This window comes from Rhyacophila brunnea, unplaced genomic scaffold (genome assembly GCF_057557595.1).
Source record: "Rhyacophila brunnea isolate RB1 unplaced genomic scaffold, BYU_Rbru_1.0 scaffold_23, whole genome shotgun sequence".
Lineage (NCBI taxonomy): Eukaryota > Metazoa > Arthropoda > Insecta > Trichoptera > Rhyacophilidae > Rhyacophila > Rhyacophila brunnea.
In genome coordinates this window covers 9442117-9511066 of record NW_028232893.1, presented here as the reverse complement: position 1 = coordinate 9511066, position 68950 = coordinate 9442117, and the positions used below count along the sequence as shown (strand labels likewise).

The window sequence follows — 68950 nt, the reverse complement described above, 5'->3', positions numbered from 1 at the left end:
GGCTTCGACTCGCAGCCCGAGACGTGTGCGATTTGTTGCTAGCAACACTATGCCGGCTCTCACATCAGAGCTCGTTTCGTCTAAAAACGTCTCTAATACATCGATATGACGTCATCGTTATTTAACAAAACAACTAAACACGCATTGCCAAATGGAGCTCCGCAGGTTGGTTGACTGTTTCGTCTGAAAAAAACATCTGGCTGTTGTTTGACAAGTTGCATCCTTCTCGGGCTCCGAGTCGGAGGGTCGAACTCGCAAACACCCACGAATTAGTCATTCCTATGCCGGCTTGCCGATTACCGCATCAAATATCAATACGTTTCTAAGGGAATGGGACGACTGGCCTCCGGACAATTGGACGCCGCACTGTCGTAGACACGTATACAGAACGTAGACGAGGTATTTTAATCAGTTTCTATCTACTAATTAGTAGTTTGAATTCATTTTCTCTCTCTTAACATAATGTATTCTTAATCGCGGATTGAGAATTACTATCCCTAAGGCTTTATATAAAATAAAAAACTCTTTTTTCGTTGGAACTTACACATATGCATGATTAAATCATTGTTTACGTCTGCATATTTACATTCTCACCAACTATTACATCATAATATAATCATTTAAATATAAATAATAATATTGAATATTTTTTTTAAAGTACCTATAAGTACCTAACGTCTATTTATTTTCGAATTCCGTGGCGTCCAGTTGTTCGGTGCCAAATCGTCCTAGACCCGTTTCTAAGGCTACGCGCGACTGTCGCTAGATAGATGTTCGCGGTATTCACAAGCAACATTGGATCTCAGTTCTCAGAAGGTTTGTTCGGCGCACGGACGAGTTCTGATGTGAGAGCCGGCTATATGTTTTTTTCAAACTTAAAAGTCGCATTCCACCAATATGCAAAGCTCCATTTGGCAACCCGTGTTTTGTGAATAACGATGACGTCACATCGACGTATTCGACACGTTGCAGACGGGCGAGTTTAGAAGTGCATAATTATTTAAATAATATGTATTATTTTTATTAATCTTTACGTGGGCCGCGGTCCAAAAACGTTAAGATACCCTGCTTTAACGTACCTTCACCCACTTAAATATGTAGACATTTAATTACCTAACTTTATTTCCTGTAGGGTGGGGTGGACACGGGCAGTTGGGCTAATACGGCTGACACTGGCAGTATTTGTGTTTTTCCCGATGTCTCTCCGTCTCCTATCTCTCCCTCTCTGGCTAACTTCGATTACTAAATGGGATTCCCCCGATATGTACCTAACTTCGCGTCTGCCGGCGTGGCACTCCCACTTTCAACAGAATAATATAGACATTTCGTTCGTGTCACGTGTGATTTACTAGGGGAAAGCCTTAGATGAATTCTTATACTGACTTGCACTTTTCGAAGAGTTTAGATAACCAAAGTGAGTATTATGAACTTTTTGAATTATAATACTAAGTGGCAATTCTGCAACGTTTTTTTAGCATGTTTAAAATCGTACTGCATACTGAAAGTATGCAGAAACTTTGACGTTTGGGTATTATGTGCGACGTGCGTACGGTATAACTACTTAAGCATTTTTTTGTGATTTTTTATTGACGTGTATTTAGAGATTGCAATACCGAATGTAAATATCTATAGGAGTCGTCGATGTGAGGATCGATGGTGTTGTAGATGAAAGACGATCGTGGATATTCGTGATGATTGAGGAGTGAGAGTTTTTTTATCGTTACATAAGTACAATGGTACAATCGGTACAATAATATAAATAAACTGACAGTACCTATATAGACTGACATAGTAACGGACCAGGTATTTGGATTCGAGTGACATGTCCGATGAATTATTATTCGCTATTTATACAATCAAAATAACATCTACCCATTATAATTTAGGAAATAACTATATTAATCGAGTCAGCTACTTACTGTCATTTGCGTCAATGAACATACGAGTCGCTGACTATTGTATAAAATATAGATATCGCGGAAATAACCTTTGCCGTAAGCTATTTACTTATTGTACTATAATTTGACACTACGGAAAAGCATATTAAAGAATTTGTATTTATTATCGCCGATCAATCTGCTGACACAAGTAATGAGTTGTTTATCGTCATTTATCAATACCGGTATTTCGGTATTTCATACTATTGAATACCGGTATTCATTAAAACATTTCCTCACGGCGTTATGTCATATTTTTCGGTGCCGTCAAATTTTCGCACAAAATGAAAGATTCCGTCGAGAAACCAAAGCTGAGAGAGAGGATTTTGTAGCTCTTGTCAAATTCACTCCAAAACTATAGTCGAGACTCTTTTTCAGCTCTTCTAGTAAAAAGAAATATTCCATCAAAAAACAATTCGAAGAGTTTCCTTCGCCCAACATGTATGTGGTGGATTTTTTCCCCGGATTATTCAGTCATTTTAGACAGCTATTTTTCAATTTCTTAATTAAGTTGAAGAATGACAATGTGATAGTGTAGTGATCACATCCTACTTGCAATTGGATACATTGTTTGCTTTATAGCTGTGTTTGCACTACAGTAAGTCCTCGACTTACGCGAATTCGACTTACGTAAATTCGTACTTACGCGATTTAAAAAATATGTATTTTGTGTCATACGATTATAACAATATACTCGATAAAGTTCGAATCATGGATTATGTAAAAAAGTGCCGATGCAATCTACGATAATAACTAAAAAAAGAGGAATATTAATAGAATAAATGGAATAATTATTGGTTATATAGATAGAAAACAAATGCAGCAACAACAAATTTCAATACGCCTTATGCTCATACAGGAGAAAGCCTTGAGTCTTTTTGAAGGCCCAAAGTGTAAAAATGATGATAGTGTTGATCATGGCCCCCACAACGGAGGGACAGACAGGGCTCTAGTCTGGGGGCCCGGGTTCAGGAACGGCCCGGCGTGGCGAGTCGACCGGATAAGTGATATAAACGCACATCATAAATTCTCTATAATAGTAAAAAAAAAAGTCGCCTGCGGTGGTATTTTTCTTCAATAATATTATTATTTATAATTATGTGGTTATACGATACACTTTTTAATTGTATATCGATACTCGACAACTCCGTAATTCAAATAGATGTATTAAAATATACAAAAAAATCATTAAATATATCTACACATTAATTTTACCGCATACACCATTTGGAAAACGCTACTTTATCTTTAGCGATAGGAAGGGGGGCCCGCCAAATATCCTACCCTAGGGGCCCGCTTCAGGATGTGGGGGCCATGGTGTTGATACTCATACATAAGTCACGGATGGCTTCAAAGATTTAAAGGCCCTATTAAACTACACAATTGCCGGCCACAGACGGACAGTTCTCGTAACAGGTTGAACATGCCAGTTAATAACTATACAGTTATCTTTGGTAGATAATCTGCGGCGCCCATAGACGGACACTTTTCGACCTTTCAGATATGTGCCATGTTCAAACTGCCAGCGACCCCCCACTCCCGTGTTTTTGTAAAACTGTTGGAATTTCAACTAGCCGAAAGTTCTCGTTTGACGTTAGATGCTGGTAACGTAAAGTAGGAGTAGCTGGCGCGATTTGGCGGCAAATTTTGACAGTTCTGTCATAGTTCGTTCGTAAGAAGTATATTATTTTTGTTGCGTGTTAGTTCTTTTGCGAGATACTCATATTATATAATTACGAATATTGTGGTGTCAACTAGGTACCGCAAACAATATTTTCCACTACTTAAATGTAAATAAAAAAATAAAATGTAAACTTGATGTAAAATAAATCTAGACAAAAGAAATATGTACTTACGTACATTTAGTATTAAGTTAATGTTATAATATGTACCAAATTAATAGATATTATTCAAAACCAATAAGTAAATTGTTTTGGTGATTGAATAAAACATATTACACAAATTTAATGTATATAACCCTGATTTAAATAAAACAATACGTATGTATTTTATCTTAATTAAATTTTATTAAAACAACAATAATTATACTATGAATAATTTATTCAAAATAAAAGAATCTGGACATATATTTACACAAACAATAAATTGTAATCATAATAAATCTAACAAAGTAAAAATATTCGTAGATCAATCGTTCGTTCAAGTATACCCTACTTAAAACTAATTTAACACATGGTACCCCTGTGTATGATCTCGGCGAACATAACCTCCATAGTTTTTGACACTTGATCTGCCACAGACAATAACTGTACGTATATGGGCACGTCTGTTGACAGTTCGACAGATTTAAATGGGGTAGTTAAACTGATCTGTGGTGTGTCCACTAACGTACAGTTATTGAACAGTTATTGTCTGTGCCATGTTCAAACTGCTACGAGAACTGTCCGTCTATGGGGGCCTAATGTTAAGGTAACAGGTAAGGCTGTCGGTGCAGATACAGAGGGAGCTACGAATTTTATCAAATCATTTAGCATTTTAGCAGAAATCATAAAAAAATGAGGGTTAGAGGAGAATACTTAATTCCTTTCTTAAGTGTATGTAAAATGTATTAAAAAAAATGTGATTTTAAGTGTTATTTGACTTACGCGATTTGTCGACTTACACGAAAAACTTACTGTACTATTTCGATACAAGGCAAGTTTGCGTTTCCAGAGTGTCACTGTTTCTTTTAGCCCGGCGATCGAGTGATCTTGCCAAAACAGTGTTGTGATTCTCTCCGAGATGGCGAATAATTATAACGTTTTTATTCCGGTTTGAATAAAACTTTTGGTCTTGATTAATGATGAAGTGGAGAGTAACAAGGCAATAAAATTGCAATTCCGAACACACAAACAGCGCCACGGTACGAATTTGCATTTTACTTCGAATTAATTTTGCTCTCGCAAGACCCCTCGCGCCGAACAAGAAACGCGGTACAGCTGGTGCGTTAATTTCTGGTCAAATTCATGATTCATTAAAATTTTAATACATTTTAATATTGTGTATTTATCTCGGTTATATAACTGAATCACCTCCACTTTGCTGATGACACAAACAGCAGCTGTTTACACTGTTCTTTAAGTAAGATTAAAATTGTTGAAAAAACATGTTTTTATGAGATGGAGCCTAAATGTATGATATTAAATAAAAAAATAACCTCTGATCTACTGATGAAGTTAGCTACGTGTGCAGGTCTTGAAATGTACTGGAGCGCACCGGAACAAAGCTCCGGTTCATGAAATCCCTTTTCTTAGATTGATAATTTAAGGGATTTCATGAAGCAGTCTCGTGGAAAAATAGAATATTGCGTTTAGGTTTCTGAATTATTAATCAATTTACTTTATATTTTTAGAAGTTTAATATGAAACTTGTCGGACTTGTGGTGAAGAATATATGTGTCGCTAGATTTCAAAATCAGCCAAGTCCATAATAGATGAATAGGAGAAAAACATCATTTTGTTTTCTCAAGTACACAGTCACAAGGGTGAAAGTTTATATTATTTCGACTATAGAATATTTAAAATTAATAAATTCCACAGTTCGATAATGCAGAAATGTTAGAAAGCAGTATTTCTTCAGCAATTCACAAAAAAGTCAAAAATACCTAAAGGTGGACTTGGCTGATTTTGAAATCTAGCGACACATATTATATGTATAGAAGATTGTTATTTCATTTGACAATCTGGGATAGGCATATAGCAAAAAAATCAATGGCTGAGGATCGTGGCCACCTTGAAATGTTGTCATCTTTAAGCGACCAAGACTTTCCACCCGCCTCGATCTTTTGCTTCTCTCAGGGTAGAGTGAAGACTGCCCCCAGTCAGCTCCTTCACTTGGTTGCTCCAGCGCACCGACACTCTTCCTCTGTATCGCCTTCCCTGGAGGTTAACCAAAACTACCAGCCTCTCCAGGTTATCCGGTCCACGCCGAATAATATGTCCAAAACTGCAGTATTCATCTCAGACATATTTTCGAAAATCATTCCTTTACCTGAAATCTCTATATTATGATCTACCGGTTCGTCACGTGTTCTGTCCAAAAAATACGAAGCATTCGGCATATAACACCACACATTACCACATTAATTACGGATCAAGTCCAATTTACATAAAATTCGATTTTTATTATAACAACGTTTTTCTTAGCTCGTATTCTTATTTGTCCGGTGGTTGTTTGTCCGGTACAAATCTTGCAATCGATTTTTAACTGACTTCCTGACTAGCTAGACATTTGAAACTTTTAGAAAATATCAGAACACAATGCCAATGCACTTTTCTAATACTTTTAGCCATCTTTAAGTAGAATTGAATTCATTTTCAGTTAATTCTGTTTTGTATGAAAAGTTATTTCGGAAGAAATCCGTTAAAAGTAAAACTATTATTGGTTGCTAATGCGTCAATTACATTGAGCTACTTTACGAGCTGTTTGTTGGCGAATTTAAAAGCGGGCGATTCGGCTACTGCGATTATGATGATGACACACAAAACTTTCCATTCGCTGAGAAGCCAATAAGCTAGCGGCTATTTTGACAGAACGTAGTTCGTTTTTTACCGGGAGGTCGCTACTACGCTCTACTGCGCAGACGCAGTAGGCCCACACGCCGGCGTGTAGCGTGTAAAATTGACCAGCTTTCAACTTTTCTCGATAGATTGTTTACAATCTGCTTGTTAGATTGTTCGATGATGACGCTGGGCGACTTTACAGGCAGATTGTAAATTCGCCAACAAGCAGCTCGTAAAGTAGCTCAATGTAATTGACGCATTAGTGGATCCTAGCAACTAAATTATTAATAATATTAATATATACGTGCGTTATTATGGAAATCAATATGACATTTCAGTATTATTTCTATCAAGTACAATTTTTTTTGATCGTTTAAGTTAGTCAAGTCAAGTTTATATGATTCAACAGAAAATTTAAAAACGTAATAAAAAGTTCTTTTTATCTTGTAATCATTTTGTTTCAATTGCCAGATAATACAGATTTGTATATTGTGTGTTAATATCACAATCGTAGCTGGCAATTCTAGTATTGATAAGACATCAAGTTGAATGTGAATCATGTCCATTTTGACAGTTCCTTCACCAGTATAAAGAGTTATTTGCTAATATTAATAAAGCCTGAATATACTTTATGTTTCGACTATTTATTTAAATTGATCCATGTAAGTACTATCAAAATATGGTAAGTATATTAGAATGAAAACATTCCTGAATTTTAAAAAAAGGAGTTTTAACTTTAGCTCCAAATATCTCAGGATCCATTTCGATGGACTTGATCCATAATTATTGTGAACAACCCATATAACATACATATCGAAAATAACATGAATTTGTTAATATTATCGAGTACTCCGGTTCGTATTTTTTTTTTCATTTCGAATGCTGTACAGGTGACTACGTATTTGTATTCCAACTTAATTTGAAAATACTTTTCACTACTATAATTTTATTTCAGATTCATCCAATTAGGTAATTACATACATAATTCTATGTCAGTGGCGAAGGGTAGTAAACAAAGCTAACCGCCATTTTGTTTTTGGAGCTGCCAATAGAAGGGAAAAATAATAAACTTGTTACCACAATACACACGTACAATCAAAACTCCTATATAGAGCCCAAATTCTTTGAGTAAGAGTCTGGAGAACTTTGGCAATTTTATAGCTGTTTGCGGTGTCATAATACGTTAGATTAAATACAAATTAAGTCAGTAGCGTATTTTACACGGTATTCAGCATGACTTAACAATTCTTCTCGTGTTTTACGCCCATGTCTGGAAATTTGTATCCCATTTCACCGTGAAATGTTGTATCGGAAATATATGGTCGTATAAACGGCAAAAAATTTTCAACTATAGGCGCGACGAAATTTTGGACTCGCTGGCAGTCTGAGAGCGAACGTCGAGGTGTGAATAGGTCAATTTGTTTCGTGATGGCGACGGGGGTATTAATTCTTAAATCGTGTAAAGACGACTAAAAACAAAACGTTACCCATTTACGTTAAAATGAAAACATGTCAATGAATATATTATTATTGTTACTAATAGAAAATACGTTAAAGTGCCCACCACCATCCGTCATATATGCACAGCCGTAGATATGCGCGGCCGCTTTCTATGACGCTTTAAACGTGTCTGAAAGAAGTGATTTTAAGTGCTCATTCCGTTCCGAGACGGAGCCGCACGGGACTGATGCTGCAACCATGCACCATAGTGCTTAAAGAAGTAAGTTAAGAAAGAAAATGTTTGTTTTTTGGACTGGCTCTGCCGTCCGCTGGCGTTGAGCGCTTTGTGTACCCGTTACTAATAGTTACTAATAGAACATACGTTAAAGTGCCCACCACCACCCGTCAACCGTGGATATGCACGGCCGCTTTCTATGACGCTTTAAACGTGTCTAAAAGAAGTGATTTTAAGTGCTCATTCCGTCCCGAGACGGAGGCGCACGTGACTGATGCTGCAACCATGCACCGTCAATAAACAGAACATTAAATGGACGCATGTTGGGTTTATATGACAAATTATATTTCGTTCGGCATGCGTCATTTGCACCCGCGACCCGCAATCCGCGCATCGCCTAGCCATCTAGCCATCACGATCTTTTTAGACCATGCCTCAACTGAGGTATAGCCTTAAAGACCGTCCAACCTTTTTACTGAGATAAAATTCATGTCTAAATAAAACACGGTTCTTGCCGGCTTACAAGATGCCAGCGGCAAACGAATTTTGAAAATACCCGATATCCTGGATGATTTGTTAGGTTAGGTTTTCATTTTTAAATTCATAAGTTTTGCTAAAATCAGACATAACTATAGTATACGGTCACGGCGAACTGTGCTACGGTGAAATGTAATACGTACAATTTACATGTAACATTTCCGCCATGATCATGGCCCCCACAAGGGGGGGGGTCTGACAGGGCTCTAGCCTGGGGGCCCGGCGTGGTGGGTCGATCTGATAAGTGAGATAAACACGCATCACAAATTTGCCCTAAGGGGAAAAAAGTCGCCTGCGGCGCTATGTTATTTGTAGAGTGTTGATATTTTAAAATGTCTGGTTGTGTAATGCAGTTTTCGATTACTGTGTGTCGATATTCAACAACTACATAGTTCAAATGGATTTATTCAACAATACAAAAAAAAAATGTTAAAAATACACTGAATACCCTTAATTTTACCTGAAACAACATTTAGAAAAACGATTCTGCAAAATGTCCCACTGCCTTTAACCCTAGCGATGGGTAGGGGGGCCCGCCAAAGATCCTGGCCTGGGGGCCCGCTTCAAGATGTGGGGGGCATGGCCATGATATACAACAACAAGATTGGATTGAAAGGCGAGGTACATAATCTGATTCTCAATAAAAATTTGTCTTTTTGAAAATGAATTATTTTCGTTGTAAATGTTCCAATTCATTTGATGGATACCTACCTACCTATTTTTGTACGAATCACGCGATAATTCTAAGCCGGCAGGGGTGATGAATTCGTGGAACTCGTCTACCGGGTGTGCACCCCTGCGGAATTGATCGAAAGTTGACTTGATTCGAAATGCAGGTTGATTTTCATGCCCTTCCGTGTTAGCTACGGAAAAAAAAGCATTGGATCATTGTAATACCTTTAAAAAACAACATATTAATAATTTACTTCTATGAGCTATGTGCATAGACCAGGGTTTGCGAACCTTTTTACGTACGCGTGCCAAAATTTCCAAAATATTATTTTTTGACTGTCTGACGTGCCGAGAAGTTCGAGCAGGAACAAATAGTTGTAAGAATTCTATTAACAAAAATATAAGAAATTGGGTTCTTTAGTAATACTATAATATTCACTTAGTTTGGTTCTTTGCGCACAAATTGTCGCGGAAATTGTTTGGATCAGATGAGGCACCCTCTCCGCGATGCGGCTTCCCTCGCCGCCTGATGAGGTCAGTGCTATATTATTATTATGTGTGTTGCATAAAACCCAAGGACCGATATATGCAATTTAAACTATTTATAATGCTTATTCTTGAAGAGTATCTGCCTGTTATTTTTTATACAATGCGATCTGTCATTCATACATACATTCCGTCGTTTCCGTTTGCGCATCGATTGATAAATATTATTGGCAAAAATATTATTGAAAACATGCATTTTAAATATTAAATAATGTATATTTAGGTATTTGTAAAAAAACAATATTTAATTATACCTATCTATTTTTTTTCTCGTCAACATAAAACACTAGCGTGGCATGCAAAATCATCTCGCGTGCCATAGGTTCGCCATCCCTGGCATATACAGTGGTATTATGACAGCAAGAGAGATGCTGTTAAAATATAGCACTCATTGCAACAGTTACAACCAACTTATAATTGTTACAATAAGTCTTAATACTTTGATACAAACCTACCCTAAGTTTGATAATTTTTATCACTATAGCGGTCGATAAGTATAGAATAGACCCACTGGTTGAGTTAAGTGTAAATGAAATCGTAGGACACTCACACATTCAAAACCCTGCGTCAAAATGTAGTGTATTGTGATATAGCCTATCGGAATTATATTTATTTGTTTTGTGATCAACCTACAAAAACATTGTATCAATAATTAACTGTCATATACCTATAGCTCTTCCAAATCACTAAAAACAAAGATATGTGACCGTTATATCACGTGACGTGATCATAATGTGTTTCTAGCATAAGAGATAAAGTTCCGAATCCGATCTCCTCTTGTGTACGCATCGTCAACACGTGAATAATATAATATTTCTATAAAGTATTTATTAGTCACTCGAAGCAGTGTCCGTCCGCGATGACGTTAAACTACCTTAATTATCCGTTGCATTCTGTTATATGTACATAATTAATTAAGTCAATGAACACATCTAAGTCTTTTAATGCAAAATCCTTCCCCTGTCCTAGAACCTGCCGTTGTAACCTCAGTCATGACTAGTGAGGCCCTGACGACAAATAAAAAGATGTAATATTAAATTTTCCTAAATATTTAGTATTTTTCCGTTCTTGTTGGGGTCTTACCCCTTGTGTGCGCGCCTGTATTTGATAATGAAAATATTTCATTTATTTCGCTGGGGAACAACTGGTGCAAGCAACCCCCAGAGGCCCACCACTGATGTTTTCATTCTTATGTCCCATATATTTTCTTTCAAATAGCATATTAATCAATAAAGGTGCGGTTTGGTTTATATGTTTTCGTTCAAACATTATTCATTTGAAGTGAATTTATTTCACTATTTCCAGCCTAATTCTTGTACTGAATACTTGGCATTTTTTATTATTATTTTCAAGGTCCAAAGACAGTATTGTTCATTTTACAAAGATGTCACATGACCTCCACAGAGTGGAGATTGTATTAACAGATTTTTGTTTTTACGAGAAATGAATGTTAGCCACTTAATCAAACTATTAAGTCCATTAACTCCAAACACACATTGAAAAACAATATGTGTATTTGGCAGTCCCAGGATTCAAACCTGGCACACATGATATTATAACTAAGTCGACGTGTTAACCGCTCGGTCATCGTGGGCATGGGCGACTCTGCCTTAAGGGTTCATAGGGATCATCCCTACATTGTTATCATGTGGAGAATGCGTAAAAAACGTCCGATATTTTTATCATTGTCATAATATACCTACTTAATTAAATGAATTATTTAACTTATTTTATCTATCTAAACCCGTCGCAATTTTAGAGAGATATTTATTATTATTAGATATACAAAGAAATAAAGCAATACTTGTAAATTATGTAATATGTAATAATAATGATTACGCGGTATTAAAATAACTCATTAAATTATTTATTATTTTTATTTCACGGTGACACCTATCTACAAATTAAGAAAGCTATGGCGTCTATGCTCTGCTGATCGGGGTCACTCAGTCCCATCCCGTTGCTGCGGTACTATGGCTTTCTACAAAGTATGTGAATGCATTAGCGTTGTTATACGCGTACTAGGGACTGAATAGAATGACCCCATAGGTGAGTAAAATCGCTCGTTGTATGTTGTTGTTCAAAACTGATGATGGTAAATCTATTTCCTCATTAATAAAATCATATTATAAGTAGCTCCATACATAATGTACATAAGGTAGGTACATACTTGTACCTATATTTGATAATTAATGACTAAAGCCCACCACCTAGAAAGTCGTCGAGCCGTCACTGATCGTGGGCGTCTGTTTCGTGAAAGAAAACAAATTATAAGATACCTTCATAATACTTTGACAGAATTTGCTTACATTGCAGGAGGTACTAGCATACCGAGTATGTAGAAAGTATTGACCGACATTACAATACAATTAATTTGTGACAGAAAGGTATACATTAGTATGGTTTCGGATAGGAAACACGATTTTGAAAATGTTATATGTTGTAGAACTAAGCCACATCCAAGAATGTCGGTAGGTATCTGATATTCTTTTCTAGTAATATAAAATAGTGTAACTCCTATATATATATGTAATCAAAATTCTTTGCTATAGTACAACATTAAAACAGTCCGGAATCTGATAAAAACGACAAGAAACAATTAGGAGGTTTTGGCATTTCGCTGTCAATATACCCACTACATTCCTTTATTCCCTTAACTATTTTAACTTTTTACCAAAAATACCTACCCTTTCTTAGTGAGGAAACCGACCGGCAAAAGGACAGTGCGGTGCTATTCTATTTGTAGTGTGAGTGAAGATGGGTCGTTGTTCGACGTCAGATATAGGCATTCCCATATAGGAGATAATACATATAGTGGAAATATCTATCAGTGGCGAAGGATGCCTGTTCAAGGTAGGTAGGCTGTAGTAGATAATTGGAAAAAAATCATATGACAGCCATATTTACAGTACATACTTGAATTAGATTTTTTTCATTTTCAGAATTTCATTACAAAAATAATTAAAAACTGTTTTGCTGAACCAAAAGTGATCCTCATCGATGGCACTCAAATCGACCGGGTCAACAACCACGTATATCTCAGATGATAAATGTGGTATCTATGACGAAGTTACTCCCCGAATCAAACTGATAGTGAATACTACATAAAAGTGACCTCCCATTTTGTCTTAAGAGTAAAGTGTCCAACCAATGTGTGCTACCAACGCTCACGTGTGCATGTGAAACATGGACTCTCAATCTAAGAGACATCCAAAAATTACGAGTAGTGCAACGTGGCATGGAAAGGTGCATGTTGGGCAGAACACGTAAAGATCACAAGATAAACCAATGCATAAGGAAGAAGACTAGAGTATTCGATGTGATAGAGCTCGCTAACCAAACTGAGTGCATTTGAGTGTCTGCATAGTTATAGTACATAATATCTTCAAAAGAGACCTCACATTGTGTCTTAAGAGTAAACTGTCCAACCAATGTGTGCTACCAGTGCTCACTTATGTATGTGAAATATGGACCCTTAATGCCCAAAGAATACGATAAGGACAACGTGGCATGGAAAGGGCATAACGCGGAGATATCACAAAATAAACCAATCGATAAGGAGATAAGGAAGAGTAAGTAAATGAGTTGGGCGTGTCGCTCGGCGAGTGGTCAACCGCTGGACACAATTATACAGTGATAAACGACCACAAGAGCCCGCTGGATAGACGAACTAGTAAAGTTCGGTGGGTGTACGTGGCAGCGAAGAACTAGGGACCGAGAAAAGTGGAAGGCCTCAGTAGCCTACAGCAGTGGATCGATCCCGGCTGATGATGATAACTTAAGCCCTAGAAGAGTGTAATGCTTCCCCAAGGAACTCAGAAATAATGGGAACTGAAATAACTAACGGAGTATGGAGGAAACGGGATAAACTTAAACACGTGTCAAAAATACATCATACGTCGAATATCTACTGACAACTGCTCTAGGCTTATGCATTGACGCTCATTTAATATTGGTGTATTGAAGTTTGCAATACACACTATTGCACGTCTATAATGCGTTGTTCATTTTTGTAGGAGACACATATTCAAAACCCTGCGTCAAAATGTGGTGTACTTATCGGAATTATATTTATTAGGTAATCTGTTCTGTGTGCTTCCCTGTCATATAATATGTTGCCTCTCTAGATATTACTTTCGCCATGGGCGCTCCACTTAATCGGTAGACCGAGTCTCCAGTGTTCTTTTTTCAAATAGGAACCGTGATATTAATAATTGCCATGGGCGGCAGATGTCGCCAACGACGTGTTTTTATTAGTTTTTTTTTAATCTCGTGTCCAAAGTTGAAAGGTGAGATATATGATTCATATTATGACTGATTCAGCGGCAGGGGTCAACGAACGATGCAGGCTACATGGTAGCAATGAACTTTCAAGTGTCAGGAGACCCCATTTCATATGAATATAGAAGTAAAACCCGGTCTTAGTAATGTTATGAACTGATGAAGTTTACATGGGAGGTAGAAAAAGATGGCAGAATATCGTTGGGGTGCGATAAAGGTATCTAGTTAAAAATAAGTAGGTATTCTCTTGGTACTTTAAGTATCAGATTAATATTCAAACACACAACATCTCAATTTGCCCAATGTGGGGTTCGACCAATGACATTAATATGGACGAAGCATCTGGGAATAAAAATGACACTAACTTTTTTGTTGGGTCTGCCGAATGGCATAATCTGTTCTATTGCCATTACAATAAAGGTAATGTTGCTATAAATTCCCGATGCTTTTTGTCGGGTCTGCCGAACGGTTCGGTTCGAACGGGTTCGCTCAAACATTGGCACTAGAAACACTGTTCTAACGCCATTACAATAAAGGTGATATTGCTATAAATTCCCGATGCGTGATATCGCGTAATGGAAATTGAGTGACGGTTACCTATACATGTGCGAATGTCGCTGTGCGTGAGTTTACTTGCTAGCTACTGTATTGAGTGCGTTGTCAATTAATAATGTCATTGGGTTCGACCACTACGACCCACAGGTTTAGAAACATTCTGTCACTCATTTTTTTTTATTTTTTATTAATAACCATGTCCTTGCTTTCTCCTACAATGTGGTTGTTAGTAATTTTTGAACAATCACAAACACTCAAGTTTTGAGAAAATCACATAAATATATTGTGTGCTCACCAGGATCGAACCCAGAGCTTCCGGAAGGATGGCAGGCGCCTTACGCACTGCGCGACGAGAGCCGCCTGTCACTCATCCATTACGAGAGCTAGCTAATTAATTACCTACAATATTTCATTGTTTCTTCTTGACAAAATGTCTAGTTTTATGAAAATCACATCCACTTATCTTCGGAACTTAAATATATTCATGAGCGCCGCAGGCGAAAAATCATCTTATTTGTATTATAGCGCCTGTACATGTGCATGGATTTACTGGCGTCAATAGTGCTTATTTTAAACCATCATGACAATAATTGTTTACACGCAAAAGTGATGACTGTCTCTCCAATTCATTCTTTAAGAGTGGCGAAACGCGATGTTGTCATTTTATGGTACTAGTTTTCGTACTATTGACAGCTAGTGAAAATCGGTCAACCTGAAAATTCGTTTTTTTGCCGGCAGGGGCCCTATGTTAGAACTTGCGAGTGCAAGCCATGACGTCATATGACATCATTGTGACGTACTATCGGAGTGATAATAGCATTCGAAAAAATAACGCTGGTCAGACAGTGGCGTTATGCATTGTCACCATACACATATAGGTGTTTCATCATAATAATATATATGGTGAGCATTGTGTGCTGGGCGGCATGTCTCGAGCGTGTATTGGCTGACGTCAGAATTACGTCATGTCGTCGGCTGACACACGAGTCGATAGTTAGGAAATCGCGGTGCAGGTTCGCCACTATCGTTATACTGGGCAGGCGTTCACATGAAAATTCAGAGGCTTCCAAACTATTCATGCATGCAATCTTGCCAACTGCAGGATAATACATGTTTACCGATACATTTTCTTACTGTTAACAGAAAATTCATGCACGTGTAAACGGGGTATTAAACCTAGTTTATATGGTTTGAGTTTTTTTGTTATCGTATTATGACTAAACTACCTAATTAAGTTTTTGGATTGCCACCGTGTGTTCTTTGTTCCTTTAAAAGGGAACAAAACAGCAGCTCGCGTCCTGGTTTGAAGTTTCTTGAAATTCTCAATGTTTTACGTGATTATCAATCTATTGCTTTTGGCTGCCTAAATAAAATTGACGAGGTAGTATCTTTCTTTCCGTACGAATTTATATATTAGATATATTCACAAGATGTCTGATCTGTGCAGCAAATGTGATATGTAAAATTTAAGCCAAATCTAATAAGACACTGTCCAATGAATTTATGTATCTATTCATGACTTATTTCGGCAATATTTGTACTTAAAATCAGTATGTAATTAATTGATTGAGGGAATCTGGAATTATAGTGGAATGTCATAGTAGAAGACAAGTGTGAAATTATCTTCAAATGAATTTGCAACGTGAAGTCACTTGTAGCTAACTTAATCAGTAAATCAGAGATCCCGTTTTTGCTTCAATCAATGTCATACATTTAGGCTCCATCTCTATAAAAGAAGGTTATTTTCAATATGTCCCTTTCTGTTCATTCACACGCTTTCTACAGCCACGAGATGTCACTCCACCTAAATGCGTCAATGACTAAAACCAAAGCCGACTCAAGTACAAGCGGAAGCTTTCGGAAACTTTCCGACCACGAGTGGTCCTACCAATCTTGCCCCTCCCGCTGCTGTCTATGGGTGACTTATTATTGTTCTATAGAGTCCATATACTGACGTGTCTGTCGTGTTCACTTGTTAGAGCATTTTCATTGATTTCGTTAAAAACTGTTTATTTTAACGTATCTTGGAGACCTCGGAGTTTATGTGATTTAATGGTTCTGTGTTATTAATAGTTGTAAATGACGATCAAAGTAAGTAAGCTTCTTTTGTGTATAATATCATAATACGCTTGCTAATTTGACAGTTGGTTCTAAACGACAATAACAAATAACTTCTTTATACTCTTCAGTCTACATTATATGATTTTGATACCTGAGTAACATGATGGATAATACACTAAATTGACACACCTCCTACAAATGTACTGTATAACTCAATTTTTAGACAGATGAACAGTGGGACCACTCGTTTGAGAAATATGCTTGTGCAAAAAGATATGCTCAGGCTTTGTATCTTAAAGATGGCGCTGCTAAAACAAATACATTGTATACCCTCGATTGTCTGGACTTAATTGTGGAGGAAATCAGTCTGAATAACGATAAATCGAAGTTCTACTAAATTCAGCCAGCTCCGCAAATTTTGCTGGAAATTCTACCGTCTGTTCTCGTTCGGCGGGCATTAAAAAACCTCGACGCGGCTTCTGTGTATCCCCGCGGGCCGGCGCGTGCAGACCCCTGCGAAGGCGCGGCACTGACCTTTACTCCGCGCCGGGGATGGCGAGCCGGTCGTCACAATATCACATCGCGCAATTCGAGCTAAAGGGTGGCCGCCAGTGGCGTGCGGGACATGCAAAAAGGGGTATCAGAAGTTCAACCGCCCCCTCTCTCTGTCAATGGCGAGCGATTAGCTTTGTCTCTTGTATAATAATAATTTATATAGTCTCCTCTTCAAATTTAATACAGTTTCGTTAAAATTGAGCATAGACAATAAATTACTAAACTAACACCTAATCAAAAAGTTGAAAATCTTCTCTACATAATAATAATATATATCTACCTAAGTAGGCAAAATCAATACTTGCTATCGAATGGACGTAGGTATTTGGGTGGATTCTTTGTACTATTTCATATGAGTAATTTTAAGCGATCCGGATTTCGCCTTTCGGTATCTTTATGTACTATGCCACCGCCATCTATAGATTAATAAAGCCTGAGCATAACTTTTTGCAAAAAGCAACGAGTGGTCCACTTTTCAGCTGTCAAAATCAGATCCCAGATTGCTTGACATATTGATTCGCCTTTTCTCGTTTCAAATTGAATTATAAAAAATTCTCAAATCAAATATATTAACTATCAGTGTTATTTATAAATAATATACATTAATGTTATTCATCAGCTGTCAAAGTCAGACTAGTCCTTCACACAAAAACCGGTGGTAATATCGATTTCCAAAAAATATGTAGCATTAGGTGTGTTAATGCTAGTGTATTATTTATCATGTAATTCATATATCCAAATCAAACCAATCCCTGTGTGAACACGACAGACGCGTCAGTATGAGCACTCTATAGAACAATGACAGGCAATGACAGTTCATACATAGACAACAACGGGAGAGGCGGAAAAAATAGGACCATTCGTTGTGAATCTATCGTCTTTCTACTTGAGTCGGCAACGACTATGCATGCACATTCACCTATGCCAGGGATGACAAACCTTTTTATGATAAAATGCAAAAAAAAAACTGATTTATTTTCTACCATCTAATATTAAAGTTGAGGGTGCCTTTTTAGCTATCCTTCCCAAAAGAAAAACATAAAATCAGCGTGTATAATTGTTTTTTTTTTTATCTTTCATTCCTTACAACCTTATCCCCATTATTTCGATGTGATAGGTATATATCGCCCATGTCCTTTAAAATTCTGAAATGATTTTACGCCGTCCCGGTTGAGGTTAAATTTTACAATATTCTTTTTCGCGTGCCAGTAGGATTTCCACGTGTGCTGTGCCAAACGTGGTTTTATCCTGTTTTTCTAATTCTGCATCTATCTCTTTGTTGTTTTATACTGTTTCTTTGTTTTTAAATGTCATGTTGCGAACTTTTTAAATTTATAATTTGTAAAGTTATATTTAAATAAATAAATTTTAATTTTAATTGAATTGATTGATAACCAATATTGAATGCGCGTTTCGTTTACGTGACAAACTTTCATGCATAATATGATATTATATATATCAGTGGTAGAGAACCTATGGCACGCATGCCACCAGTGGCACGCGAGATGATTTAGCATGGCACGCATCTGAAGAGAAAAAAATGCCTGATAATAATAATAAATGATAGATCGCATTGTATAAAAAATAGTAGGTAGGAAAATACTCTTCAAGAATAAGCATTACGTTTAATGTAGATATATAATTGCATAGATCCCTCCTTAGACTTTATACGTCATAATATATACTATTATCGCACTAACCTTATCAGGCGGTGGGGGATGCCGCGCCGCGAACCTTTAATCTTGATCGATTTACAATGCTTGAGACCACTGTAGCGAAATAATGGCTCATCTGATCGATGCAATTATGGTGCCAATCTATGCGTAAAGAACCAGACTAATTAATAAAATAACAAATAATTTAATTTCTACCCACAAAAATGGCTGCACCAAATAAGAAACAAATGTTTGGTGGAGCTAGTGGGTAGTAGTAATTCTGGTAGACAGTTTCAAAATTGGTAGACCGAAATGTATGACGTAATTGAAAAAAGTGATACAGCTATATTATGTGTGCCCATATTCTGTGAGTGGTATCTAGAATATCATGTTTTTTAAAATAGAATTTTTAAAAACATTTTTTTCCCATAACTGTTCGGCACGCCAGACAATTGAAAAATAATATTTAGGAAAATTTGGCACGCGTATGTAAAAAGGTTTGCAAACCCTGATATATCTAATAAATACGAGGGTGGGTCAATAAGTCCTTAGAAAAGCCGACAGGTGGCGCGACTAGTACTGTAAGCGGTTTGTTTTCATGCAGCGGCACTACCGATTCAGTATGCTGCGAAGTTTCAATCAGATTGGTCGTGTTGTTGTTTTTTATTTTCGTACATTTAAAAAAAAAAATTTGCTTGTTTACAAAAATGGAGAAAATTGAGTTTAGAGCTGTTATTAAACATTTTAATATAAAAGGGTTAACAGCAAAGGAAATAAAAAATGAGTTGGATTTAGTTCACGGCATATCTGCTCCTTCACTTGCAACTATTTATAACTGGTTAAATGAATTTAAACGTAGTCGTACATCAACAAAGGATGAACCACGCTCAGGACGTCCTGTAGAGGTGACTACACCAGAAATGATCAATAAAATGCACGATATGGTGTTAAGTGACCGAAGATTAAAGTTGAGTGAGATAATTGAGGTTACAGGGATCTCAAAAGGTAGCGTCATTTCTATTTTACATGACAAATTGGGCATGAAAAAAGTTTCTGCAAGATGGGTGCCGCGTTTGCTCACAGTCGACAATAAACGCAATAGGGTGGTGGCCTCTAAAGCCCTGTTGTCGCTCATGCAACGCAATCCGGATGAATTTTTTCGTCGCTTTGTGACTGTAGATGAAACATGGATACACCACTATACTCTTGAGACGAAAGAACAGTCAAAGCAGTGGATTGCGAAAGGCGAACCATGTCCAAAGAAGGCGAAAACCGTAAAATCAGCTGGTAAGGTTATGGCTACTGTATTTTGGGATGCACGTGGAATTATTTTCGTTGACTATTTGGAAAAAGGAAAAACAATAACAGGGGATTATTATGCATTTTTATTGGACCAGCTAAAAAACGAAATTGAAGAAAAACGGTCTCATTTAAACAGGAAAAAAATCCTCTTTCATCAGGACAATGCCCGTGTTCACACATGTTTACGATCAATGGCTAAAATTGAAGAATTGAAGTTCGAATTGGTCGACCACCCACCGTATTCGCCAGATTTAGCCCCCAGTGACTTTTTCCTTTTCCCAAACTTAAAAAAATGGCTAAGTGGACAAAGTTTTTTTTCAAATGAAGAAGTCATCGATTGGACAAATGCTTATTTTGAGGACCTTCCGAAAACTTATTTTTCTGACGGTTTAAAAAAAATTGAGAAACGTCTAACCAAGTGTATTGAGCTCCAAGGAGATTATATTGAGAAATAAAATAAAAATACAAAAATAAAAACTGTTTTAATGCTTTTTTCTAAGGAATTATTAAACTTCTTAAACACCACTGTAGAGCATCACACTGCCTTTAACCTTAGCGATAGGTCGGGGGCCCCTCTAAAGATCCTAGCCTGAGGGCCCGCTTCAGGATGTGAGGACATGGCTGTAGGCGTAGGTAACATAATATACAAGTGGCCGGATCTGGATTATAATGGTTTTAAAATTAGAAGATGACTGCAATTGCGTCGCTGAGTTTCAAAACCCGCTATAACACTTTTTCATTATGTTGAGAAAATCAATAAAACATTTTGAACTAAAAAGGTTCTTGAATGTTTCAGTAGTGTTATAGCGGGATTTGATAGACACATTGATTTTGTTTCATAAATGACAGTTAATCGTAGCGGATTTTGAAAGAGGCGATAAAATTATCATGTAGAGATTTTAAAAAGAATCCAACGATATATATATCTTAATTATTTCAAAAAAGTGTTATTGCGGGTTTTGAAATTTAGCGACACAATTTATCGACGTTCGATATTAAGTTAATTGATGTGTTTAAAACTAGCTGTAAGATTTGTAAGTTAAATCCTGTAATAAATGCCTGTTACATTAAATCGAATGTTAACGTATTCAAAGTACTAAGAAGAGCACACGGGCATCAGCCAGCGACGACATCAGCAGTCGAAATTGACTAGAGCGGACCGGAAATCAGCTCCGGATTATAAAATCTTTGAGACAATCGCTCTGTCTCATAAAAACTGGCATTCCATTGGATCATTTAAAGCATATATTTACTTCACAAATGCCAATATGAACAATAATAATACATCCCGACCATGTCCGATCCTAATAAGATCATTTATGAACCTCCACAGAGTTGAGGTTTGTATTCACAGATTTTGTTTTTACGAGAAATGGATGTCAGCCACTTGCTCAACTTATTAGGACCATATATGTCTATACTCTGACTCGTACACAAATTGAAAAACAATATGTGTACTTGCCAGACCCAGGATTCGAACCTGGGATGCGTATGCCGCGCGGTCACGCTGTGACAATGTTAATTATTTATAACTACAAAGCAGATATGTACTGATAAAGGAAGAACGGTGAATAAAACAATTTGTGATAGTACCTACCTATATTTCATAGATACGAGGTAATATATTATGCAATCATGTCAAATGTTTACTGCTATTGCATTTTTATGTTATTTCGAACACTGGTCGGCATTCAGCTGCCAATGATGAGTGAGGGGGGGATGATGATTACATATTATCGTCACTTGCCGCTCATTTGAGATCGCGCGAGTAATAATTGACTCGGCTCCTGTCTTTTAGCACGTCGGCAAGGTGTGTCGGCGCGGTGTGCAAAAGTAATTTTACATTATTATATAGGTACGCTGTAATCCTCATTTTCACAAAAATAACAATGTGTCTATTTTCAAAATTATCAGTAAAATGTATAAAATTGCAGGTTTTACTAACAATGTTACTCTCATCCTTAAAAAACTTTTGTTAACATGTATGGTATATCTGCAGGATTCAATTATTACATGTTTGCTGAGGTTTACCTTTCTACATAATATTCTTTTCCTCAGTGACGTCCCTGGGCAAAATGCCGCCCTTAGGCATAAAGCCCATTGACGCAGCGAGTGGGGCGCTCGCGCAAAATTTCTACAAGTGGCGCGTAAATCGTCGAAAATACAACGTAATCAAATACGCCAGCGCACATTGGATTTGACGACGCCTTGTGCCCGCGTGCCGCATGAGTCACCGTTTTTCGCTTCTCAGCGATACGATTTAACGAAAATACAATGGAGTCCATTCATTGAACACAGCAAGCAAAATCACACTCCTCGAAGCGTCGTCGATAAGACGGACGAGAAGCCATTATTAAGAACAGTGTACGCTTTGTTTAGTTATTGCGTGTCCGATATTTAATTACAAGCCCCGAGAAATAATGTAATATTTTTATTGCTTTGTTATGAGAGACGCTGTAATAATAATTATTTTGTGGTTCTTGGGCCCCTTATTACATAGGTGAAGGGTAATGCGCGGCAAGAGGCGTGTGATTATGGTTATGAATATACGCTTCTTACGCCGACTTCGCCCGCTCGTCCGTCTTGATGGGCTTTATGCCTTAAGCAGACCAGTATACCGTTCCCTTTTATGTTTAGTTTCAAACTGTCTGCAAATTCGTTGGGTAACCACTTAGGTATCTATTTTATTATTTATTTTCGGCCATCGTGAACAGGCGAATACACCAAAAATCTTTCAATTGATATGCTTGATATGCACTGAGAATTAGTGTAATTCGACGAAACCTACTCTCAAACAGTGGTAGATTTAGGTACTTGGATGCCTCTGGCACTGATAGGTATGGAGGCACCTTTGTGAAAATTATGCAAAATAAAAAAACCGCCACTACAATACTATGTATTTTAAAACAACAACAATTATGTTGTCAACATTTTTATGCGTCTATCATTTTGAAACTATGTTGTCGACTCTCTCTAATAAAGCGACCGCATCGTCAACCGCAAGCGTTTTATGGAAAACCACCGCTCATGTGCCACCCCTATACAACGCATGACTTTGCCTACCCCCCACGGGACGTCACTGATTTTCATGTCACTTACAACCCAGTGGCGATCTTTTTCTTTCTTTTCTAGATGCCTTTATGGATATCTCGCATTTACTATAGAGGTTTATTTAAGGACTTATAGGACGAAGCACGCAAACTACTCTACTTGATGCTAGACGAATTCAATATTATGGCGGCTGAGAAAAATGCCTCATTGAAAACCATTCGTTTACTAATTTGAATTCACCTTGAAAAAACCCTGGAAAATTCTTTGTAGCGCAAGGCGGTGGTGATTCTGATGAATATTTCGTCGTATTCATTGGGAACTGGAACTGCGATTTATAGCTGAGTTTTTCCCTAGGTAAACTCGTATATGACTAATATTCTGAGCATAATATACGTATCTTAACTTATATGTCGATCTTGGTTTCCTCCTAAATCCTCCTCCAAAAATCCCTGACTTATGTAACATCAATTGAGTTTTGAACTGGAATTATCCATCCGGAAGACACGTGCTCGAATACCTACAATTAATTGAGCCGGATCCTGGGTTTGCAAACACTAGACAAACCATTCATAGTTTGGAAAAACATACTAATAAACATTTATTGTAATTTTTGTTGCAGACATTTGACGATCCCCGTTCGTCTGGGTCTCAGCCGATGAGCGGCGGCAATGCGTCGATCTGACGGCGGCCTGCCGCAGTAACCCGCCCGCCGAGGGCGCAGCAGCCGGGGCGAGATGGCCGCCGAGGGAAGACCCGCGCCGCGACGGGGGCTCTACTGGTCGCAGCTCAGGGCCATGCTGGTCAGGAACATCTACCTCAAGAAGCGGGACACCAGGAAGACTATAGCGGTGAGTTGTTTAGCCACTCATCCATGGATCCACTGTACCTGATAGCAGCCATTTGCACTCTTATAATAATTTTACCCATTAATTAGGTGGTTCACAATAATTATGTAACAAGTCCATCAAAATGGAACATGAGATATTTGCACCTAAAGTTGAAACTCCTTTTTTAAAATTCAGGAATGTTTTTTTCTGTATATAGGTAATTACCATATTAGATAGTAGGTACATGGATCAATTTAAATAAACAGTCGAAACATAAAGTATATTCAGGCTTTAATAATATTAGCAAATACCTCTTCATACTGCTGAAGGAACTATCAAAATGGACATGTTTCACATTCAATTTGATGACTTATATTGTATTGCCATTTATGCGGAAAATTGTAGAGCTACGATTGTAATATTAAGACGATACATCAGTGAAACGGCAAATAATTTTCTACTATAGGCGCGACGAAATTTTGGACTCGCTGGCATTCGGAGGGCGAACGTCGAGGTGTGAATACGTCAATTTGTTTCGTGATGGCGACGGGGGTATTAATTCTTAAATCGTGTAAAGATGACTAAAAACGTTACCCATTTAATTTAAAAAGAAAACATGTCAATGAATATATTATTATTGTTACTAATAGAACATTTAATGGACGCGTCATTTGCACCCGCGACACGCAACCCGCGCATCGCCTAGCCACGATTTTTTTAGACCATGCCTCAACTGAGGTATAACCTTAACACACAATATAGAAATCTATTTTATCTAGCCACTGAAATAAATACCCAATAAAAATCGAAATTTATGAAAATTGGACTTGATCGATAATTATTGTGAACCACCCATCTATTAGGTATTCCAATTAGAATCTAGTATGAAATTTAAAGTACCATTTTGCTGACGCATTTCTAAAACAATAATCAATTGCCAGTCCAATAGATGAGAAACGAATTGGCTGTAATACATGACACAGAGTGCGATGCATAACCATACTTAGGTGCGTAAGTCTCTAAGATACGTGCCTAACTTTAAGGGGCTGATTTCGTTGTCTTTGGTTCAGTGAGAAAAACATATAGGTATAATTCTTATTAGAGCGCCTTAGTGGAAGAGAGAAAGGACTTGTGACGTGTGTTTCTTTGTTGTAACGGCTCTGCATCGCGCTCTTAAAAACAATCTTAGATTTTACACCGTAAGTTTCCTACTAGATTCTACGAAATCTTACTAGATTCTGATAGGTCATATTAGAATCTTTTTTACCAGAACCTCTGGCCTGCAGAGTGGAAAGAGTTTAAAAAATAATGCCTTGACGGGAAATGACATTCTGATTTATCTCGTGAGTTTGGATCAGTGGTTATCGTGGAGCTTGCTAAAAAGTACAATTTGTCAACATTTCTTGTAATTGATAGGAAAGTTGAAGATTTTATAGTTTATGGCATATTAAAAGTTTAGTATTGTAAGGGTCAAGACACACCGCAACCCAGACGGTGTGTATCCAATAATTGGAATGATCTTGCTGGATTTCAATTTATTATTGTATACATCTGGAATCAAATAAGACTTGCATTGTCGTGTGTCTTGGCCCTTAGATATCTGCATGATTGAACAACATTAAAATAGAGCAATGTAGTACCTATGTAAGGTAATGAAAATGTAGAAGAAGAAGAATAACAATATAATGCATATGATGTGTCAGTCAGGGTAGCAAAGGTACCTCCAAAAAAACTCTAGGAATCCACTAGTATATTATAATAGAAATCCACTAGTATATAAATAGAAAATTTTATAAATTTCTCATCTACAGGGCTATTCCAATAAGTTAACACTATAACACGTTGACGTTATTTTTATTGCTCCAAAATAACACGGATATTACTCGAGGAAATTCCTAATTGTTAACACACCGCACTGCACCTTACTTGATTCCAAATGCATCCCATTAGAATCTTCAATTGGACTTTTGTTTATCCAAGTGGAGATTCTAATCGGATCCATTTGGAATCAAGTAAGTATGGCGTTTTAAAAATATATTGCAGTACCTACTACACAATAATGACATTTACAGCTCGTGGTTCGCGGCCATGAGCGGCTGTGTTAAAAAAACAGTACGCCTGATAGTTAACTTCCCGGGAAAATTAAGTGACCGAATAAGACATATCATATTTATCACTTTTTTATTTCTTTTGGAGTTGAAGTGATATATTAGAACCCGCTCGACGGTAGGAATTTTCTGAAATTTTATAAAATATTTCTAAAACTCCAAAAAAATAAGGTTAGAAGTCACGGATCCAACCATAGAATTGATATGTGTCGCTGAGTTTCAAAATCTGCTGTAACACTTTTTTGAAATAATTAAGATATATATATATCGTTATATTCGTTATTAAAATCACTACATGAAAATTTTATCGCCTCTTTCAAAAGCCGCTACGATTAACTGTCATTTATGAAACAAAATCAATGTGTCTATCAAATCCCGCTATAACACTACTGAAACATTCAAAAACCTTTTTAGTTCAAAAAGTTTTTATTGATTTTCTCAACATAATGAAAATGTGTTATAGCGGGTTTTGAAACTCAGCGACACATATCACGTTTTGTTATTGCGTGAAAACTTAAAATACTGACCCGAATGCGTGCCTAGCTAATGCAAAGCCTGTCGGAATAAATACCACTTCTATGGGTTCTTTGATACCCTGTTACCTACATAAGTATTCAAATAATATTGAAATCCGCTAACGAATTAGACACCACAATATCGGATTAATCGCTAATCACAGCTGGCTGCTGAGTCATACGATTTTTGAAACGGTGCCATCTCCATATGTCATCATCAGTCATACTGTATTCTAAAAAGAACACACATACATAACTATTCTTACCATACAAGTACCATCATGCGTGGTTGAATCCAGGGAACTCAGAAATAATGGGAACTAAAATACCTAACGGGTAAGGAGAAGCAGGCGACCGATCGAGCGAACCGAGAGAATACAGGATAAACTTAAACACGTTTCAAGAATACGTCATACGTCGAATACTGACAACTGCTCTCTGTTTATGCATTGACACTCATTTAATATTGATGTATTGAAGGTTGCAACACACAATTGCACGTCCATAATGCATGGTTCATTTTCGTAGGACACTCGCACATTCAAAACCCTGCGTCAAAATGTATTTTATTGGAATCTATTTATTAATCTATTCTGTGGTTAAATCATTCATCTGTTCCGCCAAGTTACGTTTCAAAGCACGAAAGCGAAACACTAATATTTTCTTTTTGACACGTATTTAGCTCCATGAAAGGCGGCCATGTACGCCGAACTGCAGGGTATTCTAAAATAATTAACACGGTAACACGTTTCCGTTATTTTTATTGCTCCAAAATAACATGGTTTTTACTCGGAGCAATTCCATAAACAAGAATCTACAATAATTATTAGCACAGTTAACACGCCTTACTTAATTCCAAATGCATCAGATTGGATTGATGGAGGTAATGGAATGTACTTGGAATCAAGGAAGGACGTGTTAACTGTGTTAGGTACTCAACGACATTTGATTGTTTGCGGTTAACGCGGTCTTGGGCGGCTGTGTTAAAAATATCACTACCTACTGACAGTTAAATTCCCGGGATAATTAACTGCCTGAATACGACATATCACATATTTATCATTTTGTTTGTTGATTTTGGAGTTAACTGATATGTTAGAATAGCCCTTGCTGGTCCTAGCAAGTACGAGACTCTAGGTATATGGTTTTCCCCTCCAAACACGATTGAAGTTTTGAACGGTTGTAAATTTATCAGAGCGAATAACTAGTTTATTCGTTTAGGAAAGAGTCTTCGCCACTGTTATGTGCTAATAAAATATTTTATTTATGGCTACAGGAGATCCTTGTTCCTCTGTACTCTCTTGGAGTGCTAATCGTGATGAAGATCCTGGTGCCGAACCCGAACTTCCCAGAGATAGCTGAGCCCAGAGGGGAGGCCTTCCTCTTTCAGCACTTCCAGAGGGTCAACCACACCGTTGCCGTTGTCCCCAACAACACTGAGACACTGGTGAGTTAGTGCCCATGTTCGGTAAACATGTATAGACTTAGTAAATCAGGATTCAGACACACGACACTGCAGTTTGCATTGGTCGACTCAGGTGTTACTTGATACCAAATGCATCCGAGTAGAATCTACAATTGGATAAAAAAAATCCAATTAGAGATTCTTATCGAATGTGAACTTGGAAACATGTAAGAACTGCGCCGACGCACGACAACTGCAGTGTTGTGTGTCTGAGCTGTAAGCAGTTTTTAAGGGAAAGTGTTGTGAATCCATATTTATGCGTCTGATTTATTACACACGTCAAACATACATAAATACAATGTTATATACGTCAAAAGATAGGGATAGCATGTCCGATTTAGCTAACTGACGTCTACAGCGGCTGTTAAATGGAGGCTTTTGTGAAATGGTGGTGTATTTATTATGTTCAATTTGTATTTGTTATTTGAATAAGTGTTAATATTTACAGGACTTCTTGGAAGAGATGAACACTCAACTGCAAACCCTGCCCGACATGCAACCCATCACGTGGGTGCTGTTCCAGACCCAGGAGCAACTGCTGGGCGAATATTGGAGCCGGCCCGAGTCCATCCCCATGGCTGTCATCTTCCAGAGCAATCCTATGGCCATGGCGCATCCACTAATGTAAGACCGTTTCTATATTCTACCATCCTTTTTTATTTGCCATCAGACTAAACAAGAAAACTGTCATCGGTTCAGTTTTCGGGGCAACGTACATAAATTTTGATCTGGATAACCATAAGACTAGTGGTAATTTATAGCTGTGAAACATAGTGCTTAACCCAGCGTTTCTTAATCTATGGGTCGCGAAATATTCTCAACAAAACAATATTCTTGCCAGCATTTATAGTATATATGTTGGCAAGTATACTATGACATTCAATACAATATTCATGCAACACTGTTTAACGTTGATCGCAGTGGTCAAAATTAATAATTTCAACAACATACATGTGCGAATCAGGATTTTCTGCTTTGAGTGAAATGAAGTCCAAATTGCGAAATAGACTGCAACCAGAAGAAGACCTAAGATGCAGGCCGTGTAATATAACACCAAACTTTGATGAGCTCTCAAAGCTTATCCAAAGCCAAGGTTCACATTAATTGAGTCAAATGTTGTTTACCATAACTGTATTTAGTATTATTAAGATAAAATATTCTTTTTTCAGTACGTACTATTTTATTTATTTTATCTTAGGTCACGAACCAAAATTATTACCCTTAATTGGATCGCAAATCAAAAAGGTTAAGAAACGCTGGCATAACCAATAATGAAGAAGAGAAGTTAGTAAGTAGACTTTGAGAGAAAAATATGGAGTTTGATCCTCACTAGACAATAAGGCTTACAGAATAAAGATGAACCGTGAGCTCGACAACCTATTAGAATGAAGAACCATCAGCTAAACATCGCCGTTTGACAAACGAACGTCTTCAGTGATGGTGAGGTCGGCAAAATCAGGAGACTCTACAAAGATTCTGCCATGCTGATGCAGCAACTCACAGATAAATAATTGAGTCTGAAATACCAGAACAAAGGCAGTAAGACAGAACATTCACGTAAACATATAAGAGGGAGGGACACAGGGAGAAGACGTATGAGAACAGTGTTGCCATCCTATCAGAGTGAAATTATAGTACAGAGCCTCCAAAATTATAGTATTTGCAGAAAAAATATAGTACACGTTGTCATCTGTTGAAAATGTATAGGTTTTATGTTTCTCAGAAAAAAAATAACGGAGAATTTGAGAAACGAGACCTCTTTTTATTTAGGTACCTCTTGCCACCAAAAATGCTTACCGAAGAATTCAAGAAATTCCATTTTAAACCAAAGTCAAAGGATTTTTTTACGTTTTTCGAGCAATTTTTTTCAAAGTTCTCCAAATCTTATATTGCGAAATTATAGTACTTTGCACCAATTTATCGAACGGAAATATCGAAATTTGAGTACTTTTTACATATTTTTTCCGATATTCAAAATTATAGTATTTTGGGTGTACTATACCTGTTTTATATTGTACATAGTACGCGGACCAAAATTATAGTACAAATACTATAAATATAGTACGGTTGGCATCACTGTATGAGAATAATATTGACAGGTGGTAATATTTATTAGATACAATAATATTTTTCTTTGTTTTATATTCACAGTTATACGATCCGTACGAATCCTTCAGTGGTGGTCACACCGTCAACCCGGTCGCTGTGGTCGTCTCCAGCCATCTGCCGTGTGTCTCCTACGCACTGGACCAGCGGCTACTTCCCTATCCAGGCCGGGGAGCAGTGCCCTGTTAACCAGTACTTTTACTCCGGATTCATTGCCCTGCAGGCCCTCATCGACTACACCAAGATAAAGGTAAACATAAAATCATTCTGCAATCGCTTTCAAATGTAATACAAAAAGATAATTCCTTCTAGATGAAAAAAATAATGCATGAATTGATAACTCATTGAAAATTTGTTTCCTTGTCCAGTTGGAAAGCGGGCGCGAAGACCTACCCATGCCGAACATCTCCCTTGAGATGTTCCCGAAGCCGGCGTACACGGGCAACTGGATTGTGGCGTTCCGCATCGTCATCCCCATCTACATGGTGATGACGCTATCGCAGTTCATCACGTACCTGCTCATGCTGGTGGTGGGGGAGAAGGAGAACAAGATCCGGGAGGGGATGAGGATTATGGGGTTGATTGACTCAGTTTATTGGTGAGCCCATTTAACACATCTTTATTCAAGTGTTTGCTGAAAACAAACAGAAATATTATTGAAAATCGATCGTGCTATCACGAATTCGCACTCGCTGGTTCATGATGAACCAGGGTCACCTATTTAGTATACTTCGTAAATCCAAAATAACTGTTTTTCCAGGAGTCAGTAAAACTGTCTTATTTTTGTTATAAATAGAATTTTGATATCTGAATAATAAAAAAAACTACAGGTGGCCCTCGACGCACGTAATTGGTAATTGGCCTGTAAATGTGATATAACTTTTTAATTTGTATGCAGATAACTTGTAACACAAAATATATTCGTTAAAATACTTTTGAAACTCATTGTCGAATAGAGTGGATTCTGCATCTCACTTTTATGAACAGAGTTATTTTGTTACTCACAGTGTTAAAATTCCAGTGGCGCGTCATGTCGTCATGTGATTTTGTAGAATATAAATTCATTTGGACTAATTTTCTCATGAAATTGTTGCTTGTGAAGCATTTTATGAAATTAAACACCAATAATATTTGAAATTTAATTTAATTACATATACGCTTCATATAAGTTTCAAATTTTTAAAACATATTGTATAGAATTATTTATTTAAAAAGAACTACATCGATAATTTTTTGGCAAAAAATGCGTTGGAGTTTTCACATATGCTAGGCTAAATAAGGCTAGAGTAAAAAAAGGGTTAAGGAATGTTTTTATATATCAGATAATAACACGAAAAATTAAAGTATCTAAACAATGAAAAAAGTCTGGGACGCCTATGGATTATTTACCAAAAATGCCGTGAAAACACTGGATTGAAGTGTCAAATTGTGTTTACTTTTCTTTGCACTGCATGCTGCGTTTCCATGCATCTGGGTTCCTTGAACGCTTCCTTGAGGTTTCAGGAAGAAAATTCATAACATTTATCAAATAATCATCCATTATATACGATTGAAAACGACAAAATATCAACAGCAAACTTGAGCGATTTACCTCACCGAGTGTAGATTCAGTACTGCGGACATATTGCATTTTTGTACGAATCGCGACACCTGATTGGCCGATATCACTTTGAATGCTTTAAGAAACTCAGTTCGCATACGGAGTGGTTTTTGTAAGTGACCCAAATGATTTCCTGACGAGATTAAATGCAGTTTGAAACTCTCACCCGGATAACTAGATAAATTTAAAGTTTATGAATAAGAGGCATCCACAGGACATTTTTGTAAAAAATCGCCCAGAATGGTTTTTGAAACTCATGTAACCGTTTCGACAAAGAGCACCGAAGAAACCTCTTCGGGACGCAAGATCCACATTGAATTAGGTTAATAGAATTAGGTAAATTAATTAAATATTATTGAACATACATTATTTGAAAACATCTCGTGCATATACACACTAGAAAAAAAACGGTGTGTGTACTTATATACGCGCGTTAGAAGTTATACTTCTTTGGCGTAGCAAAATAAAATAATCGCACACCGCGTTAGTCAAAATTCACATCAACCAAAAATATTCAAACAGTTAGAAAATAGTTTTCACATAAACTAAATATGTAATACCAAACCAAAGTAACGTACCTATCACACTTAAAAATATTAAGCTTAATTTGACAATTTGCTTAATCACATATAAAAAGGAGTAGGTACAATTCACAACGCGAAAGAATATTTTTCACCAAGCAAAATAATCCATACTCCTTACTCCTTATTCTATGGTCACTATGGTCGGCTATGATCACATCATTATGCCAGACGTCATGTTTCAGATCTGTCAAATAATAAAGTATGATATAAGATAGAATTGACGTTTTAATAGCCCTATATCAATAAAAACTAGAATAAAGGAGGGCCGCTTATTGGAGTGCCGCTGGTTTATTTCTAGACACTTTAACTTATATCACTAAATAAGTTATTTAATTATTTCTCGTTGTTTTTATTTTATTTTGGCCAACAATAATAAATTCGTTTTCTAGGCAACGGAACAATTCTTCGTACATATAATAATAAATTCGCTGCCTGGGTAACGGAACAATTCTAAACTATAATATTATACTGTATAATCGTCACGATTGCAGTATCATACTGTGGCGTAAAGGCAGTGCATTCGGTTGATAACCGAATAATCGGTGGTTCGAATCCAGTCGAGTGCGTTTTTTTCATGTGAAAAAATAAATTATGTGTTACATGTCACACGCCAAAATTACACTCTGATCTGATTTCCCAAACGCGCCAAAAGAAGTATAACTTCCAAAATCCAGTTTCGTTGAATAAAAGAAGTGGTTTATTAGATAATGTTATTTTTGTTTTTTTTCCAGGGCTTCATGGTTCATTTTGTATGCCGGTTTTGTCTTGGTGCTATCCATAGTCTGCACGGTGCTACTGTTCACATTAAAAGTAAGCCTAGTCTAACAAACTAATTTTTTTTTAAATTTTTGTAATGGACTATTGTATGTAAATTGTATGTATAGTTTTACTAAAATTTATTTACGAGAAAGCAGCTATTAACATAAGTCCCCAATCTGCATAACGTCTTAATCCTTATATGTCATTTTCTTGCGAATTGGGATATTTTTCATTACCATGTAGGTATGAAGAGAAAATAGGTTTTTGTAATTTTTTTTAAGTAGAAAAAGTTGCCAGTGCAAGTTTTGTGACTCAGCGACTCAATTAATCAATGGTGTTAACTTAAAAAGAATATTGTTAACACTTGATTGCCTGTCTTCATCAGTTGTCGTTTTGTGTTTCAGGTTTTCCAACATTCTTCGTACATTTTGGTATTTTTACTGATCCTCCTGTTCGGTTTCACAATCATCATGTTTGGATTCCTCATGACTCCGTTCTTCGATAAAGCCAGGGTAAATATTCAACACTGATTTTATCTTAAAAATAACTAATAGTATTCCCTCAGCATCCATATGTAATTGATTTGTTTATTTGTAGACGGCAGGCATCCTGGGAAACTTCGCCGTAAACTTGATGAGCATGCTGTACTTCATTCAAGTGTTTGTTTCTAACGCGGACTCCGTGGCCTTTTGGTTTGTCTCCCTCATCAGCTCTAGCGGGTTCGCATTGGCCATGGACAAGGTAAGATAGAGTATTGTCACAAGTTAGTGTTTCATTCAGTAGTTATTGATTCAGAGACTATTCTAACAATTATTCACTTAACATCAATGACATTAATATGGACGAAGCATCTGGAAAATAAAATGACTCTCACTTTGTTTTGTGTCGGGTCTGCCGGATGGCGAAATTCATATTTTAATATCGGTATCCTACGCTCAAATGAACATTCTGCTTGCAAGCGGTCTGGCGACACCGCTGGGTCTGCCCATACAAAATTTCTGACTGTCAGGTTTCGACTCCGCCGTTATTATTGTGTTACAAAATGGCAATGTGCCTAGTTAAAAATTGTAAAAAAAAATCTACTAAGCACTCCAAGAAAGATGGGATATCACTTTTCACTTCAGTATTATTTATTATTGATAAAATGCCATTTTAAAATATTGATGAATGTTTATTCAATGCAATTGAATGACAGAAACCATTGGACAGACGCCTGTGATGCGCTGGGCTTACATGCGTCTAATCTCCGAGAAGTCGTAAGTAACCTAGAATCTGTTTCTAACGTAATGAGTAATGACACTAATACGCCATTACAATAAAGGTTATATTACTATAAATTCTCGAAGCTTGTATCGCATAATGGAAATGGATACGTCATAAATGGTCACGTGACGTCTACCTATACATCTGTGAATGACTTTCATGCACAATTTCTCGTGCGCACCGATATGAAGTGAGTTGTCCATTTAATATGTCATTGCTTAACATCCAAAAAGAGTTAAATGTGATAAATATATCACATTAATCACAATGTATTTAGGCAGTTAATTATTACAATAAGTTAACCGTCTGAGCCGTCAAAAGTGCTATCTTTTAACACCCCCTCTCTTGGATGTGTTAAGTTTTGGAGCGAGATAGAGTATGTTAATTACATATTGAAAATTGAGATATTATTGGATCTGACTATTTTGAAAAATAATCTATATCACGGGGTCACGTCCGCCGCCTCAATTTATTGTTACCCGCTACCTGTCAAATATCGAGTGGCTAATAGTAACATAATATTTGTTTTATTATATTATGCTGCAATGATATAACTAATAAAATTGTAGGTTATGTTATGTTGTTTGACGTTTCAATACAAAATTTTCAGCATTTCGAGGTTCAGATAGAAAAAAACATAAATACACCAGCACGAACATACCTGAATCTGACCGAATATGAGACGTATTTCATTCATGTCTACCAACTTAAATTTTCGCCATGCATTGTGAATATATTATAATGTTATGTTTTTCCTTTCAGGCGCTAGTCTTAGACATGGCCGGTGAGGGAGTCACGTGGGACAACCTATGGAATGGTCCAGGCATACCTTACGGGGGCTCGCTCATCATGATGGCTTTTGATACTGTTTTATACGGACTCCTGGCGTACTACTTAGATGCTGTCATACCTAGTAAGTAATTTAAATTATGCATATTTTATGAAGAAAGCAAAATCTTTTTAAACCTTCCAAAATCTTTGACTAAGGGTGCTTGTAAAAAAAATCAGTTTTAAAAATAAATAAACACAATTACGACCGCGATTATTAGTAGTTACATATTCTCTTAGATATTGACTAAGTGTTTGTGTTTATTTCCAGGTGAACACGGAATCAAACGACGTCCGTGGTTCTGTCTGCTGCCTTCATTTTGGTGCGGGTCGAAGCACAAATCACACTCCAGTACCTTTCATGCCAACTCCAACGGAGAGACCATGAACAATCAGTTTAATAAGGATATAGAACCTGTGCCTAGGTGTGTTTTGCATTAATGTTTCGTGAATAACCTATTGGTGAATGAAAGTCCAAAGTTGCCCAAACTTTTTCAGACAAGAACATAATATATTTCATTAAATAATAAAATTATATAAAACAAATGCGATGTTTGTTTTTATACAATCAGAGGTATCGATTTGTATTCTTTACATTTTTTAAGCAACCCAGCATCGCAAAGGGTGTAGTAGTATCAAAAGAACTTAATAGTATAATCCTACTCGCCCTACGGGATCTGCCTTAGAGTAGAAGCTAAAAAACTCTTCCCCGGATTGAATACCGTGGTCAGGTCAAGTTCACGTGTTGTTTTATAGAATTATTATGTGTGTTTGGATCTAGCACGTGACCAATTCTCATTTGGTAGGGGCTGTAGTGTCCTTCACTTAGTTGGAACATTGTGTAAGCGACCTCCTTTCTTCAGTGTCGACCCCAGATGAGCCCTTTCAAATTATCTTATTCCCTTCTGGCTGTCATTAAAGAACTACATAACTCTGGAGATTTTTTTCGTATATATTTTATTAGAATCTCTTGATGTTGCCATTTTTAAAACAGCCTATTTTGAAAGAATCATCAGTTCAAAATAAGTCCGCAGCCTTGAGTGTTAAATTCTACAGACATCAAACATTTATACATATACATGTATCAATTAATTATATCTATCTATTCACAGGGAACTAAGGGATAAAGAAGCAATTCGGATAGTGTCATTATATAAGTCGTACAGGAACTGCAGAAGAGCCGAAGTGAAGGCAGTTGATGGCATCGACCTGAGTATATATGAGGGCCAGATCACGGCCATTCTCGGTCACAACGGAGCCGGCAAATCCACCCTCTTCAATATACTGACCGGTCTCACGGCACCCACTACTGGAACAGCCTATGTTTTTGGTCTTGATGTTAGGTGAGTTGATTTGAAGTTTCCAGCAATACTGTAAATCTACAGATAGTTCAAGTGACATGCATATTTAAAATACATTAGTTACTAACAATGACATTAGAAAACCTTCTCTGTGTAAATGAAGTCGAAATCACAGATTAATTAGTAGCAAACGTCATTCTGTTATTGCTCATATCTGTCAAAAATAGCAAGCATTACAACACAATTTTAAATTTGCAAGTATTCCCAAAATAAACTTGAAAATTTGAATTTATTGTTATGAACTGTTATTATTTAATATACCGTAAAACCCCCTAACTTCACCCGGTTTTTTAACAGAAAGTCGTTTTGCCACCAAAATATCCACCAATATGAAATCTTATAGATCTTATGTGATGCATAATGATAGTATTTAATTTTATTTATATTGAAGTAATACCCTTTTCATACTAAATAATACAATAAATCACTATTTTTTATATAGACGAAGTTACGGCACGATTCCCTAACTTCGCCTAATGTGTTTTAGTAGGTACACTAAAAAATTATTGTCTATGGATACTCACGAAATCTATTAAAAGATAGCCTTAAGCAAATTCAGGTCTTATGCTAGAGACAATTTGGCATATTTTAAAGAAATATCTACGTTGGCGAAGATAGGAATCACTTCAATGACTGTTTCATACAATCTACCAATTTACGCTAGGGCTGCCAAAACCCAAAGCATTATAGTATCATTTTTATGTGTTGATTTACATAGTAAATTTTTAATAAAGGAAATATGAGGAAAATTGTTAACTGGTGATTCAAAGTGATGAATAGTTTTTAGTCTAAAAACAATAAAAATAAAAAAAACACATTTATTTCAAGAAAATCGTTTTTTTGTGACAACCCTAAAGCCAGGGGAAGTGTAGGAACAAGTAGTTCACAAAACATAGCCTGACATTGCATACTCAAATAATTGATGTTTTATTATAAATATCGGAAATCGCACGTTACATTTGGCAAGCAGACTATATTACTATATTATAGTAAAAATATGAAGAACCTATCTCTACAAGATTCGTAGAAATCAGCAAAAGTTCAGAGGTATTCCGAAAAAATCTCTTCAAACCGGACTCGAAAAAACGGTACTAACACAAACACGGCGAAAATAATGGCGGTTTGAAAATTGTGTGGTGACAGGAGAAATATTATCTTTAAAATCGCCTTAGTGGCTTAAAGTGGTGCGATAGTAAAAACATGAGTTTTTAGTGATTAATTGATTTAGGTGAAGTTAGGGACACTTGGCGAAGTTAGGGGGTTTTACGGTACATAATTTGGAACACCTCAAAAACATATATAGTAGAAAAATATTGGTACAGAGTGGGATGCGAACCTTCACCCATTGGATTCCGGCCTACATGCTTTACCAATTAAGCCATTTGTGTCTTACCAAATCACAACAAAATCAATTAACAGCTATTTATAGTGTGAAGTGATATTATATTTCGTTAATATTGGGGACTTTGTCTTATTGAATAAGGCATGGCCCCCACAAGGAGGGGGCTGATAGGGCTCTAGCCCGGGGGCCCGGCGAGGCGAGTCGACCAGATAAGCGAGATAAACACACATCACAAATTCGCTTTAAAAGTGAAAAAAAGTCGCTGATAAATAGTGTTGTGGAATCACATTGATACCGCCTAAACCATGGCATCCTCAGAGGATCCAAGGCCATGAGGCCTGAATCATCATTGGGCTGATTCATGCAAACATGAACAGATCGACTGCGAGGCAAATTTCTAGCCCGTAAGCTTAGATGTATGGAAATTTATAGTCACCCTTTTGCAAGTTCTACAAAATTTAATAGAATCAGTCTAGCCCTTAATATAAATAAAATCCTGCATTTTTTTATACCTACATTAATTCTATAAGCAAGCCAAGTAAAACCTAGCGTCATTATAAATTCTATACTTAGTCAATTTAAAAAATACTTAGAAGCAAGCTGTAATTTTAAAGCCAATCAATAGCGAACGATTTTGTAGTTACCTATATAACTTAAAACAATTGTCAGCACAATATTTTAGATGCCAAAAATAGTAATTATTAAAACCTATCATTTTTAATATTATTACCTACATTTCATCCAATTTTGACCAATATTGGAAGCAAAGTTCCCAGCCATACAATGTACCTAATACCTAGAATATCTGATTTGAGAATATTTTGAAAAAAAAATGTATTTGTATACCTAGTTCAAATATTTCAAAATATGTAGCTAACAAGCAAAGAAATGCAGAAGGTAATAATAATTCCAAGAAATTCACAGCCCCTTTCCAAAGCATGCACCTAGAAAAGGTCTGAAATATGAGACCTGAGGTACCTACTTACAAGCCAGGTACATATGCCAGAGGCTGTTTTTGTCATTTTTCAGAGATAGAATAATTGTGTATTGTTTGTTGTGTATTATTACTACCTACTCTGCCCTACCAGCCCCTAAGAGGGTCAGTCGGTTTTCGCCTATAATTCCGCGTTGTCAATCAACATAAGCATGTCCCCGAAAGAAGCCAGCAGACGATATCACCGTGACATCTGACATTCATCACGGGGGGGTCCAGCGCTTCATCCTACCTACCCCCCCCCCCCCTTTCGGAGGTGACAACATGGCAATACAAAAAGTTCATCTGGGTTTTTCTAATCATTACAAACTCTTGGGATTGTGTAAATGACTCCGTGATATTTTAATTTTACAGGGATCCTCAAGATATGAGTGAGATTAGAAGAATGACAGGCGTTTGTCCGCAGCACGATATCCTATTTGATTTACTCACCGTTAAGCAACATTTGATGTTCTTTGCAGCTGTCAGAGTAAGTAGAAACCGTCTTGTCAATATCTGTGTTATATTGTATTTGCTGTACCGGTATAGTCAAGTTCTGCGGAAGTGTGTGGCAATACAATGTACAGGAGGAATGGAATCAGCTTGGAGAGGCCTAAATTGACGCAGACTGATGATGATAATTACATAATAGGCATCTTGCACTCTTGCGGTCTCTAGTTTTGAATACCACACACTTCTACCGAATTTCATCGATCCAGCGGGTTTTAGGGTGACCCTTGGGTTTGTGTACTCAGTGGAATCTGTTTGCGTATAACGCTATAATTACTGAATAATTTCAGGGTATTCCGATGTGGCGAAGAGAGAAAGAAGTGGCTAGAACTCTGCAGGAAGTATCCTTGGCGGAGCAGACTCACAAGTTTGCCAAGCACTTATCAGGAGGGCAGAAGAGGAAACTCAGTGTTGCCATTGCTATCATTGGAGATCCAAAGGTATACCACTGTAGTGAAGATAATTTAAAAGTAGAATTATAATTGATAGTCTGAAGTTATTCGAGACGCGTGAAAGTGAAACTGAAAAAGAGCTACCAAGGCTAACGATTGAATTAGATGCACATTATTATATTGTTATGAATTTAGAGCATTTAGATGATTAATCGAAAATAGTATGTCATATTGTACAGAATAATAAAATTTCAACACATGCCGCTATCTTGTCATTCCACCAACACACAAAATATTAATTTTTCTAGTGGTATGGACCTAATTGGTTGAGGAAGTAATCATTTATTTCTCGTAAAAAAATCTTTTAAGAAACCTCTTTCGAGAGATGAGCAAGGTCCACATCAGATTATAGAGAGGTAATGGTATTATGCACTTATTTGCAGATAATAATTCTGGACGAGCCAACAGCCGGAGTGGATCCGATTTCCCGCCGCCACATGTGGAGGATACTGCAGAGGCTGCGGGCTGGCAAGGTCCTTCTCTTGACAACACACTTTATGGACGAGGCGGACATATTGGGCGATCGCAAGGCCGTCATCTCCAAGGGCAGGCTGCGCTGCGCTGGAACTTCTCTGTTTCTCAAGAATAAATTTGGAATAGGATATCATCTGACACTAGTTTTGGACGGTGAGATATTTGGGCAGCTTGTAATTTCTTTCATTTGATATTAATACTATTGACCGAAGGTACTTGATGGAATTTGAATTTAAATTCTAATAGATTTATGTTTTGTACTATTCCATTAGAGTCATTTTTTGCGACTCGCATTTTGCCTTTCGGCATCTTCAGGAGCTATGTGCACTCACCAAAGGTAAATACACACTGACAAGGGACACAATTAATTCTAACTTATATAGTAAAGTAATACAATAGAGTAGGTGAACACTTTATCACCCACCTATTAAGTCAACAAATTATGAATAGTTGAAGTGTTTGTAAAAAAGCCCTATTACTAATAATACAATTAATAGGCCTATACATCGTCAAACCCTAACAATAGATCATTAAATAATAATCAATAAATACTATATTCAACAGGTCTAAAATCGTTAATACTAGGAATTTAATGAATTTAACTAATGAGATATATGTATCAATAATACCTATTATATAGAAGGAGTTTTATACATTATTTGTAGTATAAGATTTGAATGTATTTACTGAACAAATGAAGGATTGTTTAGTTGGTAAACTGTACAGATATTAACATCACTATGTCGGCATTATTTCCGCTTCCCTAACTCAAGCAATGGTCGTCAGTTTTCAATATGAAATGTTGAAAACCTCCTTCTAAATATATCAAAGTGATTTCATAAAAGTCTTTTATAACATTCTTGTTTCTTGCATACAAAAGTGCTATTTACATCAAACTAGAGTTTTCTTCTGTGATATTTATACGGAAACCACAGAAGGTTCTATCTAACCCGTTGATTATTTCCAGGTGTGTGCCGTGAGCATCAAATCACCCGCCTGGTTACAAGCCGAGTGGCTCGTGCTGAGAAGGCTCGGAGACACGGCAGAGAGCTTTCCTATATTCTTCCGCACAACGCCGTTCATCAGTTCGCTTCTCTCTTCAACGCCATTGAGGAGGAGATCAACACTAAAGCAAGTAGATTAGGTAAGAACTTAATTCTTGGAAGAAACTTATAATATGAAATATGAAACTGTTTTATAGATTAAGGCCTTCTGCTCACGACAATACTAAAAAAAGACGAGACTGAAACTAGAATTTCAGCCAGTATCTAGCTAATATATTTCAATGGCAGCTCGCTCACGGCAAGACTGTAATCTCTCAGATTCAAAACATTTGCGACTAAACTGAAGAGACGTGACATGCTAGTCTTCCCAGTCTCTCAGTTTCCAGTCCCCCATAAAACAGTGATGCCAATATCAATAGATTTGATGAAAAATCATATTTTCTTATTGAAATTGGTAGCACTGAACTACAAAAAAATTACAAAAAAATAATGATGGAATTACATACTAACTTTATAGCGGGACTTGATGCAATCTTTTTCCATTATTTTATATGAGACACGTTTTTAAATTATAGAATCTAGCATAAAGTTGCTAGTAAATAAAAAGATTTTAGATATTATCATTATTTCGTATATCCTTGGATGGGCTGTCCACCTAGTTTTAAATAATGTTTCACTTGTACTCTTGGTTAATCTTCAGCACCTCAAATGATTTAATTATTCATTCACAGGTATCTGCAGCTACGGAGTCTCCATGACGACCCTGGAAGAAGTCTTCTTACACCTAGAAGGCGAAGGCGAAGAACCCGGAGGCCCGGTAGACGGACTGTCCCGGAAGCTTGTCAGAGCCAGAGCGCTATCTAGATCCCTCTCGCTCCAAAGCAAGAGCCCCAGCTATCAGGAGCTGCATGACAAGGACGGCAATACGGGCGCTCACACTCTACCGACCGACGCGCATTTCAATCATGCTGTGCAGGGAGCGGCGCAGTTGCAGACTGGGGTGGGGGCTGGAACCGCACTCTTAGCTCCCGGTCACTCTCCCGGGGGTACCACTGGATTGGCACTGCACGCTACGGGGCATGGTATCGAGCATGTTAAGGTACGCTTAATAATTTTCTGCAAGCCACTGGTAGTTTATTGAAAATCTCTATCTCAATTCTTACAAAAAATAATGACGTTGAATTTAAGGAAATTTAACTACTATAACAGAAAGAGTAATTTGAAATTATTAAAGATCCTTGATTTATATCCCAGAATATTTTTATAGTAAGATTAAAGTTAATGACCACACCAAACCATACCTGTCTAAAAGCAGATTGGGAATATTGCAGGTGTAACCCAAGACAGGTAACCATGTACTCAATAAATAGTGCATACAGAAGATTAAATGTACTGATAACGGTTTTCCTGTGCACAAGAAGTAGGCGGAAATGATTTGTATACATATTTCTGCTATCACTAACAATGTTCTTTAGCTCTCAACATCTGCCGTTCGTTGAATAACATTCTATTTTGTGATGTAATAACAGGTGTCCGGTGCGAACAATGCGAATGTGGTGAGCCCCCCTCCGGATCTGAGCCAGATGCTGGAGAGGATAAAGGTGCGGCCCAGCACCATGCAGACCTTCCGCGCTCTTATCTGGCTGAGGACCATCAGGATGATCAGGGACCCCTACAAACTCTACATGCTTATCATATTGCCAATCGGTATGACAATTTTTATGTTACTTGACACAGATGGTTCTGCAACTAGATGACAGTTTTAAATAATTCAGTTTTAATGTTTTCCAGCAGGCGGGATTTAAACCACTTTTAATTAAATATATTAATTTCTATACAAGTTAGCAGATAGTAAATAAAGGTTAAAAGACAGGCCGGTAAACACGAAGGGTGAAACATTACTACCAACAGTTATTCTAGATAACTGTTTTTCAAACAGAATAATATATACATCCAAATATAACAACATAGTGTTATGTTCCTTTCACATTATACGGTTTTGACCGTACGGCAAAAAATCAAATGGCGACATTCTTTTAGTGACGTGAAAAAGAGCATAGCCCTTTTCACATTGCACGGCGATGGTTAAAAACCGAAACGGAGCCGTATAGTAGCCGTTCATTGCCACTGTATTCACGGCGCCCGGATAGCCACCAACTCAGTGGTGTACGTGACCTAATGCACGCTTTCACAGTAGACGGTTGTAAATCGTACGGTCAGTACATCACTCAACCACAAACTGAGTTTGTGACGGAAAAAAACTGTGCATAAACCATATAGTGTGAAAAGAGCATGAACTAGTTGCCGATTCGGATTTTTACCGTTAAATTTTTTTCTGTACGGTTAAAACCGTATAGTGTGAAATAAGGGTACTTAGTTGAAATAGATCCACTAAATAAGGTTCCCACTGTATTATAGTAAACGAAGATGGTTTAAAAAATTCTGGATTTAAAATATATTATTATCGTCTACAATCCACGCTGTCAATTTTCTGTGTACCGGCGGCCAGATACGTTAACTTGTCAATTGCTATTTTGTGTGTATCTATTGTTACCACTGTGATATTTCAATGCATTATTACGGTCGTAACAATTGTTTGACCTAAACAAACCAAATTTTATTTTATTTGTTTCAAACAATACTCGTAAAAATACCAATAGATGTGTTATTAGTCACTCGGCCGTGAGACTGTCGACCTGAAGGAGAACTTTTTTTTATGCGACAGTTGGGAAGGTATTGTGGGTAAACACACCATGGTATCTTATCTGCCCATAACATAAATTCATATTAAAAAAAAAATTAAACAAATAATTTGGCAGACACGCACATCAATCCACGCCGACCGTTGTGACCAACGTCTTTACACTATAAGCAATTACACGCAACGATTTGATCGCGTTGGTTGTAAAATAAACATAGTGTTGCTATTATTAAAAATATAAGTTGACCGAAAACTATTTCTTTGTTAGATTGGTGGCTACACTAAACAGTTTTCCCACGCAATTTTACGTCAAAACTCAGCTGTCAAACCTATTTAGGTTGTATGTTCTCAACAATCTTTGATGAATCTTCGTGAATCATGACAGACGGAAATAGGATTGGTTCCATATTGCTCACGATCCCGGAAAACCATAGATAATAGATTTTGGCAATTGTGACAGACGATCGGGCCAGATGCAATCTGCCAATGTAATTTGAGAATAATAATGTTCACCCCCCCTTGTTTCTATTCCAGTGTTCGCTGCATTCGGCCTCTACGTCAAGTCCCGCGAGGTGTCCTTCCTCAAGATGCACCCTCTCCAACTGGACGCCAGTACATATCGCAACAAGACCTCAGTAGCGCTCCACGATTCCACGGGGAGAGAAAACGGAATGGCCGGACTCGCCGAGGGGCTGGCGTCTCTCGGGGCAGGTCCGGTGGACTCCGACTATGACGGAAGCTTCCCCGGACTGCTGAGGATGATGCCCAACATGGCAGCGTTTAATGTCAATGCGATCGGACTGAGGGATTTGTCCGTTGTCGCCATGTATAATGATACCTTTACGCATAGTCTGCCTATCATTGTGAATCTTCTAAGTAATGTATTGTTCAAGTAAGTAAAAATTACTTTTTATTCAATACAATATACACAAGATTTAAGAATGTTCGATTCTTTATTATTTGTCGCCATCGTAGTCAAATGTTTAAGGCGCTGGCCTTCCATCTAGGGGCCCCGAGTTCGATTCTCGGTGAGGTCACAATGTATATATGTGATTTTCTCAAAGCCTGGGTGTTTGTAATTGTTTCTTATCTATTACTAGATACACTACTGTTTCACTACACAACTGTCATTGGGCCTCATGGCCTATTGTAATGTTAAAAAGAATATCTATGTAGTTTGAATCTTACGTGGTCTAATTATTTTCTGGTATTTATTCTAATAGGTATGTATCTGAGGTTTTTCAAAAATTATTCCTTAAAAAATATGCAAAAACATGACCTTAGTGAGATATAAAATTTTCAAATACCCTTACCTATAAAATTCACAAATGTGGAAGAGATCACTTCACCACCAAAGCGACGTTTGATCCAATATTTTTTTCATATTAAATTGCAGAATGGCGATGCAAGACTCAGGATTGGCGGAGAAATGGCGGCCTATCGAGGTGTCGGCCCACCCTCTGCAGCAGACGGCCCAGCCGGAGGAGTTTGACCTGGGCATCATCTCCTGCGCACTTTTCATGGGGATGATCTTCGTCCTGGTGCCTGTCAGCCTCGCTGTGGATATGGTCTACGACAGAGAGGTAAACAGATTGAACAGCCTACCCATGATAATAGACAGTAATATTATGAACCTTTTTTATTACAACACTGTATAGCGATTTCAGAATATTTTTAGAATGGGTGAATCAGTAACTATAGAAAAATTTATATTCTCTGCTTCGGCAGCAATGAATGTATCTTTTTGTCAACGCTGTTAATTTGACTTACTTGGTAGTGGTAGTCTGTGGAAATCTGACGCAAATAGTGCACACTAAACTTTGTCAGTCATACTTATTTATTTTAATTGAACTAAATACAAATAGCAGATGGTGTTAGGTAGTTTTTTAAATTCAATTAAATCTCGCCCAACCCAAACCACAGAATCTGGCACTTTCGATTGGCAGCTCGGAAAACCTAAAAAAAGGCCTCGAAAAGAAAATCTTCAAATGGCAGATCAGAAAAACAAAAAATTAAGACACCGTGAAGGAAAAGAGTTTCCAGTGAAGTTTCCACAGTTAGATAACGGTTCATTTTATAAAAAACTTTATCCAGACTTGTTTGTAACCATAACTGGAAGGAGATATATGGGGCTTTTTTATCACAACACTTGATAGTAATTCCACAATGCTTTTAGTGTGGTTGAATTGATAGTTATAGAAAAATTAATAGTATGCACATCTTTCGCATTCATTGGTAAATCTCCGCCCGGAATGTGTGTGTACAATCAAAATCATGTATTTAGTCCAAGATTTTTTCTAAATAATATGTTTCAAAGATTTAACGGTTTTTTCTTCACTTCTTTCCAGATAAAAGCGAAGAACCAGCTCCGAGTGAACGGGTTGTCTCTCGGTCTCTACTTCGCAACGTATTTCGCCGTCTTGGCAGTTGTTATGCTTATTATAACTATAGCCTTAATATTTTTGGTGAGTTATTTTACGTTTATCTGATTACGGTTATCCATACAAAATTTCTTTATTTTACTGTTGCCAATGTTGAATCCATTAGTTATCGTCTAAAATTGCAAACATGAACTCTAAAGCAGACCCTTTACGGGCAATATTACTTACAATAATACAACTGGCGAAGGGTGGAGGTAGACTGTTAAGATCTGAGATAAATAGTGTTTACTAAACTTTTTCAGTTAAACATATTTGTTTTCATTGAACTAAGAATGCAATTTGCAGATATTGTTGGTTAGTTTTTAAAATTAAACTAAACCCTGCCTAAACCAAACCAAAATAGTTTAGGTATGTTATGTGCGATCCGACAAAAATAGTGCACACTTTTTCAGTCATACCTATTTGTTTTCGTTGAATTAAGAATACATAAATTTTAACAGATGATTCTGGTTAGTTTTTTTTAAATTCATTAAGCCCTGCCTAAACACCAAACCATACTAGATAAAAAATATTCTTCTATTTATAAAATATCTAGAATTATCTTTGATTTAATGGCATAACTTAAGATATTTTGTAGATAGGTGAATATTTTTTGACTATTCTTGGTTTTCGGAGTGTAATAATGACGGTATTCATGAAAATGGCATCCATCTTTAATGATCTACAAAATCAGTATTAGCCCGGTTGCAAATACAATATCTTCTCGACTGCAGCATGGCAATAAGTTAAAAATGCCAGTAATGTTGCAACTCTCTTCTGCGCGCGCAGTCGGGATAGTGATGTCACATGGCTAGCTGAAACCACTGTAATATGTTCATGTCATCATATCTCTGACTATCGCAATTAATACAATACACTATGAATGAACCCCTTTTTACTCTAAGTGCTCGGCCGTAGTCATTTGGCGGGCGCGGCGCGGCGGCGTCTTGCAAAACTCAAACGTATAACCGTGTGTATTATGCCCCAAAAAAGACACTGTCTACGAACATTTTACACACGGTTATACGTTTGAGTTTCGCAAGACGCCGCCCCCGCGCGACCACTACGTTCTTGCACTAAGCAATGTTTGCTCTCAGCTACATATTCCCTGTTTGACACAGTGAAAGCAGCATTAACATTCGTACACCTCACAATACGCTTAAGCATATAACGTCGAAGAAGTACATAGTGACAACTATAAAGTGTAATATGTTAAAATTATTTTTTTTACAGCAGGAGCATAATAATTTGCATTAATTAAATTTTTCGACAGGTAATTTTAAATGATATTCCATCGTTGAGAGAGCCCCCTGCCATGATAACATTGAGCACGCAGCTGGCACTCTATTGCCCAGCGTCTATTTTGTTCTCTACCAGCCTGTCGTACATCTTCGACAGGATGGACTCGGCGCAGAGCATACTTCCCAATATCGCCACGTGGGTCGGGATGATACCCTTCATTCTAGTGGCGGGCTTGGATATGTTTAGATTAGGTGAGTGTCATTTATTATTCTCAACACCAACAGCATTGTGGGCTACCAGAATGCAGCATTATAAAGTGTTGATTGTTTTAATTAGTGACAGAGTTGCCTGTTGTAACTGCTTAACTCACAGGTTAAAAAATTAAAACATCAAGTCGAAAATACTTATCGTTTTAAACACTGACATGTTTGCTATTTTGATAGGCGATACCGGCTTAAACCTATCCTGGTAATAATCCTAAGATAACTGATTTATAATGAACTCTTTATAATGGAGTTCTATCACTTCAACGCCAATTAATTAACAAAAATACTAGTTTTGAGATATCGAAAGAGAAGAAACAATTCAATTTGATTATTGAACATCCTTTCCTTTACTTGTTGCTGTTTTATATCAAAGGTGTGCGACCAGATTGGAACTGAGCCTTTGATGTTTCTCTCTAATACTATGCCCCATAATTATGACAGAAGTCAGCGTCAAATAGTCCGCCTGAGCTAATACAAAGAAAATTATTCTTCTGACCCACACTCCTTACGCTTTACACAGAACTATGAAATGTTGTTGCCCAGCCGTGATGTGTTGGTTGTGGAATACACAATAATACTAATGCCGCGTTCTCATTTATCGATTTTTGTAATTCAAAGTCAATTGATAAGTGGGAACCATATTTGTTGAGGTCCTTTCCACTTTTAGTCGAACGGTGAGTCATCATTCAACTCATTCGGTTGCTTAGGCAAGTTAGGTGATAACAACTTTGCGTGTGATTAGTTGACTATTACCCGTCAATGTGTTATTGTTTTAGTTTCTGAATTAACTATGGCGTCTTCATCCAAAAAAGTTTTCGGAGGAATTCTTGATTACGATTGTCGATTCAACTTAAATCTATATGTGGGAACATTCCTGTCAATTACTTTTTCGACAGTCAATATAAAGTTGAGCAACAAAAATCGACACGTGGTAACGCGGGCATTAGCAATGTTGACTTCATCAACTCATTTCTGTGGAGATGCTAAATATACTTATACCCGTTTACATGTACATGGATTTACTGCTGATAGTACGTATTATCACAACCCATGATATCACGCAACAGTTGAACTGACGAACCACACCGTGCAGACTCATTTTGAGGTTTACCGATTTTTACAAATTGCACCATACAATGACAACATTGCGTCTCGCTTCCGCTTGAAGAATGAGATTGGCTAAACAGGTATTATCGCGATAGTTTAAAATACACACTATTGGTGCAAGTAAATCCATGAACGTGTACTACAGGCGCTATTATAATGACAATGTATGTCAGTTTTCTGTTATTGTGTAGTACCTAACGTAATTATGTTTGTATTTCAGGAGGAAACTGGGCATTTGGATTACATTGCACGTTTTCGTTACTAAATACAATGTACATTCCGTACGCATTAGTTTATTACGTTGACAGGTGAGACCTCTTTCATTTTTATTTTCTATCATAACAATTAATTTGACAGTTGCAGAGGAAATTAGTCCTTTATAGCTATCCAATACAGCCAGTTCCATATCGACAAATTGTTTTTTAACTTGCCTACTGTGGTTACATGTAAATAATTGTACATATTACATTTTGCTGTAGCATAGTCGACATAAAGAGATGGCTATATAATATTATGATCAACAAATTATGCATTATTAGCGAAGTATTGCAGACAGCGATTTTTCAATTTTAGTAGATTCAATAAGAATATTAATTATAATTTGATTGGTACCAAATATCTGATAATAACAGTGTCATTGTGATAATGTATTTTGTAAGTGTTTTATTTAGACATGATTTTGATCTCAATTCTATACAACTATCTATTTCCGATACAACATCTCATGCTCAACTGTGATATGGCCAACTGCATACGTGTAAATTTCCAGACACGACCTACTGTTACAAGACAGCTCAATCAGATTCAAATCCATGTGAACTTCTCCATATTATTATCTAAACAAATAATAGTATCGCATGAGTTGGCATGTCGAAAGGTGTCAATCAGTAACTAGCTATTTTGCCAGACAAGAGGGAGTGAAGTCTTGCCCAATTTTGACACCATGCGTAATGCGATAAGGGAAGAGAAGTATGCTTTGTTGAAATTATGTCTTGTATAGAATGAACTAATGAAGCATATGAATCTGATACCTGGGATTATTAAAAATTTTAAATATCCTGGATGGTGCTCCAGGATGTCGAGACACACACTTTGGAAACATTGCGATGAATAGATAAGTCGAATAACGACTTTATTGCTTTTCATCTAAAGCTTACTTCAATTTGTATGTTCCCTTAACAACTTAGCTCCAAAGGTGATATTTAATCTTTAAAATTTGTATTGTTTTTTTCAGGGTCCACCTAATGTGTCGTCTGAGCGCGGCGTGTGCCAAGCTGACGTTAATAGACTACGCGACGCGGGAGATATTAGTTTTAGCGGCAGGGTCCATTCTTCACATCCCGCTCTGGTGCGCCGTCTTGCGCTGCGTCGACGCATTGAAAGCTGGTGCTAGGCCTTCGGATGTCTTCTCCTTTGGCAGGAAAAAGGTATTATTATCACCATTTCAATGAGACATATATTTTATTTGATCACTACAATATTATGTAAAAACAGGGGTTTACACAAAGGCAAACCCTCTCTACTAGTCAGAGCCTAAATGTATGAAAGCGAAGATAAAAAAGCCCTCGTGGACAAAAGTTTCAATGGGATGCAAGTATGGATTTTGTTGTAGCAATCTTTACACTTTATCACTCACATTTGTCAAAAACCTCGCAATTCTTTCAACGCATTTTTAGATTCCTCAATCTGTCAATTCCATCGATAATTAAAAGTGCAAATATTGCCTAGATAAACCTTTAATTTTCAATTTGTTATGAACTGATAGAATTCGTCTATTTACTACATATGTAATATTATATTCACCATTTTGAACATGAAATATGTTGGACTTGTACCGAAACCAAAACATTCACATTATAATGCCCATACAGCTATAAATAATGCCCATACAGCTATAACTAATTGGACAGCCTAATACATTGAAGCATAATTTTGTACGTATATAGAATATTTGGGTTAGATTAATAACAAATTCGCTTATGTGAAAATATGTACATGTTAACGAATTGTCTAGACAGTTTCCAAAGATGGCAGCTATGTTAGGTAGTTTATAGCTGTCATGAATCAATTTGTCAACGTAATTAATCCATTTTTTTATTCAAGACTTCAGAATTTATAGAATATTAATTTTTTCATTAATTATCAATTCAACCACACTAAAAGCATTGCGAAATCGCCATCAATTAGTGTTGTATGTAATATTTTGTAGTAGACTCCATTTGTTTATATTCCTAACTCTTTGGGATTGCTTTGTTGACAGAAACGAGGTCCTCTATCTCGCGACGAGAGCGAAGATTCAGAATTGGGTCCACAGACTGTAGTCGGAGTGACGGGCGGCACAGGAGCTGAGGCAGTCGAGCATGAAGACGCAGACGTCAGAAGAGAACGGCACCGCGTCGCCGGATTACTCAAGTCGCCTCCTCCAAACCCGCCAGTATTAATGGTGCATGTGAGTAACATTGATGTATACATTCATTCGCATATCGACGGCAGTCTGTCTTACATGCATTAATGCAATGTCTATATTATTAATTTAATAAAACGCAAATTTGTAGGGTACCTTTTCCACTTTTATTAATTAAATCTGGACCGGATTCGTCCGTCTTAGACGAACATATATAGATGGATTTAGGGACGTTGAAAATGACCTGCGGTGGTCGAAACCGATCCAGATTTAATTAATAAAAATGGAAAAGTACTATAAAAATGAAGTGTTTTCAAATAATATATGTTCAAAAAAGAAAAGGTAATAACTTTAAAGGCAATATTAGAAGATTTGGAGTACGAAATTCTACGACAACTAATGAACCTGACTAAAGTTGTTTAGTATTCAGTGAGATGTTGATACCGGATGAAGGTCTCCCACAGGAGACCACCTCAAAGGACGGACCGAACCATCAACTTTCCCATAACACCACAGCCTACGTCCACTCTTCACGGTTCTCGCAACCCTCGGCCAAGCGGAGCCCGCCTCCAAAATTCAAATTGGACGTGGTCTACCGATAGCGCCGCCACTGGTCAATCTGTCAGTAAAACAGGGAGGTTCGCGACCGAAAGCGCGATGACGCCGAATCTGACGGTTGAACGCGTGTGAAAAGCTCTCTCTCTTGCATCGGACATCGAACGAACAGCATCTCCAGATTCTCCAGCCCAGCAAGCATCTCTCGCCTCGGAGTCGGACGCCGAGCGACAAGGACCTCCAGCCCAGCCAAAAGACGGCATCGGCAAGCCGTAAGCCCTGACTCTCTTGCCTCAGACCCCAAGCATAAGCATCTTCAGCCTTCAGCCGCGAAAAACAGCCTTCAGCAGTGAAGCCAATAGCCAGCAAAGACCGCGTCTATAACCGCCAACAACAATACCCTGTTGTCACCTCCGAAAGGACGGGGGGGGGGGGGGTAGCGTAGGATGAGCTGGACCCCCCGAGATGATGGCATTTCTAGGTTAGGTTATGTCTGCTTCTCCTTTCGGGGACATGCGTGCTTGATTGACAACGCGGAATTACTGCCAAACAGGGCGTTTTATTTGCCAAAAATACATTTTACAGTCACAGTATTCTTAATCTAACATGTACAGCGTATAAAATGACTATTTATAAAATAGGTAAATTTAGCTTGAAACGTCAGCCATTGGCTGAGTCTGTGGGATTTCTCAGAATTTTCGCTTGGCTCAAAAAAAATTATTACCTACTTACTAGGTACCTAGTAGGCTAGCAGGTATAATTTTAAAATATTTCTTTGCAAAGTGAATCGCTAGAGTTTTTTTTTTTTTTTTTGCCGGCTGGCGAATAATTATGGTATGACGCTAGGTTTTACTTTGCTTGCTTCTAGAATTAATGTAGGTATAAAAAAATATTATGCTGTATTTATTTAAACATATTTGTTGTGTTAGTCATTAACACATTGATCGCCAACTAGTTTTACATAAAATAGTTAAAAAATGATTATTTGTTTCTAAGTGATACACCCCTGTTACAGGCGGGCTTCTCCCGGTGTAAAATAATCATTTAGTAGCTATAAGTCGAAACGTAACCCTGACCTCTAGAAACGGCTTCATAAAACATCTAATCTGATTCCTTGCTCAACCACGTAAGTATTTTTTAATCATAAGTAAAGGCCTTCGTCCGGTGTGTGAAAATCGCATATTGGGCGGAGGTGTAATTAAGATAAATTTAATTTAATTTAAAAAGTATAAATGATGATGGATGAAAGCGATAATTTTAAGACTAAATATAAGTATTCAAATATAATAAATTTTGCCGCGCATTGTGCGTGAAATCCTCGCGCGCCGGCGCCAGGGTCAGGCTCGTGATTCGCCGAATCAAAGATCATGCGATCAGATTTGGCCAATCACTAGTCCCTTTTACTAGTTGGCGTGGGTCTGAGGAATTTAAAAAGAGAAAAAAAGTTAGTAAGCGTCCCTTTTCCAATAGGATAGGACCTGCGACTATAATCGTAAAAACCCAGATATAAATTTGTGAAACTAAAAATCATAAGAAAATATAAGACCACGTCACGAACACGAAAGACCGAGTTTTATTTATACTCCAACCGTTTAATTTTTTTTTTTTTTGTGAATCCGGGGTTCGATGGACACCTGAGCTAGCCGCTGGAACCCCGGGTATCTCATAAGGTATTATTTGATAGGTTATGAAAGAATATAATGTTTTTTTTCATTTTGATGATTTTTTTACGTAAATATTGGTTTTTATGATGTGCCGGGCACATGTGTCCGTCACGGCGCCAACAAGTTAATTTATTATAGTGCGCCGGGCCGGCCATTTCGCCGGTCACCTGTCCATATGTCGTCGCTATAGGATTTGTTTCCCGAATATCCATTTTTGTCGAAATCGACATTTTAATGCAGTTCAATTTCTTTTATCGAACTCTACCGAAATCATTTATAAAAACAATATATTTTTATCTAGGAACAGAGATATTTTTTTAAAAAACCCGAATACGCCATGTTAAGTTACAATTACTCCGTGGTTTTCTCCCGAATGTCCAACTATTCGTACCTGAATATCCAAGTTAATTTCGGTCGAAATATATCTCTGGCTGAGTGTTTATTTCCCGAATATGACTTTAGCCAATCAAACCGCGCTCACGCCGTGCATCTCGCTCCCACATTCACGCTGTCTAGCTCTAAAACAATCACGCCCACTTTCATATTTTTCCGCCGTCTGGAGACTTCTTTCAAACTTCGTCTTATTGATATTGTTTTTAACGTTACTATTGTTTTAATAGTGAATTCATCAAATTTGAAGAGATCATTCATAGCTGATACATCACCAGTTCGCCCTGAACTTACAATAGAGTTGTGGAAGTGAGTATTTCAACCTAAATAACTGCATTTTGTTTTGATAAATGACACAAAATCCCAACGGTTATATGAATTCTACAGTATGACCCGGCAACTACTATGACGTAAGAAATAATTATTATTTCAAATTATTATTAATCAAACATTGTTTGTCTTTATTTTACCTTTAATCTAGGTATTTCTATGAAAATAAAGGCGATGCTATTATTTATTTTTGAATGCGCTGATAATTAATATTTTAATTTAATATGTATGTTAGTAACTATTTATTTGGTGGATATTATATACTTAGGATATTGGTACCTACCTAATATTAGCAGCCAATGGTAATTAATTTATACATGCTATTATTTTGTGTTGTTGTTCCTTACAATAGTAAATATATAATATTTATTTGGTGGTTTGTAATAAGTTTAATTGTCAATTATAGAAATATATATATATATAATAATATACAGATATATATAAATAGATTTTTTTTTTTTTGGAAAAAGTATTAATATAAAATTGTTAGCAAGTACGAGTAAGTACCATCATAAAATATTGGAGAAATGACCGTGACGTCGGTTAGTAATTGAAGTAGTAGATACCTTATAATATATTTTCTCAGAAGTGATTTAAAAAAATATGTAAGTATGTTCAATTATTAGAATGGTACATTCTTAAATCTTGTGAAATATTCGTTCAATAAAAAAATAGTTAATTACTTAAAAACTATTTTATTACTTAATCCGAAAAAAAAACCTAAAAAAGCGATTGCCACGTGTTATTATTACATACGAACTTGGGTAATTACGATCATTTAGTATTTAAATAGTAGAGGTAATTGTTAACAATTATCGTGTAAATAAATATAACATTTGAGGCGCGTACTTTTTGACCACTCAGTAATCTGTGGGCCGTGCAGCAATACGCTACGGTCTTAAATCCCGAACGTCCATGTTTTGTCCCGAATATCCATTATTCTGAGAGAGCGCTAAAAATTTCCCGAATATCCACAGTGAGTACTTGTAAATAAAACGCATTTTCTGTTCATTTAATGATTTATACCAGTATATTATTCTTGGAATCTTTTCTTAGATAATGTTGCAATCATACAGTATAGAAAGAATGATTGTTACATCTACTGATATTAAAATATACGACACTGAAATTTGTTTTTCGTCTCCTGTAAAATTGACATTTGGTCTATTCGGGAAACAAATCCTATAGCGACGATGTGTTGACGAGAGCATGATGCCATTTCGAGGTCGAATTATATTTAGATTTAGATAGTATAATAAACAGAAAAGGCACAAATACGGAATAAAAGTTTTCAAATTGGGTAGTATAATACCTGGATACACATAAACTGGAAATAAACGTATACATACATTATAATCATTTTTATAATTCTATTTTTTTATTATTTACATAATTTTTATAACTTACATTTTTATAATCTATTTAATTTTTATTTTTATATCAATAAAAACACATTTACCTTAACTTTTTATTATTATTATTAACTTTTTTTATCATTATGTACATTCTTTACATTAGTGAGCCTATATTTTGTGACTGGGAAGACATATTTTCAGGCCAAGTGGCAGTAATATACAGAAGGGCCATGCCGGTCACCGCGTATCGAAAAATTCGCTGCGCGCGTGCCCGCCGGCGCTGTAGAACAACTCTAAGGTAGGTCTTCTTTGCCGGTCACCGGTGCCCCCATGGCCCCCTTAACGTAAACCAATGCCGGTCACCGGTGACCCCCATGGCGATCAACGTGTTAAAGAGATTTAAGAATCTTCAGTCCCATTATTTAGTGTCATTTATTTTGAGTTTTTCGGGTGACCATTCTCTTGGTAGCCATTATCAAATCTGAAAAAATGCTGCCGTTTTGGAACAATACTTGTGCGTGGGCATTAACAATTACGGAGAGTGTCTGATGCCTCGTCTTGTTTGTTTCTCTTTTTAAGTTACCTGATCCTAATTCATTTAATTTTCAGAATCTTCGGAAAGAATACAAGCCCACGATAGTGTCGGCGTGCTGTCGTGAGGGAGGTAGCTGCGGCTGCATGGGCGGAGGCCACCATGAAGAGGCGGAGAGCTGCGAGGGGGACAGGGTGGGCGGGGCGGCCGCCGCGGCTTCCATAGAAGGCTCCCCGTCCAACTGCCAGGCGGCCGTGGCCTCTCTCTCATTGGCTGTGGAAGCAGGCGAGGTGTTTGGGCTGCTCGGCCACAACGGGGCCGGCAAGACCACCACCATGAAGATTATTACCGCTGAAGAGGCGCCAACCAACGGCACCGTAAGAAAACAATAATTATAATCATCCAATATTAGTTATATCATGAGTCAGTCAAAACCTGCAACACACTGTTGATTAACTGTTCAATGAATATATTGGTGGATCCATAAGCTTTGGTGACTGTTAACTTCACTCAATAATATAATTTCAATGCTGCATACTGCTCTTCTCTTAATGCAAACATCCACAAATTCGAAATCAGATATGACTCCAGTCTCACTTTCTGCCGTAAATGAGGGATCTTGTATCTTGTTCGATTCTAAGATTTGAGAAACTGGTGAACAACACGCTAACTACCCCACAGTGTAAAAATTTTTTATACTCTAAGTAAGCCGTCACCACCACAACCCTTGACGGGTTTTGGCCTCTTCCAAAAACTTTTTCCACCCTGGACAATTTAACGCAGATGCTTTCCGGTTGTTTTGGCCAAACATTCTCATATTTCCTGCGGTGCAGTCCAGCTATCTTAATTTTGGCCATTCGTGTCTTCTTTTGCCCTTATGGGATGTTTACATAGCCCACCTTGCTAGTAACTCCTCCCATATTCTATCCACGTGGCCGATCCAGCGCAGTCTCTGTATTTTCATATGCCATATGATCTTTTCGCCCCCATAAAGTGTATACAGGTCATTATATCTCAACTTTTAAATGCCATCTTTTTCAGCAGCGCCAAAGATTTTTTTCAAAGACAATTCAATAACATTTCAATAATTCTAATATTGATCTTGGATAGAACATGGTTACCCTGATTTTTTTATTGTTTCATGATAATAATGGCAATGGTTTGATTTACAGGTGGTTCTTGGTGGGCACAATGTGACGTCGTCGAGTCACGAGGCCTTCCAGATGCTAGGCTACTGCCCGCAGCATGACGCCCTTTGGAAGAACATAACTGTCAGGGAGCACTTGGAGTGTTACGCTGCGATACGGGGAGTTCCCAAGCAGGATATTGCCAGGTACGGTAATATGGTTGAAACGAGTGATCATTAAATAGTTTCGGTGAATCTAAAATTCTGTCCTTACAATTTTTTAATAGATGTGGGTGAAAACGAACCAATTATTCCATAATTAGCGAATTCCAGATTTGAGAAAGACTCTTCTCAGTTTGCCTTTGCTGGACTCTCCAATTATTTAGTTATGTGACACAGAGGTAGGATGACTATCAAGAATAACTCGTGGTATTTGGCCAGGTCAAAAGTGGTAGAGGACCAGGAAGAACTGCTTCCAGATGGACGGACCAAATCAGGAATATCGACAACCAACTGCTCTATAAATAATGTTAATAACAAATGTTATTAAAAATGTCGTGAAATCGCTATCAAGTGTTGTATGTTGTAGTATATAATATGCAGTGGCGGCTCGTCCATATGCACTGCGGTACTGCAGCACCTCCAAACAAATTGAGACAAATGTGATATTATAATATACATAAATTTATGTATATTATATGAAAATATCAATATTATTAAGCGTGTAATCAGCTCGCCAGCGCATCGATACATCCAATGTCCAATAATATTAGCATGCACCGTGGTAGGTACATGATTTTGCACAGTGCCGATTTCAATAGAATGTTCTCGAGTCGGCGAAGGAGGGCGCGGGCAGCGGTGCTCGCAAATGGAAGCCTAATCGGTACTGCGGATCAGACAGTCCGAATTCAGTATTTCTCCGTTTCTGCGACGCGCGTGAGCACGCGACGCAATTATGGCTATAATGATTTATTAACACGGTTAAAATTTATTTCTGCAAGCAATTTATGCAAAGTTCTTTATTTTAATTATTAATATAATTAATTATTTATATTTAATTTTGGGGTTAACGGCCTACATGCTCGTCGTAGGTCAAAATTGAGTTTTTATTGTATTTTCAAACCATGATCCTGGACACTCCTTAACCGGTTAAGTGCCCAAAGCGTCTTTGGACGCCGTAATTACACCAATTCTTATGTTAATTACTATCAATTAACTAATTGCGGCATGGAAAGGATTAAACGTTGTAGATAATCTATTTATATAATTTTGAAGCCTTATTATCCTTTATATTTATTTTAAACATTTGATGACTGCATAAAGTATTTTTGTTACATAAAATAGTATTCTTTTAAACCTCTCGCTCTAATGTTTTAGAATATAGTCATATTTCGGTACATGAATGTGCAGTGGTGTTAAGATTCTTGTCAAATTTGGGATCACAGAGATTATCAATATAATTTTTTATCGTGAATATTTTACTAAAATTATCTCGTCGTAAATTATACTAATGGTTTTATAAATGCGTTTAAAAATTAATAAATGTAAAAAATCTTAACACCACTGCACATTCATGTACCGAAATATGACTATATTCTAAAACATTAGAGCGAGAGGTTTAAAAGAATACTATTTTATGTAACAAAAATACTTTATGCAGTCATCAAATGTTTAAAATAAATATAAAGGATAATAAGGCTTCAAAATTATATAAATAGATTATCTACAACGTTTAAGGAGTGTCCAGGATCATGGTTTGAAAATACAATAAAAACTCAATTTTGACCTACGACGAGCATGGTCCCCCCTTAATAGTAAAATATAATCCAAATAAACATTTATTTTTATTTTTAATCAACCGCAGCACCCCCAAATATCTTATCCACGAGCCGCCACTGATAATATGTAGATTTTGATGGACTCAATTTTCATTAGTCTGTTTGATTTTTGCAGTATCGTAGACCTGTACCTGAGCGGTCTGCAGATATCGGAGCACTCAAGCAAGCACACGGATGAGTGTTCAGGTGGCACACGGCGGAAGCTCTCCTTCGCCATGGCAATGGTGGGAGCGCCGCGCCTCGTTCTGCTCGATGAGCCCTCTACCGGGATGGACCCCCGGAGTAAACGTTTCCTCTGGGACACTATTCTGGCCAGCTTTCAAGTGAGTGTTTGATTATGTCACTAATCACGTAGCCAGCACAGTGTCCCAATCTCGAATGATAAAACTGCGCTTTTATCTTCGTATAAAGCGTAGAGCTCAACATTGCATCTCCTCCTCCTAATATTACTGTCCCTGATTCACCTATAAAATATATGACGGAGAATAATATGCATGTTTAATTTAATTAATCATTTTTTCAGGGCGTAATGCGAATTACATGCATTTCAAGGGTTAATTCTTAGGAAAATGTAAAATTATATAATATATTTAAGATAATTATGACTTATTTTTATTTTCAGGGAAAAAAAGGAGCGATTCTCACTACACATTCCATGGAAGAGGCTGATGCTCTTTGTTCGAGGGTTGGCATTATGGTTAAGGGTGGATTAAGGTATATAGCTAATTTATTTATATCATGTATACTTGATTACATATTTTATTAAATTTGACTGAATTTGTTCATTCTAACTACCATTTATTAATTTAAAAATAAAACATAATACCGTCACTGTTCTGGCAGAAGACACTAATTCGAAAAAATGACATATTGAGTTAGTTATACCAAAATGTTGCTTATTTCAAACTTTACCGTCTGGAAACCGTCTTAATAAATAAACGGTCTTTATTTTAAAGTCATCCTTTTTACGATAACTTAATAAACTCACATGATAGACCATTTCAAACATTTTAAAAACTTCAAAGTCAAATTACTCAAAACTAGTATTCTCCAGTTAGTGTGTTCTGCCAGAACAGTGACGATATGTAGTACTGATTCCATTTAGTTTACTGATAATCAGGACCGATTTTATTGATTGAACTAGTTGTTTACCAGTTGACAATTTCTCTTTGAAGCGGATGAAACCTTTTATTATTAAACTTTATTAAACTAAGCGGAATAAGTACTAGATACTATTGTGTTTTATTTTAAATTAATACAATGTATTTCCACCAAGAATTTTATTGACAATTAACACCATAAAAGAATTCAACCACATTCAATGATTTTTAGTAATTGGAATATTAAATACAAAGAAGATTTGAGAATGCTACATAATTTCTTTATTATAGAAAATACATCATTTTAAAAAACCTCTAAAAACATACCTGACCTATTAGAAAAAATTCTCAAAAAAAAGTTGGACCGATTGGGATTATCACGTATGTGTTTTCCAAATTAGGAGTTTGCCAAAACATCATAAATTATGATGCCGAGTTTACATCCCTGATTTCAAAAGATTTACAGGATTTTATACAAAATGTATAATCTTTAATTTTTTAATACACTTTCCAGATGCATTGGCTCGACACAACACCTCAAAAACCTGTACGGCGCCGGCTACACTTTAGAAATGAAATTATCACCACCCCCCCGGCATCGGAGACCTTCCGACATGGCCTCGTCCGCCCGGCCTCCCATCAGCGGAGTCCTATCGCCCGCCAGGATATTGATTGCTCCAGGAATCAACGTTCCCAATGGCAGTGTCAGCCCTTCCCTCGGCGAGAAAGACGAGGTTGAGGATTCGGAAGCCGGGTCTCTGCTGGAGGAGGACGCGGGCAGCGGGGCGATGGAGTGCGGCGTGGATGCCAACATTCACACTCCGCTGGTTGGCGTGCCTGATACTCATAATGATTATGACGAGGACGATGAGATGGCGCATAGGAATTCAATATCCATACAGTCCAGGTGAGGGTTTTGAGGATTCAAAATTACTGTGTTTTGTTTGGAGCGCATCTTATTGCTGTACCAGCAACACTACATACTATGTAGTCCCCTAATAGTGAACTGAGAAAATTTATCAAAGCACAATGTATCTCTTCGCGAGTGGAGAACTACAAGGTTCTAAGTGTTTGTCCTTGGAGAAACAAAAGTAACAATGAGGCAGCTTAGAATACTACTTCATTGTTGGGTTTGTTTTTTCAAGGACGAACACTTAGAACCTTGTAGTATTCGGCTCGCGTCTTGTCCGGACATAGCAAAAGGAAATCTCTTGTTGTTGCCATAAAGTAGTATTGTTGTGGGTCCACTTGCTAATGCGATGAATTGCAAAATGTTGATGATGATATCAAGGTTTGATTATAATTTGTATATCTCTAAAAAATGATATTTGCTATAGAATAACTAACACAATATTAATCAGTACCAAATCAACCACACTAAAAATGTTCTGGAAATGTTATCACGTGTTTCAATACTAGAATTCAATTCTCTTTCTCTTGTTTATAGTCCAACTCTTTGAATTGATCATATCTTGCCATTGAAAATTAATTAGCTTATCTGATATCTACAACCTATTTAATCAATGGCTTCTTCCATACCTAAGAATTGATTTAGCTAACCAACCCAGTGTGAAACCGAACACGTTGACATGAGAATTTATTTTTTACCTGTTTGGTTTTAGGGTTGCTTCGGAAGCCGATAGTCTTATGCAGGAAACCAGCGACGGAGTGGCAGCGGCTCGGCAATTCGTCGGCGAGCTGTTCCCTGACGCCAAGCTAGAAGAAAGTTTTGCCGACCGGCTGGTCTTTAGTGTACCACAGCACGGTGTCACTTCCTTGGCCAGGTGTTTCGCCAAGTTAGAAGCATGTAAGTTTATACAATAATAATTGAGGGGTTGAGTAATAAAGCAGTACAAGTAACATGTAATAATGAAATGAATTAGGAGCAGTTTTCACACCACCGCATAGGTATCTATTTATGTGTGACAGTGGATTCAAATATTTAGTTGTAATATTAGGTGTAGTTACACACTGAAATTCAACTTGAAATCAACATAGCCATAAATTGTAACTGTCAGCTATGTTGTAAGTCTCTCTTGTGCTTACAGGCGCAACAGTGATACGACGCGATCTCCTGTTAAGGCTGTACCTCAGTTGAGGCACGGTCTAAAAAGATCGTGGCTAGGCGAAACGCGGATTGCGGGTCGCGGGTGCAAATGATGCGTGCCAAACGAAATATAATTTGTCATATAAATCCAACATACGTCCATTTTATGTTCTGTTTATTGTTCTATTAGTAACAATAATAATATATTCATTGACATGTTTTCTTTTTAAAGTAAATGGGTAACGTTTTTAGTCATCTTTACACGATTTAAGAATTAATACGCCCGTCGCCATCACGAAATAAAGTGACGTGTTTCCAGCTTGACGTTCTCTCTCAGAATGCGAGCGAGTCCAAAATTTCGTCGCGCCTATAGTTGAAAATTATTTGTCGTTTCACTGATGTATCACCTTAAAACGGATAAATGTCATTGTAGATCCGACGAAGAAACAGTGATTTGTATTGGCAGAAATATTGGAGACATTTATTATCAGTTAGAAATATACGAATGCAGTGTTCCAATTGTTTGAAACATATTTCTCAACCTGAAATGTCATTTCATTATGATTACCTCTATTAATATTGTCGCTGACAGGTCCTCTCGGTTGTGTTGCGATCATGTGTACTGCTGTACTAGCTTAAAAGTATAGATTCTATGTGTGCTTTTTGAACAACGTTAATTCACACTGTGTGTGGCGGTACATTAACACATTCGTAGACATGTGTTAGCTAATACATGTTAGTGATATAACACATATTTAAATTATTGTATTAAGAATATTTTACTTACTTTTTTTAACTTTTTGATTTAGATACATATATAGAAATGAAGTCTTAAGATACGACATTATCTAATGGAAATATGTTCGCACTGTGACACGAGTAGACAGGGAGAATATTGTTTTAATCCAAAATACGACTTCTATAAACGTCGTGTCGTATTCCGTTCCACAGTAGAGGACGTCAATGGATGTCCTGTCATAGTATTTTAGTTCTAATACTGAATTATATTATATGGAGCCATGTGTATAAAATGTTTATTATTTTAACAGCAACCATATAATTTGAATGTTTTGACTTAACTCGCCCATCAAACACTAAAACCATACATAAACTTATAAATGATTTGTCAAATGTTTTCTTTAAATACTAAAAATGGATCATAAATAATTATTTGACAACAAAGACATCAATTATAGAATTTTGGTAATAGTTATATAGAATTTACAGTTGCATGACATTTGTATCGTGCAATCCTCAGAATCATTGCGTTTGACCCCCCCTGGACGCCAATCCACCTTTCCGCTGTAGCGATTGTAGTAGCCATGAGGTAGAGTGTGCGCTGTGCAATGTACAGAAGGGGGAAAGTTGCTGCGATGTTTGGTTATCATGGGCAAACAGCCTATAGTGGCACCATGGGTACGGCAAAAGCGATTCGCAGTTGTATTGGTATTACTTGCTAGCATGAAAACATGCATTGATACCAACACACTTGTGAATCTCCTATGGTGCATCTGTAGAATGATTTATCTATACATGATCAATTATCAAGATTTAAGCAGTCCAATTGTCCTTCCATCTTCATCTTGAAGAGGAAATCTAGTCATGTAAAAAATGATAATAGCAAAAGACAAGCGTTTTAGATTCTGTGCTTAATAATTTAATCTGTTGAGTAACTGAAGAGCTAATCTTTGAGAGAAATGTTATTCAATTTGTCTTTTCTGTACCTAATTGATGAATTTTTTTTTTCAGCCAAGGAAAGCTTACGTATCGTAGAATATAGTTTCAGCCAAACCACGTTGGAGCAGGTGTTTTTGAAGTTCGCTCAGTATGACGAGGTGGAAAAGAACGAGCCAGCCGATCACTAGTCACCACCCGCTATTGTCACAATTTTTGTGAGCTTCGTAACAACTGACATTTGTTTTCTTGTACGCAACGAGTGTTTCGAAAATGTTAAAAGTCACCTTAATGATGTGACTAATGCAGCATCAAATCGTTACCTAATAAGACACCGATTCTGTTAGATATTATTACCGTTGTTCTGATGCTATCTCGCTGGTGATGGAGACGTTTATCCATGGCAACCATGCACAGTTGAATACCTGGCAAAGCATTAAATGCCAAAATACCTCAATTAAAATAAAGTGTAAAAACTTTAAAATTATTTGTAATATACTTTTTTTTAGTTTTTTACAAGCAATTGCAAGTCTGGACGTATTGCAATCAACCATTTTCATGCCACATAACATAACAACTACTGTAAGATGGTACCTACATCGTTCTTTTCATGTGAAATGAAAGCACACATTGGATCATGTTTAGGTTTTATTAGTACCTATCTTATTTCTGACTTTTTTTTGGCATTTAGTGTTTTATTTAATTCACATGTTCAGTTGATGAATCACTATAAACTACTGCAAGAAAATCTTTTATTGATCATACATTATTAGGTCTGATTTACATTAATTGTACTTACTTTAATTACCAGATTAATAAAGTCGTTACGTCTAGATGACGTTTCATTTTAATTATTGGGTACATTCACAACATTTGGTCCTGTTGTTTATTATTCGAGATAAATTGACATTTCGATTACCTGACCATAGGTAGTCAAAATGTAAAAAAAGAACATGACGTATTACTGATTTTAAGAAAATTTAAAGTCGAATTAATCATTATTTGATTAATTAAAGTCATACATACATACACACTGTGTGAAATTTACTATTTCTATATATGTAAGTATTATGAGTAAATTTTATTTTGCATCGGTTACTAGTAATAATTAGTTTCCGGCAGATCTGGATTATCCATAATAAATTCTTAGTTATCCTATCATCACGCAACTCCATTCAAGTCGGATAATAGTAACTGTACGATACGATGACTGACGAGTAAACTATTATGTAAAAAAGCATTGATTATAAAATAGGTACAATATTTGTTGCACTCCGCAAAACATGATAACTCAAGATAGCATTTTATGACTTTGATAGATACAGTGTGATTCATAGACTTACTGGGAATAAAATTGCATCCTACTTATCGATATTTTAGTCAACACCGTGCAATTGTGTTATTCTGCCCTGCTAAGTAAGTGTTTGGTTTTAGTGAAATGAGAACCCAAGTTTTAAACTACATTATCTCTTATATTATGTAAAATTATTGGATTGTGTTGACATAACCTCTAAATATACACTGTCAATTAATAATTTTGCATAATATAAGAAAAAAGGTAGTTTAAAACTTGGGTTCTCATTTCACTAAAATCATAAAAACTGTCTTTTTACTTCCCCTGACCATCTCCGATCCTAATAAGATCATATGGGCTCCACAGAGTGGAGGTTTGTATTAAAAGATTTTGTTTTTATGAGAAATGGATGTCAGCCACTTGCTCAACTTATTAGGTCCATACTCTGACTCATACACAAATTGAAAAACAATATATTATGTGTACTTGCCAGACCCAGGATTCAAACTTGGGAGCCACAAGGCTATAAACCGACGCTTAAGGTGTTTGACCATCGACCATTTACTTAGCAGGGCAGTATTGACCTTGTAACGTGGTAGGTATTATTCATTGGCCCTTGCTAAATTCATTTAAGTGTTTTATCGTGATATTCAACTGATTGGTCAAGTTTCTATAGGTACCTGATATTAACTGAAAAAATTGAAATGCGAGGTAGCATAAGAACAACTACTGTATGATCTTATATTTCGATTAAGTTAGAGAGAGTTCATTTGCCAACAAGTGCTTAGTTTCAAAATTTGCTAAAACAATCTTTGACTAGTCATTATATCGCTAATTATATTAATATGTATTGATATTTCACACTTTGTTTTAATTTCGCAATAATAATAATATGATAATCATCATCGAGTTCGAAGACTCGGAAGAGGATGTCGTAATAAACCCTGCATTTTAAACCGGGCGATGTCTTTGGACATTATCTGGTACCGAGCATCAAGATATTTAAGTTAACAGGTTTCAAACAATCCTGGAAAGTTACGCATTTAAAAATTTGACAATAACCGTTTTAGCGACATTTGAAAGTAAGCACTTGTTCGGATTTCGTTTTTAATATGGTCTTGTTTTAATACATACATAGATTAATTTACAGAATAGTCATAATGCAATTATTATAATTAATAATGAAATTGTTATTATTAATTGTTTTTGACATATTATTTTAAGTTATTATTTATACAGTATGAAAACTCTGATTCTTTATTATTAATTTAGCAAAAATTTTTACCTTTATAATATATAATTATACAATATAAACAGTGAAACCCCGATTTTATGTTAGGGAATGACAAAAAAACATAAATATTTATTAAAAATCATATAAATTGGTTTGGAGCATTTTACGTCAATGTGTTCTTTCACTTTTTCGAGAATGTTTCTTTACTCTTGAATCGACAATGTTTTTCTTTGGTGAGACATTATTTGAACGCGCATAAACAAATCGCGTTCTATAACCTTGGTCATGACGTCTATAAATAGAATTCACACATGCATCGGGAATTCATTTCAATGATACCATGCACTGTATTGAAGGTGTTCAAACAAATTCTATTTTTAATTTTAATATCATGTAATTTTGAGTAATTCAGAAGAAAATTGCGGGAAATAAAGACGGGAATCGAATGTAGGTACTAAAATGAAACGGGACAAATAAAATCGGGGTCCCACTGTATATTTATTATTGTTTTCTATATAATAAATGATTTATATCGCTAAGAAATTATATTTCTATTTCGTTGCTCATGTTAATACTTACTCTAATTTTTTTTTAAGTAACGTGCACGCTTGTACATAATACAGGTATAAATACATATTGGGTGTGATCAAATAGGATAATATGATTTGAAAATATGTATTTATTATTATTAAAAATCTATTTTCTTCCTCGTAGCTTGTAATATTTATTTGTTTGTTACCTGCTTACGGTGAAATGAAAAGAGTACAAATATTAGTCGATTTATTTTTGTGATATTTATATTTAAAATTTATTTATTCATTAGCTTTAGTATCATTATACTTCATGTATTATTTTTTATGTGATAATTATTATTGGTTAAATGTCATTACATCTGTACACAACAGTGCAGTATTTTTTTAAGTTTACGTACATAATATTAAAAATGTAATTAAGATTTTGAATATGTTCGATGTTTATCAAACAATCATTTAATTAAAACATTAAATCTCACATCATAATAGCGCCTGTACATGTGCATGGATTTACACCAATAGTGTGTATTTTATACTGTCACGATAATAACTGTTTACACGTAAAAGTGTTGACTGCCGCGCCAATCTAATTCTTCAAGTGTAAGCGAGACACGATGTTGTCATTGTATGGTGCTATTTGACCGGGTGTGAAATTCGCTACTCGTTCCACTGCGCAGGCGTTGATCTCACAAATTCAGAAGCGTCTGAACTTTCTTAATCCATGCATGCAATCTTGCAACTTGCACGATAATAAGTGTTTACACATGCATTTTCTTGTTATGGCCGTGATAATACGTACTGTCAGCAGTAAATCCATGCAAGTGTAAACGGGGTGTAATATTGTAATATGTATTCTATGATATCATTCCTTTATGTATTTTTTTACATATATTTTTCTATAATTTAAAATGAATTAATAGTTTGGTGTGTTATGTTTGTGACGGTTTTGCTACGATTTCAATGAAACTAATTTACGTAGTATATTACGCAATCCTCAACCTAAACTATCTGGAATATTATATTAATAGATACTGAAAATTTTAATTACTATGAGGGATATAACATATTATGGAGAGTTCAATAAAAATTTTAAAACTTTAAGTTTTAACCGTTTTCTTACTGTGCTAATAAATTCCGTTCTCGTCTGTGCTGTCACACCACGTCACCTTACTAGTTTCACGATAATACAGTATTTTAAAATGGAAATGCCTATTTTAGCAACATAGATTTACAAATATTTTTTCTTTATTAATTGCTATTTGTTTTGTTGTTGATTGTACGCATTGTACGCATTGTTAAAATATGAAGTGGATCAAGTGCGTATTAATTGAAATATGGAATATTTAAAAATCTATGTAACGTGATATGACATCACGTAACAGTTAAGGTTAATAAAGGACTATTATTTTTTAATGGGTTGATTTCTGTAGTTATTTATTAGGACATAATCTGGACTTTCATGCGACATATTTATGTAACATGTTTGAATCGGCTGTCAACATAATAATATATAATAATTCAAAAATTATAGAATTATAAGGTTTTTATTCAACTTCCTCTAAGTGATACCTACTTCTACGGTTCACAAAGATAGCTTATTTCCGATGAAAATCCTAATTAAATGATATCAATCCCTGT

The 68950-nt window shown here is 36.6% G+C and overlaps 1 protein-coding gene across 1 annotated transcript; it reads left to right on the top strand.

Annotated features, from left to right (window-relative positions):
- Positions 1-23997: 23997 nt before the first annotated feature.
- On the top strand, positions 23998-64845 carry LOC147069461 (cholesterol transporter ABCA5-like). The gene is made up of 31 exons (XM_085950660.1): positions 23998-24177; positions 28056-28226; positions 28693-28868; positions 30396-30600; positions 30719-30948; positions 33266-33344; positions 33698-33805; positions 33891-34034; positions 35319-35469; positions 35656-35809; positions 36497-36727; positions 39436-39550; positions 39861-40010; positions 40406-40649; positions 41464-41640; positions 42232-42599; positions 43030-43207; positions 44736-45093; positions 45598-45784; positions 46550-46666; positions 47895-48114; positions 49457-49544; positions 50471-50663; positions 51497-51685; positions 56544-56843; positions 57639-57799; positions 59546-59753; positions 60053-60144; positions 61045-61437; positions 62153-62337; positions 64327-64845. Exons 1-31 carry the CDS (start codon positions 24064-24066, stop codon positions 64440-64442), a joined length of 5802 nt encoding a protein of 1933 aa, XP_085806786.1. The 5' UTR covers positions 23998-24063; the 3' UTR covers positions 64443-64845.
- The last annotated feature ends 4105 nt before the right edge of the window (positions 64846-68950 follow it).

What these genes read in the sequence shown, in the direction of transcription:
- LOC147069461 (XM_085950660.1), top strand. Translation starts at nt 24,064, where the DNA reads ATGGCCGCCGAGGGAAGACCCGCGCCGCGACGGGGGCTCTACTGGTCG. An exon ending in TCGACTACACCAAGATAAAG is followed by an intron (nt 30,601 to 30,718) that starts GTAAACATAAAA and finishes TTCCTTGTCCAG; the next exon opens with TTGGAAAGCGGGCGCGAAGA. An exon ending in CTATCATTGGAGATCCAAAG is followed by an intron (nt 40,011 to 40,405) that starts GTATACCACTGT and finishes ACTTATTTGCAG; the next exon opens with ATAATAATTCTGGACGAGCC.